This window comes from Chanos chanos, chromosome 10 (genome assembly GCF_902362185.1).
Source record: "Chanos chanos chromosome 10, fChaCha1.1, whole genome shotgun sequence".
NCBI lineage: Eukaryota > Metazoa > Chordata > Actinopteri > Gonorynchiformes > Chanidae > Chanos > Chanos chanos.
Genome location: NC_044504.1, coordinates 4,573,192 through 4,638,340, shown reverse-complemented (window position 1 = coordinate 4,638,340; position 65,149 = coordinate 4,573,192). Strand labels below are relative to the sequence as shown.

The following is a 65,149-nucleotide window of genomic DNA, read 5'->3' as shown; positions in this document are numbered from 1 at the left end:
GCGAGCTGGACCTCCTGGAGCACAGGCAGAAGGGCAAAGATAATCTTCATCATCCACCGCCTCCTCTTCCTCTGCAGCAGAGGCCTGTGGAGCTGGAGAAGCAAAAGGATTGCCATGGTGACAGGCCAAACATTCTAGAACCCTATCAGGTGTGAGTGTTCCATCTGGTGTAAATTTGTGAACTGAGCCAAAGCAACGTAAGAATGTTTTCAAGGTGATCTCCCTTGGGGGTTACCATAAGGCATATCTTTACACACTAAACAAAAAACGGATGGATGGCTGGACGGATGGATGGATGGATGGGGTGATGAACAAACAGGCATATTATAGGGCTCCGTCTTGTGTTCTCAGAGTAGCTGCAGCGAGGGAAGAGTATCTAAGGAGAAGACAGGAGGCTAATCAGTACAAACTCCGAGCAGAAAAACAGCTGGTGAATACACGCGCACGCGCACGCACACGCACACACACACACACACACACACACGCAAACCCTGTAAACAGGTAATCCGGCAAGCGCATGTCTTTCAGCAACATTCATTTCATTTCCATTTGCATTTTAGGTATTTGTTTAGCTCCACCTCTAACACGATAACCCGTGCCCTTTAGGGTCTGAGGCCTTCCACAGCCGACACCGATCGTTACCGAATCCCTGAGCAGCAGCCGCAGTCAGAGCCCAAAACTGCCCCTCAGGACAGGAAAGAGCAGGGACAGCAGGTAAGAAGTCACAGAATCAAAGGACTAATGTCAACACCACGAAAAATATATGAAGGGGGAAATGTAAGAAAGTGAAGATTTATGGGTTTGTGTTCCAGTTTTGCAAAGCTACCCAGTAAAAAAAAAGATTAGTCAAGAGATAAAAAATGACACGCAGAGGATTATTTTCCTCACAAAAGCTTATACATTATGCTTTATGGTAGGTTTGTGTGTGTGTGTGTGTGGCGTGTGTGTGTGTGTATGTGTGTCATATGTATGCGCTTGTGTGGTGTGTGTTGTGTGTGTGTATGGGTCTGAATGTGTGTCGTGTGTATGTGTATGTTTGTGTATCTGCACATGTGTGTGTGTCGGCATATGTGTCGTGTGTGTGTATGTGTTCGTGTGTGTGTGTGTGTTGTAGGAGTACCTGAGGCAGCTGCAGCAAATCAGACAGCAGTATCATGATGAGGTCAGAGAAATCCGGATGAAAGCTGGAGCTGAGGTAAACACAATACACACACTCCACAAATACATGTCTCAGGCCTCCCACACACACCTTAACACCATGAACCCAACATCTCAGTATTACACACGCACACACACTTTCTTTCTCACACACACACACACACACACAGAGTTAAAAACAGTTTAGTTTATCAGTTTACTATGATAGGCCCTTTTCTATTCAGTATCTCGCAAGCTTTGACACTGAATGGCATCTGTGATACTGAATGACATTAGTGATACTGAATGATGTCTGATATTGATTGATTGGTTCTGATACTGAATGACATCTGTGATTTTGAATGACATCTGTGATACTAAATGATGATACTGATACTGAATGATGTTTGTTATACTAAATGACATCTGTGATACTGTTCAATGGCTGTGATAATGTTAGATGCCTGTGATGATGTTAGATGTCTGTGATACTGAGTAATACTGATACGGAATGACGTCTGTGATACTGTTCGATGTCTGTGATACTGAGTAATACTGATAGTGAATGTGATACTGAATAAATTCTGTGGATGTGCTCAGGTTCCTCCTCAGACAGCAGACACATACCTTGTGGAGCAGCCCAGGAGCACACACACTCCAGCCCACAGGGGAGGGAGACACACACCTGCACAGGTAATAACATCAGCGCGAACATACACCCACACACACACACACTGACATACACATATGCACACACATACACCACAGATGCACACACACTCAAGCAACCAAGGACACGCAGTACATGCTCACACACATACCACACACACAAGCAACCAAAAGGAACCCACATGTAGGTCACAAGTAAGGTCACATGTTCTCTCTCTCTCACACACACATACACACACACACAAAAACACACTTAGACTCAAACACAGCTGTGTTATGTTGTCTCTCCTTCATTCAGCCCAGTGATATGGACAAAGCTCTGAGAGTGATCCTACAGGAGAACAGAGAGGAGAGGAGAGAACTACAGAAGAAATACAGAGACAAGGTAAACACACACTCAATCTCAACACACTCAACAACCAAAAGGGACCTATTACCAGTAAGGTCATGTGTTCACACACACACCACCCAGAGATGCAACGAAAAGGAACCCACAAGGAAGACTACATGTTCTCTCTCTCTCTCTCTCTCACAAACACACACACACACACACACACACACAGACAGGCATCTAACTACTCTTATATGCATACAAATATAACCAGAGGTCTGAAATCAGCTGGAAAATAAAACATTAAAGATGTTGTTCTGGCACGGGGACATGCCCTTGACATGCTGTAGGAGTCACTTTCCCAATATCAAAACTTACAATGTCACAAAGTTAGTTGTGTGTTTGTGTGTGTCTGTATGTGTGTATGTCACAAAGTGAGTTGAGTATGTCTGTGTTTGCGTGCGTGTGTGTAGGTCACAAAGTGAGTTTTGTGTGCGTGTGTGTGTGTCTGAATGTCACAAAGTGAGTTGTGTGTGTGTGTGTGTGTGTGTGTGTGTGTCTGAATGTCACAAAGTGAGTTGTGTATGTCTGTGTGTCTGAATGTCACAAAGTGAGTTGTGTATGTGTGTGTGTGTGTGTGTGTGTGTGTCTGAATGTCACAAAGTGAGTTGTGTATGTGTGTGTATGCGTGTGTGTTTGTGTGTGTGTGTGTGTGTGTCTGAATGTCACAAAGTGCGTTGTGTATGTGTGTGTCTGTGTGTGTCTGAATGTCACAAAGTGAGTTGTATGAGAGTTGTGTTCTACTCAAGGTGCTATATGTCAGCATCAGGACGGTTATGATAAATTATTACAGTTTCCCTGGGTTTTAGACTTTTATATGTTGGAAAATACTCACATGACCGAGCATGTAGACACCAGCTTATAAATGATGAATAACACTTATGAACTATAAAACATATGATTGTCTCCACAGAATAATTATAGAAATTTCTTTTCTCTCTTGCAGAAAGGAATCACGTTTGAGATCAGCCTTAATGATGAAGAGATTAAAGTAGAGAAAGAGAAAGGAGGGGAGCAGGAAGAAAAGACAGGACCAGACAAGAGTGAAGAAGAGGTGAAACTTAATTTTTTAAATGTTTATGAAACTGTGCGATTGTTCTGTCTGTTTGTGCATGTGTAATGTGTTTTACTTGGTGAGACACTGTTTACTGTGTGTGTGTGTGTGTGTGTGTGTGTGTGTGTGTGTGTGTGTGTGTGTGTGTGTGACTTTACAGGACCCTCTGAATCAGACGTTGAGTTTTCAGGCTGGTGAGGAGCTGAGACTCAAAGACTGGAGCAGGGTCACTGAGGGTGGGACCGAGTTAGACAAAAGGTCAGGGTCAGAGGGCACACCTGAGGCGGTCTCTGGGGAAGGACAGGTCAGGGGCGGAGGGGAGGAGCAGGAGGTGATAAAGAGATCAGAGTGGGCGCAGGGTGCTCCCCAGACCTTACTAAACGCTCTCGCTCACATGGATGTGTCTTCAGTCTGCCCAACAATGAGTACTGCTGATCTGGGTGAGTGTTCAACATGCACGCGCACACACACACACACACACACACCCCTACACACACACTCACATCTTGGTATTATATAAAGATATCAGAAGACAGGCATTTGTCCGAATGCAATGAGTTTCTAAGTGTGTGATACTGTGGACATGGTTGTGGTTGAATTGGAGCGCTGTGCACTGTTCTTGCAGGTGGAGTCGAGCTGCAGGAAAGGGAGGGGCAACATTCTGATGGGCGGAGACACTGGACAGACCGCCCACCTAACACACTGTTAAATGCTCTGGGCGAAGCACAGCTCACCAGCTCAACCCTGGGTAAACGATGCCAACGCAACCATTCACGTTCACTTATGACTTTTAAAGATGTGACAAAGTGTTGCTTCTTTCTGATGTACTCTCTCTGTCTGTCTCAGGCACTGTGATGGCGTGGGAAGACACGGCTGAGGAGGAGCAGAAGAGAGATGAAGATTGTAATAAAGAAAACACTGAAAAAAACCCTGCTGCTGCTGCTGCTGATGATGATGATGATGAAGATGATGATGATGATGATGTGGAGGTCAACGAGGAACGACTAGAGCCCAGATCAGACGATGATGACACGTGAGTCTAAGGACAAAAAAGAGAGAGAAAGTGAGAGAGAGAGAGAGAGGAAGTGAAATGATCTAAGTTGGCACTGTGGTTCAGTTCCTCCATTCTCCTCTGCCCTTTTTCCTTTTTTTTTTTTTTTTTTTTTTTCTTCTGGTGTCTCCTCTCAGGAACTTCGAGGAGTCTGAGGATGAGTTGAGAGAGGAGGTGGCAGAGTCCATGAGAGATCTCTTCACCACAGAGAAGACAGAGAGTGAGGAGAACAGAGACGGGCGAACAGCTGTCGACGGAAGAGAGAACGAGGGCTCTGCAGACGAGGAAAGGATGGAAGATAAGGGCAAAGAGAAGGGTGAGGAGAAAGACAAAAAGACAGAAAACAAAGACACAGACGCATTCACGGAAGCGTCTCCAGAGTCTGAGACCCCAGCTGACCATGGCGACCAATCACAGACTGTAGAGGAGGGCCACGCCCAGTCCGAGGACATATGAATGAGCCACAGAGCGATAAACAGACACTAATCCTTGTCTTTTTTTTTCTCTTTTTTTAAACTGCTGAATGAATATGACATAAATAGACATAAAGACTCTTACATGAACCGTGCTAGCATTTAAACAGGACTGGACTGTTTAAATGGCAACGCGGTTAGCCAATATATATTTATATATGTGTATGTATGTGTGTGTGTGTGTATATATATATATATATATTACAATAGAAAATAACCCAAACACGCTGTACCGTCAGTGCAAAGGCAGTGGGATCCCCAGTGTCCAATAGGTGGCAGTATACAGCAAAGCCTTGTTTTAATACCTCTGAGAAAAGTAGCGAGGGAAGAGGTAGTCTCTGATCTGTTCAGCAGTCTTTTTCTCTCTCTCTCTCTATGCAGCTTTAACTTTTAACTTTACAAATGGAAGAATCCGCTCTGATAACACAGTAACGCTGAGAATGAGAGGGCAGCTGTTCGCTGTTACGTATGAATTCAGAGTGAAGTATTCAATATACATATAAGAATTAAAAGAGCTTCTAATATTGTATCAGTGTATTATTGATTTTTCCTTTAAGTGTCTTTTGATCAAAAATTCAAGTGATTTGATGTGTTTGTTTTTATGATCTCCAACTCAAATCCTTGATTCCAACAGGTTCACACATAAGCAGTATATTAATAAACAAAATGTGAATTAAAGCTCTGCGTTTCATATTTATTGTTGCTATGACAGATTTTCGCGTCACAAGACTAAAAATGTGCGTAAAAATATCACGGTAAAAAAATTGTTCACCATCCATGAGAATGGCCTGACATGTTAACCGAGTCATAAGTGACAGGAGAGAAAGAGAGATGGATGTGCTTTGCTTTGGTCTTCCTTTCCCCATGCCACAGAATGTTACAGACACAGTGAAGATGTATCTGAGGTTTTCTATGAACCAGGGGTCTCTGTCTTTGGTAAGACCAGTGACAGTACAGTCTATTCACACAGCATGTATACACTTCAGTCAAAGACAGGTAACCCTGAGTTTTCAGCTCGAGTCGGTGAAGCCAATAATGTTATTAATTATTTAACTTTATCACTGCATTACTCTGAGGTCACAGGCAATCGAACCATATCTGGAAAGGCAGATATCTGATCACATGACCACAGCCATGTGACCGTGTGAGGCTGTGATTGGTGTTCACTGAGAAAGACTTATCAGCCCCTGTGGCTGCTTACATTGGTGTAGGACGATGATGATGATGATGTTGTGGATGTTGACAGTGCCGTTGTTGGTCATTGTGGCTGTTGTTTTGGTGTGTGGTCGAACACTTAGTTGGTGTATATAACCGAGTGATGATGCTTCGTTGAGTCTGGTCTCTAGAATTCAAACCACGCAGGATGCAGTTCTAATTTAATGACATGACGATGCAAGAGCTAGTGGAGGCCAGTCCCTGTAAAACGGGTTGGTAACACTGTGTCCCTGGTTCTGTAGACTGGGTCTAGTCTCAGTTAAGCTGGGTGTGAAATCCGTGTATCTGTTTGGGTAAATTGGTGGTGGTGTTGGAGTCTCCATAAAGGATCTTTGTGAGGTTGTGTGTCTGACAGCGGAAACTCCAGTGGCAAGAGGGTGTACAGGCGTAGAAGATAATGGGCACAACCTGGTGCCCAAATATTTCATAACAGGGGAGAATGAGTTTCAGCCCTGTGCCATACATGGGACCCTTACAGCAGTCACAAACACTGACCCTAAGAAAGAGAGAGAAACATAGAGCAAAATTACACACACACGCTCACTCACACACACTTACACACATAAATATACACATTTATGCAGTCAGAGAGAAAACATATTGTATGTTATTGTATAGTATGTGATTCATTGCTCACATACACCAAATACTTACTGAATCAGATACACCAAATACTTACTGCATCACACACCAAATACTTACTGAATCACACACTCCACTTACTGAATCACACAGATGCAGCTCTACTCACATGAGACACAGAGAGAGGAATACAATATTCTCTCTCTCTCTCTCTCTCTTTCTCCCTCTCTCTTTTCTTCCTCTCTCTCACTTACACACGCACACACACACACACACAGGGCATACCGGCTGAGTGCGAGCTGTGCTGGTGGAGGGAGGCTGCTGTACTGTAGATGGGGCTGTGTGAGGGCCAGACATCGACCAGCAGTGTGGAGGAGCCTCTGAGGAGAATTCAGGCTGCTTGTTCTCCAGAACAGCGGGTGGGTGTAGTTGGTACCCAGATGGAGCCGTCTGAGAGGTAAATGCAAGGCACCGCAGGGCAATGCCACAAGCTGGTTCCCCTCCACATTCAGATACTCCAAAGACCTGCAGGGACAGGGCAACACAGACACACACACACACACACACACACACACACACACACACACACACACACAAGCTAGCAGCCAAGACTCATATTCGAAATACATATCTAGTCTTATTTAGAAATTTAACAAATAATAACTAGATATGAAATAATTAAATGCATAAAAGAGATAATAATTCTCAATAAATATTTCCAATTGCTTTTGGGTTACTGAGTACAAGCATTTGATACAAGTGTTGGGTGTAAGTGTTGGGTGTTGGGTGTAAGTGTTCAGGAAAGGTGAAGGGTACAGGTGTCTGTTACACGAGCTGGTACATGTTTTGGATACGGCTGTTTGATACAGGACTTGGATACAAGAGTGAGGTACAGGTGTTGGATAAGGGTTTGTGATAGAGGAGTCAGATACAGATGTTGGATAAGGGCATGTGATGGAGGAGTCAGGTACAGGTGTTGGATAAGGGTGTGTGATCAAGGGTGGACAGTAACGAAGTACATTTACTTGAGTACTGTACTTAAGTACAATTTTCGAGTATCTGTACTTTACTTAAGTGTTATTCTTTTGGAAACTTATGACTTTTACTCCACTACATTTGAAATACAAATATTGTACTTTTCACTCCACCACATTTCTATGAAGGTTCTCGTTACTCGTTACTTTAACGCATAGCTTTGAAGTCAGCGGACGAATTTTCTTTTCTAAAATGCGATAGGCCATATGGTGTTCATCACAGGGGAAAAACCAATCACAGTCAACTACTCCAGTGCTGTCAGTCAAGTGCGTGCTGCATTTTTTTTAAACAACTGAACTTGGCGGTTTTACTGATGTCTACTACAATGGAAGATAAAGATGATAAAGATAAAGGTTCCTCACCAGAGCAGCCATAGCCATATCTTCTTAAGTCCATGTCTGAGACTTTTTAAATCAACTGGTTTCCAAGCTAATTGCTTCCTGTATGCGTTCGCGCGCTGTGTTCGTCTAACACTTAAAATCATTTGCCACAGTAAATATGAGATGTGACTTGAAAATTGCGATTTATATGTTTGTGAATGTGTGACGAATCTGGTGACAGAGGCAGACCACAACGTCTACTGTTAACACAGTGTGTGAACACGTACGGAAACCAGTTGGCTTGAAAACCATTTGGGGCATAACACCGGGTCCTGTGTGAATCCACAGCTAACGCATACTAACTGTACGTTCACACTGAGAGCGGCGAGAGCGTCAAGAGTCGCCCAAACCTCCCTGCCAACGACGCTGTTGAACACTGTGGACGCTCTGCCGTTGATGAAATAGGCGGGTACAAGTTCCTTCGGAATGCTTGGTTATGCAAATGTTTTTAAAGGGGCTATAAAGCAAACAAACAGGTCGAGCGGTATCTTTGTGCTGACTGACCACCAGTAGGCTATAAGTTAACCTTATGAGATATTTTAAATGTGAAGGTGGGAAATCGACCGATGACGGAAATAAATAAACAATGCTAATTACATATTTCGTAACAAAATTAACTAATGAAAAACACTACTTAAAAGCTTTTTGTTGTTGTGTGTCTTTTGTGTTAATGATAGGCTAGGTCAAATTCCAGCATGGAGTTTATAGGACACGTTTACTAGCCTTGGTCTTTAATTAACACTAACGTTTGTGCATAACCTACATTACAGTACAACATGGGGAAACCCACCACCGATATAATCAGTTTCTCCTCCATTTTGCTTAGGACCAAAAGTTTTGTGGGAACAATAGTTTATACTGTTGTGTTCTCTACAATTCTCTAGGGCGGAGCACTTCCAAGTTTCTATTGGTTGCCGCCCAACCGCGTCATATCTCATTACCATAAAGTTAACCGAACTTCAACTGTATTTTGACGCCCAAACCACCCTCGCCGCGACGCCCTTTGCCGCGACGCTCTTCGCCGCTTAAAGACGCTAGCTCTCATTGAAAATGAATGACTTCCGGTCACTTTGACGCTCCCGCCGCGCTCAGTGTGAACGTACAGTAATAGTTAGCTAGCGAAAATGCCGAGTTAACGTTACTGACAAAATTTTTTTCAGAAATATATGTTTTAATCTTGTCAGGTAAACACAGTAATATTTGTAAGGTCAGCGGATTCACGTAGCATCCGGTCCTAATAAGACGAGGGGGGCGGGAATCAAGCGGTGACGATGATCATCCAGCTGTTTCACATTTCAGACAGTGCTATGTAGTAGAAGTAAAATTAACCTAGCCTACAACATTATGACGTCTTCATCCTTTCAAAGCCAATCTGAGTTAACCTAGTGCCTGTTTAACTGAAGCTATACACTGTCTTTTATAGAGGAAGCATTTGGTTCAACTGTGTTTCTATAGGCTTTGTAGCATATTCCACAAGCTTTTTATTCTACAGGTTCTACAAGCAAGTCAGTGCATTCAGTAGGCTGAGTCATTGGACTCTGTAAATGCATTGTTGCAACAATACAACAATGCGAAGACATTAAAAAGAAAATGTACTTTTGAATACTTAAGTATTTTTAAAAGCAAGTACTCCAGTACTTTAACTCAAGTAAAAATTGAACTGAAAAACTTTTACTTGTATTGGAGTAATATTTGACCAGGAGTATCTATACTTTGACTCAAGTAATGGAGCTGTTTACTTTGTCCACCTCTGCGTGTAATAGAGGAGTCAGGTGTTGGATAAGGGCGTGTGATAGAGGAGTCAGGTACAGGTGTTGGATAAGGGTGTGTGATAGAGGAGTCAGGTACAGGTGTTGGATTAGGGTGTGTGATAGAGGAGTCAGGTACAGGTGTTGGATAAGGGTGTGTGATAGAGGATTCAGGTACAGGTGTTGGATAAGGGTGTGTGATAGAGGAGTCAGGTACAGGTGTTGGATAAGGGCGTGTGATAGAGGAGTCAGGTACAGGTGTTGGATAAGGGCGTGTGATAGAGGAGTCAGGTACAGGTGTTGGATAAGGGTGTGTGATAGAGGAGTCAGGTACAGGTGTTGGATAAGGGTGTGGGATAGAGGAGTCAGGTACAGATGTTGGATAAGGGTGTGTGATAGAGGAGTCAGGTACAGGTGTTAGATAAGGGTGTGTGATAGAGGAGTCAGGTACAGGTGTTGGATAAGGGCGTGTGATAGAGGAGTCAGGTACAGGTGTTGGATAAGGGTGTGTGATAGAGGAGTCAGGTACAGGTGTTAGATAAGGGTGTGTGATAGAGGAGTCAGGTACAGGTGTTAGATAAGGGTGTGTGATAGAGGAGTCAGGTACAGGTGTTAGATAAGGGCGTGTGATAGAGGAGTCAGGTGTTGGATAAGGGCGTGAGATACAGGTGTTAGATAAGGGCGTGTGATAGAGGAGTCAGGTGTTGGATAAGGGTGTGTGATAGAGGAGTCAGGTACAGGTGTTAGATAAGGGCGTGTGATAGAGGAGTCAGGTACAGGTGTTGGATAAGGGCGTGAGATAGAGGAGTCAGGTACAGGTGTTGGATAAGGGTGTGTGATAGAGGAGTCAGGTACAGGTGTTGGATAAGGGTGTGTGATAGAGGAGTCAGGTACAGGTGTTGGATAAGGGTGTGTGATAGAGGAGTCAGGTACAGGTGTTGGATAAGGGCGTGTGATAGAGGAGTCAGGTACAGGTGTTGGATAAGGGCATGTGATGGAGGAGTCAGGTATAGGTGTTGGATAAGGGTGTGTGATCAGGGGTGGACAGTAATGAAGTACATTTACTTGAGTACTGTACTTAAGTACAATTTTCAAGTATCTGTACTTTACTTAAGTGTTATTCTTTTGGAAACTTATGACTTTTACTCCACTACATTTGAAATACAAATATTGTACTTTTCACTCCACCACATTTCTATGAAGGTTCTCGTTACTCGTTACTTTAACGCATAGCTTTGAAGTCAGCGGACGAATTTTCTTTACTAAAATGCGATAGGCCATATTGTGTTCATCACAGGGGAAAAACCAATCACAGTCAACTAATCCAGTGCTGTCAGTCAAGTGCGTGCTGCATTTTTTTTAAACAACTGAACTTGGCGGTTTTACTGATGTCTACTACAATGGAAGATAAAGATGATAAAGATAAAGGTTCCTCACCAGAGCAGCCATGGCCATATCTTAAGTCCATGTCTGAGATTTTTTAAATCAACTGGTTTCCAAGCTAATTGCTTCCCGTATGCGTTCGCGCGCTGTGTTCGTCTAACACTTAAAATCATTTGCCACAGTAAATATGAGATGTGACTTGAAAATTGCGATTTATATGTTTGTGAATGTGTGACGAATCTGGTGACAGAGGCAGACCACAACGTCTACTGTTAACACAGTGTGTGAACACGTACGGAAACCAGTTGGCTTGAAAACCATTTGGGGCATAACACCGGGTCCTGTGTGAATCCACAGCTGACGCATACTAATAGTTAGCTAGCGAAAATGCTGAGTTAACGTTACTGACAAATTTTTTTTCAGAAATATATGTTTTAATCTTGTCAGGTAAACACAGTAATATTTGTAAGGTCAGCAGATTCACGTAGGACCCGGTCCTAATAAGACGAGGGGGGCGGGAATCAAGCGGTGACGATGATCATCCAGCTGTTTCACATTTCAGACAGTGCTATGTAGTAGAAGTAAAATTAACCTAGCCTACAACATTATGACGTCTTCATCCTTTCAAAGCCAATCTGAGTTAACCTAGTGCCTGTTTAACTGAAGCTATACACTGTCTTTTATAGAGGAAGCATTTGGTTCAACTGTGTTTCTATAGGCTTTGTAGCATATTCCACAAGCTTTTTATTCTACAGGTTCTACAAGCAAGTCAGTGCATTCAGTAGGCTGAGTCATTAGACTCTGTAAATGCATTGTTGCAACAATACAACAATGCGATGACATTAAAAAGAAAATGTACTTTTGAATACTTAAGTATTTTTAAAAGCAAGTACTCCAGTACTTTAACTCAAGTAAAAATTGAACTGAAAAACGTTTACTTGTATTGGAGTAATATTTGACCAGGAGTATCTATACTTTGACTCAAGTAATGGAGCTGTTTACTTTGTCCACCTCTGCGTGTAATAGAGGAGTCAGGTGTTGGATAAGGGCGTGAGATACAGGTGTTAGATAAGGGCGTGAGATAGAGGAGTCAGGTACAGGTGTTGGATAAGGGCGTGTGATAGAGGAGTCAGGTACAGGTGTTGGATAAGGGCGTGTGATAGAGGAGTCAGGTACAGGTGTTGGATAAGGGCGTGTGATAGAGGAGTCAGGTACAGGTGTTGGATAAGGGTGTGTGATAGAGGAGTCAGGTACAGGTGTTGGATAAGGGCGTGTGATAGAGGAGTCAGGTACAGGTGTTGGATAAGGGCGTGTGATAGAGGAGTCAGGTACAGGTGTTGGATAAGGGCGTGTGATAGAGGAGTCAGGTACAGGTGTTGGATAAGGGCGTGTGATAGAGGAGTCAGGTACAGGTGTTGGATAAGGGTGTGTGATAGAGGAGTCAGGTACAGGTGTTGGATAAGGGTGTGTGATAGAGGATTCAGGTACAGGTGACTGTAGTACCGCAGGGTTTTGATGTCACTCTGCGTGTAATAGAGGAGTCAGGTGTTGGATAAGGGCGTGAGATACAGGTGTTAGATAAGGGCGTGTGATAGAGGAGTCAGGTACAGGTGTTAGATAAGGGCGTGTGATAGAGGAGTCAGGTACAGGTGTTGGATAAGGGCGTGTGATAGAGGAGTCAGGTACAGGTGTTGGATAAGGGTGTGTGATAGAGGAGTCAGGTACAGGTGTTGGATAAGGGCGTGTGATAGAGGAGTCAGGTACAGGTGTTGGATAAGGGTGTGTGATAGAGGAGTCAGGTACAGGTGTTGGATAAGGGTGTGTGATAGAGGAGTCAGGTACAGGTGTTAGATAAGGGCGTGAGATAGAGGAGTCAGGTACAGGTGTTGGATAAGGGTGTGTGATAGAGGAGTCAGGTACAGGTGTTGGATAAGGGCGTGTGATAGAGGAGTCAGGTACAGGTGTTGGATAAGGGCGTGTGATAGAGGAGTCAGGTACAGGTGTTGGATAAGGGTGTGTGATAGAGGAGTCAGGTACAGGTGACTGTAGTACCGCAGGGTTTTGATGTCACTGCTGAGAGAAGTGATGAGATTATAGGAAACATCAAGATACTGAAGATGCACAAGAGAGTACAACCTGTAAAGAGAGGAGAACACACACACACACACACGCAGACAATTTAAGTTCAGGGGAAGAATTCCAACACTAGAGGCAGTGTGAAAGTATAGCTCTAAGTATGTGTGCATACACACAACTGCACGTGTGCATGCACATATGCATTTGTGTATGTGCACATGTGCGTGTGTGTGTGTGCATGTGTGTGTGTGCATGAATATGTGTGCGTATGTGCACGTGTGTGCGTGTCTGTGTGTGTGTGTGTGTTTGTGTGTATGTGTGTATGTGTGCATGTGCATACATGGGTGCGTGTGTGTGTGCGTGAATATGTGTGCGTACGTGCACGTGTGTGCGTGCGTGCGTGCATGTGTGTGTGCTTGTGTGATGTCTCTCACTGTGAAGGTAGAGAGGAGATCTTGCAGAAAGAGACGACCAAAACCCTCAGTCTGATCAGCCTCCTAATTTCAGTTGGAATCTTCTCAATGGGGTTATCTCTGATCTTTAGCACCTCCAACTGATACAAGTCACACACCTCAGAGAGAGAGAGACGAGGGGGGTGTCAGCGAAAAGAGACAAACCGAAGTATAAATGAATATTTTATTAAACTGTAGTAGTATAACACAGGACCACGACTAAAAGGAAGGTTGTGAAAGGCACCTCGTTTGGAAACAGAGTGAAGTCGTTAAATGACAGGTTGAGGTAGCGTAGCGTTTGGGCCAGTGGAGTCAAATCAGGGATCTGGGTAATAAAATGAGCCTGGATGGACACACACACACACACACACACACACACTTTAGAGAAGGAGAAAGGGAGAAAAGAGAAGCGTGCGTTCTCTTGTGATTCTCCTTCTCTTCTATATGTTTCATTTCCCTGAGTGCGATAGAAGTAGCTCTGTGTGTGTGGGTGTGTTTGGGTGTGACTTTATGCAGGTACATGACGCAAATATATGGGGACTTGTCGATTATAGTCAGCATTATAAGACACACACACACACACACACACACACACACACACCTTTAGGCTGAGGGCTTGACCGCCCTCTTTGAGGCAGTCCAGGATGGCGAGCTGAGATGGTCCCACAGGCCCACAGTCGCCTGCATGCTCAAACGGTGAGTGTGTGCGTCTGGAGCCCTGGAAGTGTTTAGTGGTCACAGAGTTAAGAATGACCTCCCTACCTGTGGAGAGGAGATCAGATGGTCCATTTCGAATACAGCGTCATAGTGTCTGTTTTCATTGATGTACTCACTGGATTTTATAATATTTACAATCTAGTAAATATTAGTCTATGCATCAGGTCAGTAACAATGAACAGCATATCAGGGAAATTACACTGACAATGTTATTATACGGTGGTGAGTGCAGGAACAGGCACCAATGTGAGAAGTGTGAAATTCTCCTATCGTCATTTTCATTTAAATGGCCCTCACATATTTGACAGACCTCTTTACATGTGTTCATGTATGTTTATGAAGGTTTACTTTAGCTATAATGTATGTAGCTGTAATGTATAATGAAGGAACCGTTTCTCCAGTCAGGGCAGATACTGTTTAGGATACCTTACTTACATTTCTGTTATGGTGGGTAATGTGTGTGTGTGTGTGTGTGTGTGTGAGAGAGAGAGAGAGTGTGTGTTTGTGTGTGTGTGTGTGTGTGTCTGTGTATGTGTGTCTGTGTGGTTAGCCTTACCTTGGTACATGGTGTGGTTTGTGGGGGCAGCATGTGTCCATCTCCCCACTGTGCTGTGTTGTGAATAAGACACTAGCTCATCTCCACGGCTCCTTAGACACAATGCCTTCCCCTCCAACTCCACAGGAGCCCACGCTGCCTGCTCTGAATACAGTCACGCGTACACATGCATACACCCGCACATCCACCAGCACTGTTAGACGGGTATACTGCACTCACACACACACACACACACATACACTCACACGCATGCACTCAGGAAAGAGTTTCTGTACTCTCTTTCTCTCTCTCTCTCTCACACACACACACACACACAAACCTGCATGCACACACACTCACATGCATACACTCAGGAAAGACTTTCTGTACTCTCTCTCACACAAACACACACACACACAGATGCACACACTATTTTTAATCTAATTTTCGGTATTGTAAACTACTGTGCAGTACGGTACAGAGTAGATGTGAAGCGTTACAATCTGACTAGCCATATCCTGTCTCTGATCATGGCTGTCATGTTATGGACTTTTTGGGGGTTGAGCTGCGATACCATCTGTAATCAGTGGCAATAGTTAATGTCGTGTGGAGTAGCATTGGTACAGTTATATAAAGTTATTTTTAGCCCTGCATGTAATATGATTCACACAATTAATCTGAGATTCTGTGTTTGTGTTGTATGGTCTCACCACATATAATCTGCCTCTGAGGCACTCTGTTCTTGACTTCTGGAATGTTCTCAAAGCTGAGGTTCTGAACGGACACACTTTTCTGCCGCCCACTATGCAATTCCCACGCTAAGAGGCTCAGGAACTTCTTGTAGTTACATTTTGACATCATCGCTTTTCCCAGGCCCTCAAGTGACTCCCGCTCTGATTGGCCGGCCTGGAGGAAGTCGTTGAGGATGAATCGCGGCGGGGGCTTGGCATACCTGGGGTTGTCCTGAAGCACCTTCAGCAGGGGCATTTTGGGTGCGGCGTGGTGTGAGCGAGAGGGGAAACTCTGGGTGATTTTGGGAACGGTGACAGAGGCAGGAGGCACAAGATTAACAGAAGGGGGTGGTACAGGTGAGAGGACCGGGGTGGGAGCAGGATGTAACATGGGAAGGTGGTCATCCAAAAGGGCGGAGTATCCATGGCAACTCAACAGATTCCTCCTCTTCAGGTCGTCTTGGAGAGTGATTGGTGGGTCCGACTCTACCATCCTTCCTGAGAAGGGTTTGCACTCATCATCTGCATAAGTATGTTAGCATATCCAAATGAATCATACACAAAAGATGTAAACATTGATTCATGGATATTTTAGTCTGTCCATTTTGAAAATATGTTTAATAAAAGACACGATGGTAGGCAGTAGACGATTTGTTATTTTTTAATGGGGGGATGGCCCAATGCCCAACAGGGGATATGGCCCAGTGGTCACCGACACTACTCTATAGTGTATACAGGGGGATGGCAGGTTAACAAGGGGGATGCATTTTGGTCATTTTGCTAACAAGGTAGATGGCATACCCCCCTAATCCCCCTTACAAATCGCCTACCGATGGTAGGTCAGGCCCGCAACCTCATACATACTAGTTAAAAAATAGTACAAAAAGGCACCTCCTTAAATTATTATAAGAAATTGTGTCATAATGGGAAAACCAGGGGGTTTTGTGTAATTTTCAGGTACTATAATGTTTGGCTTAAAACAGTGGTATTCTTGTGATGGGTGCATGTTCTAAGTTCTAAGATACATCTGAGAAATTTCTCTCTCTCTATCTCTCCTCTCTCTCACCTGAGAGAACCGGTTGTGGGAGAGGTTTTAAAACAGGTGGGGGTTTTTTAGGAGGAAGGGGTCTCCTTAGAAGTCTAACAGGCTGAGATGACATTGCAACATCAGTGGGAATGTGTTTATATCCTAATGGGAGAGAAAGAAAGAAAGAAAGAAAGAAAAATACTACATGAGAAGATGGCAAGAGAAGCTACAGGATGTTACGTCGTGTAATGTAGGTTTTATGTATATAAAAAAGAAAAAAAACATTGAGGTACACATTAACATAGGCCTACCTTATAAAACCTAAACAACTGGTCAAACAGATTCAGTAATTGATTAAGGTGTTTATTATTGGCAGAGTGTATTAATTATGTCAGTTGTATTACCGCGGGCATATTATCAGAGTTATTGCCTTTACTTTACAGTTGAAAACACAGCTCGTTTGATTAAGGTATACAAATCTGGTTAGCTGATTAGCTAGTCAACAGGCATGCACACTAAATATGTCGGCCAACAAAAATTGTTTGTAGCATTATTCTTGTGGTTGTCGGCAATCATTCTTTCAAATGATATTTTATTTTTTTCTAAATGAGTATTCTTACCAAAGAATTTAAAGCGTTTGAAAAAGTTTTGACAACTTACTGCAGTTTCCGGTCGACAGTAGGAGTCCCTAGCAACAGCCATAGCAACTGCTTGTCAACTGTTTCAACCTTACCTAGGGAGCCCACACAAAATTAGACAAAACCACTGTTTGTCGCATTTCCCGGTGTCTAAGTAAAGAGCCAGCGACTATATGAATATAAATGCTATCGCATTATGTCCATATAAGACGCTTATGTATTGCATGTTCGCTCTTTAACTATATTTAGTCAACAAAAAGGCAAGACGGTTCATTACTTGAGCCTCCGCGCCAGTTTACTATTGGCCTCACCTCTCTCCGCATCAAACCCCCTGTAAAGAAACCGCACAAACGAGACGGACAGTCTGCTTTTGTGAAGTTGTGATAAATGTAAATAACTGTGACATAGTGTCAGTTATCTCAAGATTTAAAACTTTAGTGTCAGGTGACACTGACATCTTGAAGTGAGTCCTCTTTTGATTCAGTTTTCTTAATTACACCATATCCAGATCTCACATACAAGTGTCATACCCTCACCCAAATCTGTTCAGGTTTCCAAAATTTGTGATAAACCGTTTATGTAAATGTTAATGGTCATAATCTTGGTGACATTTGACACTGTCACCTTGATGCAGATGAGGGAACAACAGATTACCTTATAAAGACATTATCCTGAGTTCCTGTTTCAGCACTGGTGTCACTCACTTCCTTCCTCTCTGATTTGAATAGATCGCTTGTTGACTGACTTCTCTGCGTTTTCTGTACACTCCCTGTCTGACAGAGAGAAAGCAGGGGACACGCAGACTTACAAGAGAAACAGAGAGTGAGAGATCCTCTACTCCATCTTACTTAGGTAAGCATTACACCTGTCTGCCCCTGCACATCACTGAAGCTGCTATAGTATTGTGTATAGTGAAGCCAACCAATGAGATGATAATGTAACTAATGGTGAAGCTATGCTCTCTGAATTTCGTGTGTGTTGATGTGTGTGTTTGGTTCACATAGTGTCTTGGTGAGAGATAATGATAGTCATTCTGAGTAATGATGCTTTTCTTTGTTGGAGCAGGTGGATATTGCAAATGGGTTTTGTTTTTTTTCCTGAGAAATCTCTGAAAGATCTAGGCCAAGGCTGCATCAGTCGTGTGCATACACTGGTGCGCATATAGTTTTTGAGTTCAAAAACAGTTGAGCAGCAAACTGCAAACGTTGCTGTAGAATTGAAAAGGATTTTTTTTTTTTTAAGCTGGTCATGTATGTTCACTTATATTGGGCCTTTTTTTCGCAGTGCTCTGTAAAAGTAAGACAGAACTTCACCCCAGGATAGCAATGCAACAGGAAATTGCGGTTAAACACTCAGCAACTGACTGCTAAGAAATTTGAAGCACACTTACTTACTGCAGAGCTGCAGAGATCCAAAATACTTACTTTACATGTCACTAGAACTGTGTCACTTTGAGCACTGTCTTGCTGTAGTTGCATAGAGATTCGTAAAAGTCTATAAGAAGATGTTATAAAACTTGTTTTATAATTGCCCCTGCTCAGAGCAACAGAGGCAGACCTAACCACACGTCAGGTATTCTGTCAAATCTTAGGTAGCTAAAACCCCTGCTATTCCATGGAAGCGTTGTACTGTGTAAGTGAAACATCACCTGGTCTTGCCTAGTTAAGCAGTTGAAGTCTGGGAACTTCCAAAAACGCTCATAAGGTCTGGGTTACTTCGGGATTTTTTTGTTGGTTTTTTTTTCTGTCTTTGTGGAAAACACCAGACTTTAGGTATACTTTCCAGAGTGCTTGTAATATTTAAACTGAGTTCATTTTTAATTTGCTAACCTTAAATTGAGACGCTTTCTCTCCTAGTCTAAACAGAGCTTGCATTTACTATGTTAAATGTCCTATTTATATAGAAGTCATTGTTCTGTAAGCCATGTACTTTAAATATGCCAACACGTGTAATATAGTTTGAGCATACCAGCAAACTGTCCTCAGAGCTGCTTAACGCATATTTTAACACATGTATTCAAAGAAAAGATGTGGTCATTTCCTAAGCCGTCCCAGAGACATCATAAGTTTAGGTATTGCTTCATGTTCTTCTCTGCAGTGTCTATGTGGGCACAAAGTCATGACACAAGCAGTAAGACATGAGCGTGTGCACGAGACAAGGCCGTGTAGAAACCTGGTGCCTCTGCCAGCCGCCATTTCACTACAGCCGATTCTCTCAGCGATAGGGCACACAAATGGACTCTATGGCATAAGATCTGTAGTTCTACCACGGGGACGGACACCCATGTGGTTCTGTGTGATTTGCAAGCTTGTAAAAAGGCCAACTGTGATTGAGAAGAAATTCCACCATCCAGTCATGGTTTCTATATCGAGCGCATGCAAAAAAGACTTTTAACTGTCTGATTGGATCTGTGGTTTTACATAACACACACACACACACACACACACACTCACACACACACACACACACTCACACTTTGGGGCAGCGCGAAGGGAACAGGATTTGCATGTGAAATAGGACTGTAGCTGAGTGGATCCTCTGACTGTCCAGCCATTTTAGGTTTCCTCTGTGTTTCCGCGTGGTTAATCCACGAGACTTCCGTGAGTAGGGGTGTCTATCCAAGTCACTCTTATTTTGTATTTATGGAAGTTCAGGGTGGAACCATTACTTCACCCACTGGATCGCAAACGTCTATGACATGATAGAATGCCAGCACTTCCTGGGGACAGAAACGTTTTGCGACTCGTGGCGACTGTCAGTGACATCCCAGGGAGTGAAAAGTAACGGGACAAGAGCGGTGCAGATACACCAGGCCATGTTATGTTTTCCCTAAAATATATAGTTGTCTTTCTGGGTGACATAATGCGCAGTTATCCACTGTAATGGCAAAGATAACAAGCAAATCTGCTCTGTTAAAAAAAAAAAAAAGACCTGCAATAACATTTGGATTTCTTCAAGTTTCAGAACAGCAATAACATCTGGAGGATGAGAAAATAAAGAAAAAAAATTGAAAAATTTGAATTGATAAAACATGTTTACGTATCACCCTAAGTATTCAGGGACTCAAAATGAAGTAGTTTAATCTTAAATGGAAAAGCAGACCTAAGTGAGCACAAACATGTCGCATGTTTGCCAGCAGTGTCTTTGACTGATGCTGACCCTGCGTTGCATAGTCAGTGTATTCTGACACACAAATGACAACTGACTCTAAATCTGGACGGAACTGTTGTGACTACATTAATCCGTTCCACTTCTTGAGAATTAGATGGATCCCCTGGAGTGTCGCACAGGACACTCACATGATTCAGAACACCGTCAGTACTGAAAACAACCAGCAAAAACAACTTTTATCCCTTGACTTCCCACCTGCCTCCATGCTAAAATGACTCAGCACCCTAAACAGTCATCAGACAAAATCAAGTGTGATTTTCTCCAGCCAGAGATCAGAGCTATTCAAGATAGCCAAAAATAAGCTGATTGGGTCCTAACACTTGAGAGAGAGACAGAGAGAGAGAGACAGAAAGAGTACTTTCAGTTCTTCTTTTGACAGTTGGCTTCATGTTTTCAGTGCCTTTAACGGAAAAGGAATGTCACTTAGTCTTCAAAAAGAAGGAAGAAGGGTAAAATTGTACCCCATCTTGAGTAATGTTAGGTTACTTATTTGGTCTTGACAAAGAATTTTGACATTTCGCAGAGAGAAGTCTGCAAGGATAGGAATAACTTGTGGGGCCAAAAAAGGGAACTAACTTTGTATTATTTTTGAAGCAGTGTCATGTATTTACAGAGCAAGATATTGTTTAATGTGGGCCTTTTAATTATTTTAAAACTTTAGTGTCAGGTGACATTGACTAAGTTGTGATTTTCTGACTGGTGAGATGGCTCTGTAGGGTCTAAGATATGTTAGTGACTTTAAGACACAGGTGTAAGCTTAATTTTGACCTTTTTTGTCTTGCCAGCCACAGAGGGGTGCACACTGAACAAGGGGAAATTAGCATATGTGCCTGTGCATGTGTGTGCACACATACACACATTCACATACACACCCCCATACTCCTGTTTTCTCATCTAATAACTATCTCCAAAACACGCCACAGTCCAAGACTGACCAAGACTGCTGTCTTTAGCCTCGCAACTGGTGGAGTGTGTACGTGTGTGTAAGCGTCTTGTTGAGAATGTGTGTGTGTGTGTGTGTGTGTGTCTGTGTCTGTGTGTGTGCGCATTTTTGTAATACTCAGTCCAGGAAGCCCCACAGGAAAGCTATTCTTTTCATCTGCTGCCTGATACCTCTCTCACTCTGACCTCTCTTGTTTCTTCTGTCGTTTCGTCTTTTTTTGTCATTTCGTCATGTTGTAGTTAGGTTTTCATTGCTGCAGCTCAACGCATCCATTCACATAATACATACTGTTGACTGTTGGCGAACAGACCTCATTACACACCTACAGGAGGGAAAAAGAATAGAATTACCCATGAAGTTTGTCTGACATGTTCGCTGTACCCCACTTCCTTTTTACATTGCTTATTCAATGCAACATTTTGCATGCTCTGCCAGCTAGCGGGTGAGCTCATCGATGGTAGTGTGTGTGTGTGTGTGTGTGTGTGTGTGTGTGTGTGTGTGTGTGTGTGTGTGTGTGGAGAAAGCTCTAGAACGAAGACCGAAATCTAAGTGTGAACCTTCAGGGGCAGTTTCAGGATGACAGATCAGGGGAAATTTGTCATGGTCACATACCACAAAAAGACAGATAGTGTCATCTTTTTTATGCCACAGTTTCTTCACATAGACCTCTGACCTTTATAATGATCAATGAACTGAACTGAGCTGTTATAGAATAATCTCATAGATGAGGTTTTTGCTGTGGACAAACCCAGTCCCTAAAAAAAAAAAAAAAAAAAAGCACTGAATGGCATATCATCTCATATCTTGACTGGGAAATCGACTCTACCAGTCCAAAAAGTTTAACATGATTATCATATCTGACAAGATCTGACAGCTGTTGAAATAATATGCCATTTTAAGAAAAAGACTCTCAAGGTGTTTTTGGTTTTTCCCGTCGCTCAATGCCCATAGCCATTTTATTTACCCATGAGCATTCTTCTTACCAAAGACTCATTCCTCTGGCCTGTTGTTGTCACAGTCACAGGTCAAATTTGCCCACCAGTGAGACGAGATGGCATCACAAATCCCTGCAGAGGAGCTGGAGGAACTGAGAGAGGCCTTCAACAAAGTTGGTAAGACACAGACACACACACACACACACACACACACACACCGCACACACACACAGCCATTACTGGAACCTAATTTCTCTTTTCTGAATATTTTTAGTTTCTATAATGCTCTGGTGGGGTGGACACTGGTTATTTTCAGTCACTCAAACACTCTATGGGTGTGCGAGAACTGTCTCTTTCCAGCGTTAGTCTCAGGTCCAGTTTCAATTTTAAATTCCAGTCTGATCAATGACCTTTGGCGTTTGCCTCCTGCTCAGATATCGACGGAAATGGACACATCAGCACAGATGAGCTGAACGAACTCTTCAAGGCCGCCAACCTGCCGTTGCCCGGATACCGCGTGAGAGAGATCGTGCAGGAGCTCTCCACTACCATGGACCTGAACAAGGATGGCAAGATCACCTTCGACGAATTCACCAAGGTCAGGCAAAAGCAAAAAAAAAATTGGTAATTCCACAATCTAGAGAACATGACTGAGCTGAGTTCAGTGATGGTGCATGAGAAAACCAGGCTGTAAGTCATGTCCATGAATGTAAACCCTTCCTCTTCCTTTGGCCCCCACGCAGGTGGTCAGTAACCTGAAGAGTTCGGAGGTGGCTAAGACCTTTAGGAAGGCCATCAATAAGAAAGAGGGCATCTGTGCCATTGCCGGCACTTCACAACACTCCAGCTCCGGCACGCAGCACTCCTATTCCGGTTAGAGAACACACACACACACACACACACACACACACACAGATCAGAGAACCCGTCTTAATGTAAAAATGCTTTTGAGTGCATGCCCTGTACCGACCCATGTAAATATTTTGGATTTGTCCTCTATCATAACATGCATTACGTATAACATAAATACCCGCATGTGTGTGTGTGTGTGTGTGTGTGTGTGTGTATACAGAGGAAGAGAAGGTGGCATTTGTGAACTGGATAAACAAAGCTCTGGAGAAAGACCCAGACTGTCAGCATGTCCTTCCTATGGATCCCTGCTCCAACGACCTTTTCAAGGCTGTAGGGGACGGCATTGTTCTCTGGTACATTCTCACACACACACACACACACACCACACACACACACACACAGAGTGGAGGAGTGGCAGTATCCTGTGCTTTACATGTCTGACATACACTTTGCCAAACTGAAGTATCATGCCACACATCAAGGAAAAAAGGATCATCTTACACACTCCATGTTCTGTCCTGATGAAACACTGCCAACCAGAAACACTGATAATAAAAAAGCTGCTAACTGCATGTATGATTTAGGATTATCTAGACCTGCGTTAAAGTCAGGCATCTCAAAGCATGCAGTATTGCACGTGATAACATTTTTCATATTTCAGGCTTCATAAGGTGTTTTCCTCTTTACAGCAAAATGATTAACCTGTCTGTTTCCGATACCATTGATGAGAGAACCATCAACAAAAAGAAACTCACACCGTTTACCATACAGGTGACTAACGGCATCTCATTCAGTAACCACTAATCAACTACCATTCCCATTACCACTGTCATTACAACTATCATTACCATTACCATTACCACTGTCATTACCATTACCATTCCCATTACCACTGTCATTACAACTATCATTACCATTACCATTACCACTGTCATTACCATTACCATTACCACTGTCATTACAACTATCATTACCATTCCCATTACCACTGTCATTACAACTATCATTACCATTACCACTGTCATTACCATTACCATTACCACTGTCATTACAACTGTCATTACCATTACCATTACCACTGTCATTACCATTACCATTACCACTGTCATTACAACTATCATTACCATTACCATTACCATTACCACTGTCATTACCATTACCACTGTCATTACCATTACCATTACCACTGTCATTACCATTACCATTACCATTACCACTGTCATTACCATTGCAATTACTGACGCTGTTTCCCCAAATCCACTGTTTGGCTACCACAGTATATCAAGGTTTAGGTCTGTCCCTGCTCTAATTTCCTGATTCCACTCATCTGTTAACTGTTTGATTGGCTGACGCAGGTGTGTTAGAGCAGGGGGAAAGGGAAAATGGACAGAACTGCAGGTCCCCAAGAGCAGAGCTAGAAGACACTGATGCAGAGAATTGGTTCACTGACTGTGTGTGTGTGTGTGTGTGTGTGTGCGCGTGCGTGTGTGTGTGCGTGTGTGTGGATGTGTACACATGTGTTTATCTCTGTTAGGAAAATCTTAACCTGGCTCTGAACTCTGCCTCGGCCATTGGTTGTCATGTGGTGAACATTGGTGCAGAGGACCTGAAGGAAGGCAGGCAGCACCTGGTTCTCGGCCTGCTGTGGCAGATCATCAAAATTGGCCTGTTTGCTGATATCGAGATCAGCAGAAACGAAGGTATGCACAGACACAGAGCCATGCTGTTGAATGCTGCGTACTACACACACACACACAAGTACACACACACACATATGCCATTAAGGTGTGCGGGTGTGTGATGAACCTTGGTCAGATTACCAGGTCACTACAGACAATAGATAGATAGATAGATAGATAGATAGATAGATAGATAGATAGATACGTACATACATACATACATCTGTCTGTTATGTTTTGGTAGTGCACTGATTTTGTGTGTATATGTCTGTGTGTGTGTGTGTGTGTGTGTGCGTGCATTTGTGTGTGTGTGTATGTGTGTGTGTGTGCGCGTTTGTGTGTGTGTGTCTGTGTGTGTGCAGCTCTGGTTGCCTTGCTGAGGGACGGTGAGAATCTGGAGGATCTGATGAAACTCTCTCCAGAGGAGCTGCTCCTGCGCTGGGCCAACTACCACCTGGAACAAGCTGGATGTTCCAAGATCAACAACTTCAGCTCTGATATTAAGGTACACACACACACACACACACACACACCTGTCCCAAGATCAACAACTTCAGCTCTGATATTAAGGTACACACACACACACACACACACACACACACCTGTCCCAAGATCAACAACTTCAGCTCTGATATTAAGGTACACACACACACACACACACAGAATGAGAGAGAGACAGAGAGAGAGTATGCTGTGCTAACACTACCTGTCTTTTCTGTCTCTCTTTAGGACTCAAAGGCGTACTACAACATACTGAACCAGGTCGCACCTAAGGGAGATGAGGAGGGAATTCCAGCGATCAATATTGATATGTCAGGAATACGGGTAAGTCACTGCAATGCACTGCCCCTCCTTATGATGTAAAAATACACTTACACCACCTACAGGTGAACTTTCAAAATTCACCCCTACAGAATCACACACTTAACCCCTGCCTTGCCTCTCTCTGTCGCCCCCTGTAGGAGAAAGAGGATCTGCAACGAGCAGAGTGCATGCTGGAGCAGGCCGACCGCCTCGGCTGCCGGCAATTCGTCACGGCAACCGACGTCATCCGCGGCAACCCCAAACTCAACTTGGCTTACGTGGCCAACTTGTTCAACAAGTACCCAGCGCTGAAGAAACCCGAAAACCAGGACATCGACTGGAGCTCCATTGAGGGTTAGCACTCCAAATGAGTAGCTCTCACAGTAACCCTCACACAACACACTTGTTTCATTTATCACTATAGAAAACACAGAGATGTACATTTATGGATTTTATACTCTGTATCCTTGTCACCTTTAGATACTGAAAACATAGTTATGCATACATACAGCTATCACGTCTGGGAAGGTCCACACTGTACCGCAATAACCTTTAGATATATCAGATCTTTCAAAAATAAGAATAAGAACATCAGAGTAAGAATCCAGAGTAATCGAGGAAGGCAGTCGTGGGCAGAGTGCTTCTAAGAGCACTGGGATGTAACATACTGACCTGTGCCTTTCATATCAGGTCTCACACATTACCTTACGCCTTAGACGTTACCATCCACATACAGGGCCTATTCGTTTGTCAGACAGGGGTCTTTGCTGTGCGGGTAGACTCAGCCTGTGCTGACTGTGTAGACTGATGGGGCAGTTTCTCTGTACTAACTGTGTAGACTGATGGGGCAGTGTCTCTGTGCTGACTGTGTAGACTGATGGGGCAGTGTCTCTGTGCTGACTGTGTAGACTGATGGGGCAGTGTCTCTGTGCTGACTGTGTAGACTGATGGGGCAGTGTCTCTGTGCTAACTGTGTAGACTGATGGGGCAGTTTCTCTGTACTAACTGTGTAGACTGATGGGGCAGTGTCTCTGTGCTGACTGTGTAGACTGATGAGGCAGTGTCTCTGTGCTGACTGTGTAGACTGATGGGGCAGTGTCTCTGTGCTGACTGTGTAGACTGATGGGGCAGTGTCTCTGTGCTGACTGTGTAGACTGATGGGGCAGTGTCTCTGTGCTGACTGTGTAGACTGATGGGGCAGTTTCTCTGTACTAACTGTGTAGACTGATGGGGCAGTGTCTCTGTGCTGACTGTGTAGACTGATGAGGCAGTGTCTCTGTGCTGACTGTGTAGACTGATGGGGCAGTGTCTCTGTGCTGACTGTGTAGACTGATGGGGCAGTGTCTCTGTGCTAACTGTGTAGACTGATGGGGCAGTGTCTCTGTGCTGACTGTGTAGACTGATGGGGCAGTGTCTCTGTGCTGACTGTGTAGACTGATGGGGCAGTGTCTCTGTGCTGACTGTGTAGACTGATGAGGCAGTGTCTCTGTGCTGACTGTGTAGACTGATGGGGCAGTGTCTCTGTGCTGACTGTGTAGACTGATGGGGCAGTGTCTCTGTGCTAACTGTGTAGACTGATGGGGCAGTGTCTCTGTGCTGACTGTGTAGACTGATGGGGCAGTGTCTCTGTGCTAACTCTGTAGACTGATGGGGCAGTGTCTCTGTGCTGACTGTGTAGACTGATGGGGCAGTGTCTCTGTGCTAACTGTGTAGACTGATGGGGCAGTGTCTCTGTGCTAACTGTGTAGACTGATGGGGCAGTGTCTCTGTGCTGACTGTGTAGACTGATGGGGCAGTGTCTCTGTGCTAACTCTGTAGACTGATGGGGCAGTGTCTCTGTGCTGACTGTGTAGACTGATGGGGCAGTGTCTCTGTGCTGACTGTGTAGACTGATGGGGCAGTGTCTCTGTGCTGACTGTGTAGACTGATGAGGCAGTGTCTCTGTGCTGACTGTGTAGACTGATGGGGCAGTGTCTCTGTGCTAACTCTGTAGACTGATGAGGCAGTGTCTCTGTGCTGACTGTGTAGACTGATGGGGCAGTTTCTCTGTGCTGACTGTGTAGACTGATGAGGCAGTGTCTCTGTGCTGACTGTGTAGACTGATGGGGCAGTGTCTCTGTGCTGACTGTGTAGACTGATGAGGCAGTGTCTCTGTGCTGACTGTGTAGACTGATGGGGCAGTGTCTCTGTGCTAACTCTGTAGACTGATGAGGCAGTGTCTCTGTGCTGACTGTGTAGACTGATGGGGCAGTTTCTCTGTGCTGACTGTGTAGACTGATGAGGCAGTGTCTCTGTGCTGACTGTGTAGACTGATGGGGCAGTGTCTCTGTGCTGACTGTGTAGACTGATGAGGCAGTGTCTCTGTGCTGACTGTGTAGACTGATGGGGCAGTGTCTCTGTGCTAACTCTGTAGACTGATGAGGCAGTGTCTCTGTGCTGACTGTGTAGACTGATGGGGCAGTTTCTCTGTGCTGACTGTGTAGACTGATGAGGCAGTGTCTCTGTGCTGACTGTGTAGACTGATGGGGCAGTGTCTCTGTGCTGACTGTGTAGACTGATGGGGCAGTGTCTCTGTGCTAACTGTGTAGACTGATGGGGCAGTGTCTCTGTGCTAACTGTGTAGACTGATGGGGCAGTGTCTCTGTTCTGTCCACAGGTGAGACCAGAGAGGAGCGCACTTTCAGAAACTGGATGAACTCTCTCGGGGTCAACCCACGTGTCAATCATCTCTACCTGTAAGCGACCCATCGCCTCACAAAAACAACCTCATCTTACAACCAAATGGAGAAAACGGACAGAGTTTATTCACAATGTGTGTGTGTGTGTGTGTTTTACAGGGACTTGGCCGACGCTCTGGTTATCTTCCAGCTGTATGAGAAAATCAAAGTGCCAGTAGACTGGGACAAAGTGAACAAACCACCATATCCCAAACTGGGCAGCAACATGAAAAAGGTTTTTCAATATACTTTAACATCACATAGTTAGACGCTATAGCATCGTTGATCATTTGTCTGTGAACTTTTAGAACTTCTTTTTCCGTCACCACCATCAGACATTTATCACGTAGCATTTTAACAGAGACAGAACAGACTTAGGAGAGTGTTTTAAACGGTGTGGTTTTGACTGACAGCTGGAGAACTGTAACTATGCAGTGGAACTGGGAAAGAAAGAGGCCAAGTTCTCTCTGGTGGGCATCGCCGGGCAGGATCTGAACGCGGGTAACCGCACCCTCACCCTGGCCCTGCTCTGGCAGCTCATGAGGAGGTAGGCAAACGTTCAGACAACGTTCAGCTAACGCTCGAGAGTGTATAAGAACTCAGCTGATTTCTTTTTCATTATTTTTTTCTCTCATGGGACTGTGGTAAGGGCCACATCTTTCAGGTAGCTGCCCTGTTATGACTGATTGTTTATACTGTGTGTGTGTGTGTGTGTGCATTTGCTCTGTTCCACAGGTACACACTGAACATTCTGGAAGACCTTGGTGACGGACAGAAGGTGAATGACGACACCATTGTCTCGTGGGTGAATGAAACCCTCTCACAGGCTGGTAAATCCACCATCTCGGGCTTTAAGGTACGACCCAACAGTTTCCAAACGGATCGGTTCATTGAATCAGTAACATACAGACAAATGAACAAAGCTGTGTCTGTATATGTCAGTCAGACAACAGGTTATTTGACTGTGGGTCTGGGGAGTTTGTCCTGAGCTAACTGGGAATTTCTGGTTCCGTAGGATGGTTCCATAAGCAGCAGCATGCCGGTTTTGGACCTGATCGACGCCATCCAGCCCGGTTCTATCCGCTACGACCTGGTCAAGACTGAAGATTTGACAGACGAAGAGAAACTCAACAATGCAAAGTACGCCGCTATTATAACATCTAGCAGAAACACAGCTGAGCATTACAGACAGAGGGTGAACAGTAACCACTGACTGAGAGAAACTTTAACATCAGCAAAGGTCTGGTGACCTACTCAAGCAACCTAAATTTGCTCTTGAAAGATATTAACTCTGGAAAAAAAAACAATAAAAAAAAAACGATTGGGCTCCCATGAGAAAGTTAAATGCTTAGAAGGAGGGTGCAGTCGCTTTGTGGTTGTAAAATAGTTTCTAAGAGGTTTCGTCAGGGTGAAAAACTTACGATGTACAAAGTTAATATGTTCGTATGTCTACTTGCTAGGTACGCTATCTCCATGGCAAGGAAGATTGGCGCGCGGGTGTACGCCCTTCCAGAGGACCTGGTAGAGGTCAAACCCAAGATGGTGATGACGGTGTTTGCTTGTCTCATGGCCAGAGGCATGAAGAGAGTGTGAAGTCATCAATGTGTCACAATTACGACATGAAACGTGAAATCAACCTCTCACAGGGCCAATCAACAAGAAGTCCAAATCTCGCTTGTTTACAATTCAGTTGTTTTGTTTTTTTTCTTTTTTGTTTTTTTTTTATAACTCATTCACTTCCTTTGTATTTTCCGAGAAAGGGAAACACAGCATATAAGTGTTCTCAGGTATTTCCTCTATCAGTGTAATCATGAAATAAAAGATAACAGCATCTGAGATTAATGTTCAGTTATAAATTCAAATGAAGTGAGTGATAAAAACATGTAGTGTTGGAATTCAGATGGGGTCTGAAGCGTATGACTTGTTTCACACTTTACGTTTTGCATTTTCACAGTCTTTTCTGCAGTGGGAAAAAAAGTGTACTCTGCAAAGCTGAAAAACAATAAAAAAAAAAAACAACCAGTGGATAGTTTTATACTAAAACTAAACCATATCTCTGGACTCATTTCATTCTGCCTACTATGAGAATTTGAGACTGTATTTTGAAAAACGTACTGAAAATATTCTCTAGTGCAGCATACGAGGTCACAGTATATATAATGAAATATGTGTAGGAGAATCATCTACAGAGTAATGGGCGCTCTCTCAGTATATACACTCATTCATTCATTCATTCATTCATTTATATATATATATATATATATATATATATATATATATATATATATATATATATATATACACACACACACACACACACACACATAGTTATATATATATATATATACATATATATATAAAACTATAAAACTATATATAGTACTACATCACAAGCGCACTGTCACTATGAACCGCCACACAGAACACCATTTATCATCATGTTCTAATGAGTGAATGGTGTTTCACAAGCCTTTCGCGACGGCCAATCAGGGGCCACTTTTCTTCACTTGACCATTTATGTATTTACCATTCACATGTCGTTTCACATTATAGGCAGACAGCACAGCACAATCATAAATCTCACAACATCCCTTTTAATGGGTCAAGTGTACAGGACAGTGAACTGTCAATGAAACACAAACACAAACATGTTGTGATTTTTCTAAATGTACAACCAGAAATAAAAACACATTGAAACGAAGTTCAACAAAGGGATTGTGAAACTGAAATGGATCTTTTTCATCAGTCTTTAAGCCAGTGTGGCGTGAGACGTCAGTCACTGTCAGAGAGGCCTCGTGTATGAGAAAGTCAAACAAAAGCTTGTAGGCTTAAATCAATGCCATCATACAGGTACATTCTGTTTAGGCCTAAGTTACAGGTGGCATTACATACCTCTCTCTCTTTTTTTTTTTTCTTTTGAGAATTTAGAGGAAAACAGTGTAACTGGGGACTCTAGGGAGCGAGGACAGTGTCAGTGTTTCAGAGTTACGGGGACATTGTAGTTCACTGAAAGTCAGCTTATTGGTCAGGAGACCTGACAGGATTCAGTCTGACACCCGCCCACAACTCCCTCAGATTCCACGGCTGCCGCCTGTCCCGGCCTCGCTCGCGTTTCGGCGAGGCTGGCGAAGTGCTGTAAGCTGGGAGGTCGCTCGTTATTTAGCGGGCTTTCCCTCGGCGGGCGTCTCTCCGTTGTCGAGAGTCTTGAGCAGACGGAAGAGGCCGGCGGCTTCGCGTATGCGGCTGAACTCGATGCAGAAGGCCTGGACCTCGATGAACAAATCCTGCACATTAATGATCTTATTCCTGATCAGAGACTGGAGGAAGACACACACCAAACGCACCAACCGGTTCTGTCAGGCAGAGAGAGAGAGAGAGAGAGAGAGAGAGAGAGAAACTTAACCAAGGCCGATGGTTTAGAAGTTTAAATTCTTCTATCTGATATCTGAAAAACACTCCTCTTATTGCTCAAATTAATTTCACCTCAAATACTGACAGCAGAGGGCTTTTACATTTAAAATGACATTTGCATTTGTTTGAAACAAACTTCACATAAAGCATCAGATAATGATATGATCATAAAGGTTATAACTCTGTGTATGGACTGGTGTTGAGATATCCTCATGTATTTGTATAACTCTGCAGGTGACATTTACCTGCATGTATTTGTCTTTGATCTGTTCACAGGTGGAGATGCAGTTGGAGATATATAAGTGAATAAACTCAGGAGGCAGGTCAACAGCTGTGGTTAACCTAAAAATACCAAATCCACACTCAACATGAAGAAACACTTAAAAACACACCTCATCACTGATAACATCTAACCTACGCTAGAAACACATGACCAGACTACCAATAAACTTCAAAATTTCATCAAAGGTACCAAAGGTTCACCAAAGCTGGTCTGTGAAAGACATAGTGTGCAAGTTTTACTGCAAGTCCAGTGACTATATAATACACATTTGCACATTGCATTGCACTGTTTATGGCCAAAGGCATTTGTTTTTAAAGACGTATGCTGAACTTAATACACATTCAGTTAAAAGAGACTGAGGACGGTGTTTCACAGAAGCACATGAGCAGAAGTTCTGCTGTGCAGAAGAGAGTGCATTATCATTACATGTAGAGCGCATTAGTGAAATATCGCGCACGCACACACACGCATGTGCGAACGCACACGCATACGCGCGCACACACACACACACATACGTGCGCACACACACACACACACACACACGCACACACACACACGCACACACACACACACACACACACACACACACGCACACACACGCACAGGGTCTGTTTCCTCTCTTACCGATTAACCACCTCCATAGAGTGAAGGGACATGTCCATGTTAACCAGGACTGAGAAATACTCTGTGATTTGGCTTGATGACATAAGCTTCAGCAGCATCTCTATGGCGACCAAGGGGTTGTTCTCCACCAGGTCAGGCAGTTTGGCCGGAGTTAAGCCGATGTGGTACACCAGTTTAGGGTCCTTCTCCAATTCACCTAGCAACTGCACAGAGGGAGAGAGATATTACGATATCACTGAGCTCAGGACTGACACATCTGATTTCACTTAATAAGTTCATCATCAAGCCCTTGATTATCTCAATTAACTGTGATAATGAAGAGTTAAAACAAAGACATGCAGGACAGGGGGCCCTCAGGACTGGAGTTGAGAACCACTGGCTCAGCAGAAATTTCGATTAATTCAGCTGGGAAAAAAACAAAAGGTATCTCGGGGGAACACATGCACTTGAATACCGTAAAAAGTCAAAGTAAAAGCAACTCTTTCCATTCAGCTGGGGGATTTCAGTAAATACCTCCAAACAATTTCAGGGCAATTTAAGAGGAACCATAACTGTGCCACATGACCCAAAAATCCTCTCCTGAAACTAGAGACAACAGACCACTTCCCCCATCTCTGTGTGTGGTTCACAGGACTAGATAAGGGAGTGAGTGGCTCTTTAACAGTTCTCTCACCTGTGTCTGCTGTGGGGCAGAGAGAGGGCTCTTAAATGCTTTGGCCATGATACGTTTGATCTCCACGCCCGTGCCATTCCGCACGCACATGGACCGGTCCCACTGCACGCGATGGTCCGGCTCCAGGGGGTTCAGCCAAGCCAGCTCGTCTTCACACACCAGCAGTGGCGGCGCCGGACGGATAAACTCCGGTCGGAAGTGACCTGCGGCATGAACGGATGGAGACAGGGACCTCAGGAGTTCAGGGGGGGGAAAAAAAACCTTTCTGTGTTTTCAGGAAAACTGCACTTTCCTATCGTTACTCGAGTTTTTTCTATGAAAGAATGTCTGTGTGTGCATGTCATACTCAAAAATTTCCCTGAAATATGTGGATTAAATGGGAAAACCTTTAGGGTGATCCTCATACACACACACACACACACACACACTCTTCACTAAAAGTCTACTTCAAAGGTAAACGAGCACACAAAACCAAATTTCTCATTTACTTTCTAGAGGTGGACGGGGTCCAGTAACAAGAGACTCTATGATCTGATTGGCTACGGAGCTGTCAAAGCCAGAGTTGGAGGAGTCGGGGTCGGGGTCGCTGAGCAGGCTTGGAAAGCTGGCCTTGCTCTGAGTCGGTAGCTCTGACTGCCGCTCTGCAACACACGGGAGAGAAAAAAAAATGAAAGAACGAATTAAAATAAATAAATACATAAACAAACACATAAATAAGACAGCTGTTTCAGTTCCAGATAGAGACACAGTGCACATTCTGATTCGCTTGCCTGACACATACAGACATACTGTCCCTGTTCATCTGATTTACTGTAGCATACTCTCAATAAGGGAAAGCTTAGAGGAGCTGTGTTCAGTATTAATACGGAAACTTAACGTCCTTCTAAACGTTAAGTCTGAGAGAAAACAACAGACTGCACACACCACTGCTGTCCATTCCTCCATCTGCTGATCCTTTTGACCAGATTTAACATTTACACATTTTATCCATCTACACTTCAGCCATGTCAGCATGTCCTCTCATCTTCATATTACACTTAAATGGCCATTTATCCTCGACCTGATCCATTCTGTGTGTGCTTTTCTCCACTTTTCTTTCCCCCTTATCATCTCTCTCACTCACTCTCTCTCTCTTTGTTATACCTGCCAAAGCCAGCTGGAGTCCACTGATGTCCACAGCCTGTGGAGTGGAGCCCACGTCCATACAGGAGACCTGCCGTGGTGTCTTCTTAAAGAGCTCACGTGGAGGGGCCAGCATCAGCTGGGATAAGAAGAACTTCTCTGGCAGTGTGATGGGGGGCAGGAAACCTGGAGCACGCGTGAATCATTCAGTTAAAAATCACAGAGACGAAAGATGAGAGAGAGAGAGAGAGAGAGAGAGAGAGTTCCTGGTAGAGCTGATGCTTAAGGTTAATCGTTCTGGGAGGATCACGAAACGTAATAAATTCTAACGTACGAAAACGTGCACATTTCACAACTTACGAAAAACACAAACAAAATTACTGATAACTACAGGTTTTTTTGTTTTGAAAACACAGATGTCATGGGATGTTAAATCCAGGTAAGCAAGAATTGTTTACCGCTAACTTTACACGACTCTCCGGTACTCCCAAATCTACTGCGAAGAAAGGGTGATGGCACAAAACACAAGCACAGAATATAACACTTACCAGACAGCGGCTTCTCCTGCTCTTCTCCGGCTGATGACGGGTTTAATAAATGAGCAAACACTGCAGCGAAAGGATTGGCAGCTAGCGGTTCTGTGCGGTACATCTCCCATAGCAGGTACAAAGCAGTTAACCGTTGAGGAGAACTTGGTAGTAGGTCCGGTTGCTGAAGTAACATTACCAGAACCGAGCCCACGCGAAAATGGTCGGCTTTCCCAAAGAAGTGATGAAAAGCAGTGGAGAGACTTTCGAAAGTATTGCTGCAAGCATCCTCTGATATGATGCCCAGAAGATTGGATAGTTCTTTTGGCGCAAGAGTCATAGTCCGTCCTTGTTTGGTATATCAGATTGGGGAAATCACAGAAATAAATCGTAGAATCTCTCCTTTGGGACAAAGTATCCTTACCATGTACACAAACTGTCAAAGTGTATTACCCTACGACGTTAAGCAGCGACGGGAACTCCAGAACACTAGCTAGTTTGCTAATTGAGCAGGCCTTTGCGGCAAACTACCTGCGGTCAAAGTATCTCTGAATTCATGAAGAAAGCAGTCGGGTGACGGTTAAATATATTATTTCCTATCGGAAAACTGCTTCGTTGTCCATTTAGAAGCAAAATAAAATATAAAAAAAACAGGCAGACGTCCACTAACCTGCTACATAACATTAGCTGCCTAACTGCAGTTTACCGTCATTCGGGTTGAATATTACAATTTCCCATGAGCGTTTAAATTCAAGTAAAGTGCTTTATGGGAACTGTAGTACAGCAAATAATTTCATTTGTTTTTTAATCTGTTCAAAACGGACTCTTTGCTGTTTGTATATAATCACTGAGTTGATAAACCTCAATGTTTAAATACTATTTGTCAGAATAATACGAAAATACATACATTTTTCTTAAGGACAGCTCAACGAGTTGTGTGCTCGTGACCCGGACGTTAACAAGCTTGTTCGCCATCTTTCTGTTACCCACAATCCCTTGTTCCTTCCTTTCCGAAATCTATCCGACAGAGTAAGTAACGTTGAATTCTGAGTGCATCTAGAATCTAAAATCATCCAGCGTATTTTTGTAAAGAAGTGACCGTTTGGAACTCATATGTATATGAGGTTACATTTGGTGTTCACATGTATATGTTTTTATGCGTATATAATGTTGAAATGTCATGATTAACTCGACTAATTCGGGTCATAGCACTGATGCCAGCTAACAGTTTCTACCGCATACGAGTTCAGCTAATAAGGTCCGTCTTGCTGTAAAACCGTGCGGGTGAGATAGGTAGTCTTCATATAACTCTAATCGGTGTATATTTATGTGCTTGCTGACAGTAGTGTGAGAGCATAAAAACTGCATTATTTATGTCCAACGGGCTAACACGTCGCTAAGTCAGTAAACGGAGTACCCTATGCTATCAGGTGATAACATTGAATGCTAACTTGCTACATCACTTCATCTGTAAGTCATGTATAAGGGTTCTTTTGTCGTTTGAGCCATTTCTTTTGCAAGTTTGTAAGGATGCAGTTCAGATACACTGGTGTGTAATGTTGAAGCAATGCCTTTCAAATTGAGAAGCAAGTTAACATTTGCTCCAAACGCAAACGCCGCCAGAAAACCGCTGAAAGGAAAGGCATGAGTTAGGCTACCCAGACGAACCTTTACATGTTTGGTCTCGAGCAGGCAGTGGGCTTTGACTGGTGCGTGTAACATGCTTTACTGTGTTTCGTTGACGTTAATTTGTTTTCTCTGTGCAGATGGCACCGCTTAAGAAAGGAGGCGAGAAGAAGAAGGGGCGCTCTGCCATCAATGAGGTGGTGACCAGAGAATACACCATCAACATCCACAAGCGCATCCACGGCATGTGAGTACACACCGCTGTTTACATGGTCACTGCACTGGACGGGAGATGTATGGGACAACTGTCTGGATTGTCATTAGAAAAGCTGCATGTCCGCTTCAGTGACAAGAATATGGGAATGACTTCTAGTTGTGGAAGTTGCAGTCGGGTGGTACCTGAACATCTTTTAATGAAAGTTATGTTCTGTTATGTATGATATATGGTTTGATAGGCACTCTGTTTGGCAGTTGCTGTCTCTGTGTTTGGGTCTCGCTGCTTAAGATTCAACCAAAGGAAATTAAAAAACAAAAACAGAACAAGAAAAAAAACGTGCATGCATGTTTCTGTCCACTAAACAGGCTTTCTTTATTTAATGTCCTGTAGAACTCACTCCTTTGAAAAGCCGAAAGACTAGACTTAAACAGTGTTTTAACTCTCTCTCTCTCTCATATATTTCAGCTCCTTTAAGAGGAGGGCACCTCGTGCCATTAAGGAGATCCGTAAGTTTGCCATGAAGGAGATGGGCACCCCTGACGTACGCATCGACACCCGTCTGAACAAAGCCGTGTGGGCGAAAGGAGTCAGGTAGCCCCCCCCCCCCCCCGAATTCCTGCTTTAGTCTCCTTTTAGTTCGCACTGATACAAATTCCCAGTAGACTGCGCTGCCAAAGCGTTAAGTAAATCTGAATGTGTTTTTACATGTAGTGGTTCACCCTTTCACATACGTGTTATTTTATCTGAAGTCATAATGGTTGAGGTCAAGTGCTGGGTATGACTGTCGTGTAGTAGGCTGTCAAATTCTGCCTGTGTTGTGGCTGTTACATGTTTTGGTTTTGAGAGTGTCGTTCGGTGTGGGGAATACCAATTTGGGATTTGCGTTTATAGGAACGTGCCGTACCGCATGCGTGTCCGCCTGTCAAGGAAACGAAACGAGGATGAGGACTCTCCCAACAAGCTGTACACTCTCGTCACATACGTCCCCGTGACCACGTACAAGGGTAAGGATGAGTGCGACAGCGCTTTGGATTCGGGCTCCCACTGTGTGTGTTAACACGTTCACTTTGTCAGACGTCATGTCATGTCAGATCTTTCCCAGGACTGATCTCAGTGTCGTGAGACGTCAGTGTTGTCGGAATCAAAATGTTCACGTCATTATTATTATTTTTTTTTTATCTGCTCATTTGTGGGGCATATTTAACAAGTAGAGGTTACAAGTCAAGAGGCCCAGGATAAAATTGAAATTAAAATGCTGAAATGCAGTTTGAATTCCTGAACACGTATTAATCTTCAGGGATTAAACATAATGAGTTGCAGAAATTGTGTCAGAGAAATAACATTTCTTTGAATAAGCTGTATATATTTGACCACTGACAACTTCATTGTGTTGCATTATGGGTAACTCCAAAGGTCTACTGGCATATTTCTGCATCCCAGCAGGGGTTTTCCAAAACACCTCTGGTCACCTTGGCAACAAGGAAAGTTTGAAAACAGCTGAAGTCTGTGTTAAGAGTTCAGTGTCTGTGTAACTATACTACAACTGCATTCTCACCATCTCTTTATTTTTCCTTACAGGTCTCCAGACTGTCAATGTGGATGAGAATTAATTTTTTTGTTCACTGATGTTTGAATAAATTTATAAAAGAACCTCTTTGTTTTCAGTTTTTTTTTTTCTGTCTCAAGAATTATAATGGATTAACCAGAGATTATACTTTTGCGTAATTCATATCATTGAGCTGACTCACTCTTATCCAGAAGACTCTTTTGCCAACAGCTCTACAAAGATCCTTTTTTTTTCTGGAGGCAAAAGTGTCTCACTGAGAGGTCTGCTGAGAGCGGGGAAGTTTGAACAGCCACTTAACACTATATGTAAAGAAAGCCCAGAGAGATTGGAGTGTGCTTGGTTAAGATGTGTTTATTGTGTAAATCGTGCTCACACAAGATGCTAGACACGTTATTAAAAGGCTCATCGCAGAGCAGTTGATCAAGTAATGCACTTGTAATGTCACTCTTTTCCTGCAGAGGGCAGTACAGGGCAACAAAAGCTCCCAAATAACAAACGATTCACACTCTGACATTACCCCTCCATGTCCTCTTCCTTCATGCCCTTAATAGATTTGAAATGACTGGATTGGTCTAAGCAACAAGATGGACGATGACTCATTGAAAGCTGATAGTAACCTAGTGTTTTCAGGTGTGTCAGGTGGGCCTGGCCCACGTGACTGGTTCAGGATTGGTCCAGTGTGTCATCCCAGTCTGTTCAGGATATTAAACTTGGTTTTAAAACGCAAAGCGTGATCTGAAAAAATAACAAACTGACAAAAATAGTAATACATCTTTTACCCCAAAAAAAAATTAAACACAGAAAAAGGAAGGAACAAAAAGACATTGGTGTGCTGTTTCATAAAATCACATTACTTGTAAGTTGTGAGTTTGAAGCAGTTCTTTAGAGCGTTATGCGGCTAATCATACCATTCATACACTATGACTAGCTGCTGGAAACTGCTGATTTCGGGGGATGACCTGTCCCCAGAACTGACTTAACTGGTTTACCTTCAGTCTGGTTAGAAGCCAGTACCTTATTGAAAACCCAAGCCATTTCTCACACTGGTTCATTTCTTGTTTTGGCATTCCACAGTGTGCTGATGACATATCAAAGGAGTATGTGAACTGCAGCTGAGTTTCTGTTGACTAGGCTAGTCAGAGGGCTGGTCTGCAAAGTGTCTTTATTAAGTTTAGTCACTGTCAGATGTATCAAAAGTTTGGGCTGGTTTTCATCAGAAAACCTATATGGTACTTGGTTAACGGGTCTGAAGCAAAGTATATAAATACAAACAGGTCATAATGCGGAGGCGCTCTGGTTTGGTCAGTGGGGACATGCGTTTTGGTCCGTGAGGTCTGCTCTTTTTGCATTCTCTCTCTCACACCTAAAGTTTTTTTATATCGATGGGGAGAAGGCGAGAGGACCTGTCAGTCAATAAGAGACAGATCGTGGTCGGGAGGTTAGTAGATCGAAGTCTGCTCTCATTGGGTCTATATTCACCATACTCCATGTCAGCATTTTTACACTGTCAGCCTTACAATATTTAACGTGTGTGTATTTGTGAAATATTCCCCCTACTCACATTCTTACATTTTGAGCCAAATAACCTTGGTCTACCGAGGGACAAAGAGTCATCACTCAAGAGTAAAACCCCATAAAGACTACAACTGCCTTTCCCTGTTTTGAATATATAATGTGATTTTTTTTTTTTTAAATATGGCAACATTTAAAACACAATCAGAGCATAAAGCACAACTTCCAATCTTTGAGATATTCCAGAGCAAATGGACAGACATTAATTATTTTTCCATGGAACAAATGGGTAGGAATAATCATTTGGTCAAAAGAACAGGGATAATTACAAAATACATCTTACAATGTGCTTATTGATTAATGAATACCATCTTGGCAGTGAACACAATAAAAGACACAAAAGTGCATCTCATTAAAAAAGGCCTTATCACTGACTTTTGTTTCACTGACTGGGGAACTGCTGATTTAGGCCAATGAACTGTGGTCCTCAGAATTGACTTAACTGGTTTAATTTTTGTGCGGTAAAAGCCAGCACCTCGCGGGTAAATCACATAGAGGCCAAGTATATTGTACCATCCGTACCTCTCTTTAAATCCGTTCTAGCATAAAGAGATATGACTTCGGCGTTGGCTCATTAAGGAAGGCACAGCTACAGGAATCAGCATAGTCCACACGCCAAAACAAACTCTCCGCTTTGCTTTGTAAATAGGCCTGTTTTATAAAGCAATACTTACTATTTAAAGAGTCTTAAGCCAAACGGACGAGGAGGACTATGTGAGGTCAGGTGTTACCCCTTCCAACAAAGGACGGTCTGTGTTTGTCTGTTCTTGTACCAAAAAAAAAATTCCCTGCAGTTTGTGTGCAGTTTGTGTGTAGTCTTGTTGTGTGTGAGTGTGTGCACCCTGCCTTTTAAGCATCCAGGAAGTGGAAACAATAGTCTGGTTTCTTTGGGGTCTGAGCTGTTTGGGCTAATCCTGCCAAATTCTCACTGTGAACTCTGTTTATTGTACTTGAAAGCGGCAGTGAAAACACCCAGACCCTTTATTTGAGGAGAATACACTCAGAGGTATGAAGTGCTAGAGGAATGCAGTTGACTGTATAAGATAAGAGAAAGGCACACGTGACTGAAGAATCTCTCTTATGTGAAGTATGCAACCAACTAATTTCACGTTCGTTAGATCTCTGCATGGAACAGGTTTGTAATAACACTGTACAGGTATATAACGACGGTGAGAGAGGCAACAGACAGACAGAGAGACAGACAGGCAGAGAGGAGACCACAAAGACCCAACAAACGTGGAGAAACCAGTAAACCATGACACTAAAATACCATACTGATTGAGTAAGGAGTCGGGTGGAGACAATACAGCAGTAGCTTAACAGCTTTCACTGAAATGTTTTAGAGAATGCCACTGAGGCTGAAGCACCACGTAAGGGAGTCCAGCTCACTCAGAACAAGCACGCTCCCCTATTTCACCCCCAAAGACTCTGTGGCTTTGGGCTGTCTGAGGAGCCGGGTCCGGTCCTCTGGGTAAGTTCAGTTTCATACTGATTAAACCTCTACATAAGCTCACTTAAACTTCACATTAATCTAGATCTTCAGAAGGTCTAGGTTTGCCCAGTTCTTCTGAACCCAGGTCCTGAACAAAACCGGTTTGCGTACTGACTGAGGCGTCCGTGGACAGAAAACGCGTATATGAGCGCAGAGCTACGGATTCTCGATCCAAGACCTCTCTCTCTTTAATCACACACTCACACAGAAGGTTTAAGTTCTGTGGAGAGCTCTGGGTTTCAGCTGGTCCCGTGCTGAATCATGAGCAGGCCCGCCCGCTCCTGGTACTGCCTCTTCTTGGCTTCGGCGAGTTTTGAGCCGAGGTCCAGCGGCCTCTCGAAGAAGTTCACCAGAGCCTGTTCGGTCAGCAGAGACGCCAGAATCTGAGCGAAACTCACTGTCCAGTCGCCCTCTGACCCGGAAGCGCTTCCGCTCCCGCGTCCTCTGCCGGCCACGGCGCCGGAGGCCTGCTCCGAGTCTGTTTCTTCCTTCCTTTCTGCTGGCCCCTCCTGTTTGAAGGAGCCCTCTCCTGATTGGGTGTCCCTGTGACCCGCCTCCCCGATTTGTAACACCAAGCTGGTAACCATGCCGATGGCCTGAAAAAGTTCGCTCTCAATCTGGTCGGCTTGGAACATGCTGTAGAGTGTCTTGATAAACTGAATGAATTCCCACTGTGTGAGGAAGAAGTCAACATATCTTTCTATTCCAGATGACTTATCTTTTCATGTATTCTATCACACTTCACAATCGACAGTCATACGTGCTTGTGTATGCCAATGTTTCGAGCGATGGAATTTAAGACTTTAATAGTTTCAAGGTGCCACATTTTCGGTTTTGTGTTATGTGTATTTTATGTGAGAGAAGCATATGTATGTTATGTGTTTTATGGGGGGTGGGTCATAATTCTCTGCACTTCCTCATGTTTACATGCTCTGTTGTCTTTCAGTTTCTATTCTGTGCATTCTCATCTGAGAGCACCTTAACGCACCTTAATGGCTGATCACTTTTTTTTTTTTTGGCGTGTTGTTTCGTAACTCACCTGATTCATCTGAGGGAGCGGCTGCTCTACGTCCTTGTCCTTCTCCAGAGCCAGGTCCTTCAGCATTTGCTTCAGCTGTTCACCATAACCTTTCGTCTCCCCTTAACAAACAGACACAGGAGCCGGCAAAAGACTTTTTGTGCCTTTCATTCAAAACAGCGTATCATTCACATGTTGGCTACGGGCCACTCAACTCCCTGAGGCAGTTTTCATTCAAATAAAAGACTTGTTTGTCAGTTTTTGCAGTCACTGTTGCGTACAGTGTAGTTCCAGATCTGTATTAAACCAAACTACAGCTGTAGTGCTCACATAAAACAAAAACAGCTTTGTGAATTATTAATAGCTCTTCTTCACGCTAAGGTTCTATATTCGATGGTGACATACTGTTTCTTCTCTTCTACTCAGAATGAATGCATATGCTGTAAGAGCATCTGTTTAATGCAGAAATCATAATCGTACTGTTGTGCGTGCGCGCGCGCGTGTGTGTGCGTGTGTTGTATTATAGTGTGTGTCAGTCTTGTCTCCACCGGGCAGGTTGACATGAGGTTGACTGGTAGTTGTGGACTGGGTCAGTGATGTAGTTTTTTGGAGAGTGTTGTGTGTCCTTGGGTATAGGACAGTGTGTTTGTGTCGGCACTCGTCTGTGTGTGGATTTGAGGTTTCAGGTGATTTTGGTGACATTAGTAGTGGTGGTGTATAAAACAGTGTGTTTGTGTCAGCACTCGTCTGTGTGTGGATTTGAGGTTTTAGGTGATTTTGGCGATGTCAGCAGAGGTGGGAAGTAACAAAGTACAAATACTTTCTTACTGTACTTAAGTACAGAAGTTTTCAGGTATCTGTACTTTACTTGAATATTTCATTTTCGGACAACTTTTTACTTTTACCCCCTACATTTTAACACAAATATCTGAACTTTCTACTCCTTACATTTTCAAAACAGGCTCGTTACTTTAGTTTTAACGCATTTGAGGGGAATTATTGATTATTTTTATATTGCATCATTGCGCGCCTTCCCAACATCCAGGCCGATTTCAACCTAAATGGATGGGACAATAACACATAGAAAAGGCGATCCCTTGGTGTATCCATCGGTGTATATCACGCACGACAGACGTAACAAGACGAAGACGGCAAAACCAACGTAAAAGACGTAATAAGACGAAACAGGCGTGAAACGGAGACTCGACCGCGAAGAAAAGGCATCTACTGAATGTGATGCCCGTGACAGGGAGAACTAGTAGCGACATGGATGAAAGTGAACCAGACAACATTGCCGACAGGGCAGATTCAGAGCAACGGGACATTTCCCATCCATGGCCTTATTTAATAAGAGAAATGTTTGTTGGTAGTCCTGTGGAGATGGGGGAGTTTCTAACAGAAGAGTTTAAGGCTTAATTAGACCTGAAGCGTGTTCTCGTGTTGATCATAATGCTTGAAGTTCTGTTGCTGAAATGCAAAACTGATTTGCACATTGGAGCACAGGTAATGTTCATTATTTTCAGTATACTGTTTTTTTTTTTTTTATTTTCATTTGAAGTTAGAATGGTTTAATAGTCTTCGAATTATATTAACATGACGTGAGGTTCAGTTAGCTTTGCACAGAAACAGCCAGTAGAAATGTCCTTCAAAGGGCTACTTTTTACTTTTATACTCTCAGTACATTTCAGAGCCTGTACTTTTTCATTTTTACTTGAGCAAAGAAGTTGAATCAGTACTTCAACTTTTACAAGAGTCCTTTCTTACACAACTATCTGTGCTTCTACTTGAGTAAAGAATGTGTGTACTTTTGCCCCCTCTGGATGTGAGTAGTGTTGGTGTAGTGTTGAGTGTGGGGTAGTGTGTGGTGTGTGTTTAGTTTGGTACCGTTGGGCAGGTCAACGTAAAGCGGTCTGGTCGTGGAGAGAACAGGACTCTTCAGAGGGGAGGGCTCCTCTTCAGGGTCAGTCAGAGCTATAGAGAGACCACACACACATTAACATATACTTTTACATACACACACACACACACACACACACACATATATATATATACACATATACACATACACCCACACACACAAACAGAGAGAGAGAGAGAGTGAGAGAGGCCAGTTCCCACTGTTAACATACAGCGTTCAATTACAGTACTGTGCTCACTAACACAGAGCTGGGTTACACTGTGTTTATTTTATGCATTCCTCATACCACTTTTTATGGCACTAATAAAAAGTACCTTAAAGTATTTTATACAAAATGGACCCGCTTTGTTACATGTATACCATTATTAAAAATTGTGACAACTCTGTGTTCGGTGATCACACGATTACAACCACCGATTAGCACAAGCAAAGTACTGACAGACTGTTTTGTCAGTCACCTGGGGGGATGTGTAGGTGATAAAGCAGCCTTATCTTCTCATTGAACTCCCCACAGTAGAGAGTGTCTGCAGAAAGAGAGAGAGAGAGAGAGAGAGAGAGAGAGAGAGAGTGAGAGAGAGAGAGAGAGAGAGAGAGAGAAAGCTTTAATGCTGTATCATCAGGATGTGTCAGACACAGAGTGAGACCTGAAGTTATTCTTTTAAACTATAAACCTTACCCAGAACAACTTCTTTTTTTCTCTCTCTCTCTATATCACAACTCTGCCAACTGGGTTAGGTGCCTTCCATAGGAGCATACTGACTGACTGACTGACTGACTGACTGACTGACTGACTGACTGACTGACTGACTGACTGACTGACTGACTGAAATGCTCAAGAATGGAGCCCACAACCTTCCAGATATCAGACCACACCCTCCCTCCACATTCAAGCTACTATCACTCACCACCAATTGACATCAACTCACTTGTCTCGTTAATGTAAATGCAGGCATACACACGTATGCACACGTACCGATCCAACGAGCAAACTCAGAGAAGTTGATGAGATTATCTCTGTTGTGGTCCAGCAAGGTGAAGGTCCGCTGTGCCACAGTGTCTGTGTGTGGGCCACACAGCCAGGGCACCAGCAGCTGGTACAGGCTTTTGAACTGGGCCTGGTCCACGTGGTACCGCTCCGGGTAATCACGCCGGCGCAGGGTGGGGAGATCCGGGGCAGAACACACGCCGTCTCCCCAGTACAGGTTTATGAAGTGCTCTGTCTATAACACACCATGAACAGAGGGATTCAGGTCAGACAGGAGTGCTGTTAAAAATGACAAAATCGGACAAAAACAAACACACACACACACACACGGCCCCATAAAATAAAATGTTACAATACTGAAGACAGACAGAGGCCAAAGGAACAGACTTAGGCACAGACGTATACCTCAAAGAGTCACAGACACCACAACAGCCAATAGATTAGTGCTGACTCACACAAACATCTGCACAACCCACTACACGCACCTTAAAGACGTCATAGAGATCCGACAGGTCGTCTGGCGTCACGGACACGTCAGGTGTCACAAGTCTCAGCTGAAAAGACAGAGAACAGCAACAGACCAGTAACACAGTACAGCTTTAGATTAAACCAATAACACAGCAAATACATGACAATTACTGTCTACCGTTCTGTTCTAAAGCAGGGAAATATGTGTGTGTGTGTGTGTGTCTGCAGACTCACTGCGTTCTCTTTGGTGGTGTCCTCGTGAGCTTGCAGTACTTGGATCCTGTGTCTGCATCTGAGTCTCTCCAGATGTTTCACTGTCAGGTCCCCAAATTTCTGCAGAGACAGGGAACATGGACGGGATTGGAGAGTCCTACTGTCAATCTTCGATTATTTCATTTCTTGAAATGTGATGAAATGAAATGTCATTTATTCTGTACTCTGCACTGTGTCCTGGGTTTGAACACACATGCACGCACACACACACACACACGCACACACGCACACACACACACACACACACACACACACACAGTCTGCTCACCTCATAGGCATCAGCGATTAGAGTGGTGATGTGTGTGTGTCCAGTCGCAGGTCCAGCCTCTTCTGAGCACTCACAGGCCTCGTCATCATGTCTGACCTGCTCCAGGAAACTGCAAATACACACAGACACCATCAAATGTGTTTGGGTAGGGTGTTTGTGTATGCGTATACGTGCCTTTAGAGTGCTATACTGTTTGTTTATGTGTGTGTGCATGTGTGTGTGTATGTGTATGTGTGTGTACATGAGTGTGTGTCTGTACATGAGTGTGTGTGTGTGATCACCTGGTCAGTATCATCAGTGCCTGACCATCGTCAGTGCTAGCAGACAGCTCGGCAGCGTTAGCATCCAGCACCGTGAGCGCGAGCTGAAATATAGCTTTGATCCCATGAAAAAAGAAACAGTCGAGAACACACACAGCACTCCGGAACGGGAGCACACTCAGGAACAACGTCAGGAACCAGGACAAAGACACTGAGGCCAGTGGAGCAAGATCTGGAATGTTCTCGGCCAAATCAGGGAGGCGCTCACGGATCAACTCCTCAAACACAGACTGATCCACCTGTGCACCTGCGAGAGAGAAACATGTCATATAAACAAACACACACACACACACACACACACACACACACACACACACACACACACACACATCACAACTGCAAAACAGAAGGTCCTTAACATAAACCTAAATCAAAGATCTATCCTGCAATAAAAACTAAAGACGGCTGGTGCCGCTGAATGTACCACTGACAAAAACAGTGTCTCACAGAGCAGAGGCGTCAGGGCTTGCCCCTGCGGACAGTATCGCTGGACAAACAGCGCTCTCCTTTAAGCATGTTATGGCACTTAACAATACGATACAGCTTGTATTGTAAAAAAGAAAAAAGAAAAAGGATGTGGCTATCTCTGTTCATATCAGAGGGTGTGTTTGCTCATTTCTATCTACTGAAGTGAAGAGAAGATTAACCAGAGAGAGGGGCTGATGACTACACATGCCAAACCGGGTAACTGACTGTCATAAGATTTTTTTAAATTTTTTTTTTTTGCCCCCCTTTAAAAGCCTCTAATTTCTGTCTCACGTATGTGACGATGTGTGTGATAACTGTTGGCTCAGTTTGTGCTGTAGAGAACTGGTGTAGTCACAGTGACTGCGCTAAAATAAACAGCGTCATAAATAGACCCGCAAGCAGGCAACAAAAAGGAAGTAACACATAAGAACGTTCCTCGCAGATGTTTCGATACTAGACTGAGAAACAAAATCTAACTCATCTCACCCCTTGTTTTCGCAATTCAACGCTGTAACTCTTGTTTCCTAAATGATCGCTGTATCTCCAATAACACTACGTTCTTCTACTATATTTTAAACAGAGCAGACCACTGAAGACTGGAACAGTGAGAGAGAGATTTATCTCCATTTAATGAAAATGACAACTTATGAATTTAAAAAAAAAAAACTGTTTAAAAACAACAACAACAACAACAAAACTGTGTTATATTGGTGACGTGACTCCATACCTATGACTCTCCGGTTAAAGTAGTCTGGAAGCATCCTCTCACACACGGTGACCAGTAGCCAGAAGGCCTCTTCCTCTTTAGTATACAGCAGCAACACGGACGCCACAATGTTCATAGACTACACAGACACAGACACAGACACAGAGACACCGAACGAGCCGTCACTGTACGTGTGGTTGTGTTCGTGTTACGGAGTCACTATGTATGTGGTTATAACTGTTTATATTGACTGTAACAGGAAGTACTCTTGGGTATAAATTGCTTGAGCAGGTGACCATAGCAGCCGCAGGGATAAGATCACAGTTACAGGAGTTGAGATTGTGGAAATCCTGGTGTATATCTCTGATAATAATGGTAGTCATGATAAGTGGATTAGACACTGTGAGAAGGTGTAGGAGTACTATAGTAGTTATAAAGGTGAAAGTAGTCATGGTAACAGTGTCAAAAAGGCACTGTCACAGTAGTTTGTAACAGTGCCATAGTATCATTGTTACCATTATTACCAGTAATAACTCTAAGGTCATAAACATCTTGGTCGTGCTAACAACATTAAGGTTGACCAGTCTTGGGCCATAATGACAGAATTCCAGGTAACAGTAGTTAAAGTGAAGTTTGTTCAGCTTTTATTATGTTTTTGATATTAGCATACATCTATAGCCCTCTAAGGTAATACATCATGCAGTGTAATGCGCTTAGAGATAAGCTTTGTTAAGCTGAAAAAAAGCCATAAATACCAATGATAACACTGTTGTCCTGAACCATATGGTACAGAGAGAACTGTTTGCCACTTTATTTGTTATTTGCACCAACTGAGATGTGCAAGTCCCTGTACTCATGCTATACATTAGGCTGTAAGATAGTACATGTTAAAACGTTTTAGGGGGTATTATGGTTACATAACTTAATATTTTAAACAGTTAATATGCTATATTTTATACTATTTAGTTGAGACTGTTTTAGTTTTGTTTAGTATTTTAAACCATTATTAGATAAATACACTTTCAAAACAATGTTATTCAAATGACATAGGTTGAGGGTTAGCACTAGTTGACACATACATTGTGTTGATATCAATCGACTTCTATGTACGAGTTTTCTTCTAGCTCGAATATGCTTGAACCTTGAAGTGTTTGAAGTTGTCAATAGAATACCAATAAGTACGATAAAAAAAAAAAAACTCGCACAAGAAACAGGCTGGCGCAGTCAGGTACGACAGGCTTTACAATGTACCGCAGTGTCTTTGTTCACAGAAAGTCATCATTAAACCGCGATTATACAGCTCACGCGCAAAGATATGGCGCGATTTGACTACCTCATTTATTTCTAGCGCTCTTTCTGTCTACCATCTTATACTGCAGTACGCACTTAAGTGCAACTTTAGCGAGCAGCTTGTAGTATGCGGTTTTGGATGCAGCCATAGTGTTGTGGTGATACGGCTGTAGTTACAGTTGCCATGGTAATGGAAGTTAATGGTGGTGGTAGTCACAGTTAACTCTGGCGTAATGTTATGATTATAGTGACAGTTCCACGACCATAACACTGAAATACAGGAGTGCAATGATGCTGTCACAGTAAGGGTAGTCACAACAGTAATAGCGTAATGGTATAATCACAGTAACTGTAGTCATGGTTACAGTAGCCGATTGATTAAGGCCACATTATGGTGCCACAGGTGGTCATTTTCACTGCGCTATTTAAACCTTTAAACGTCTTTAACTAGCTTTTTAAACCTTTAAAGGTCTTTAAAAGTTTAAATAGCGCAGTGAAAATGACATTTTGTCCCACACTAAAAGACTTAATATGAATGTTATGAAACGCCTCTGTATCAATGTTATGAAATGTAATTTAGCTCACGGCAATATCAGTTTGTTTACTGTGTGTAATGTTAGCAAAAACTCAGTTAAGAACGGTCAAAATCAGCGACGAACGAAATCAATGACGGAAACTAAACTCGCACGCTTGCTCCCTGCAGGTGGAAAAACAAAAACAAACACCCATATATATATATATATATATATATATATATATATATATATATGTGTGTGTGTGTGTGTGTGTGTGTGTGTAGAAAGCTAGCGAAATAAGCATACGGCAACTACTCTGCCAGATGGTGAAATTTACAGACCTTAAACACAATGATTAAGAATTGCTAACAGCAATGGAAAGCTTTAACTTCATTCAATAGCAGATCGCAACCTGAAATTACTCTTTGACATCTTCGTGTAAAGAACAGAGAGTTTTTCAGGTTCAGACAGTTGGAGAGCATGCATCCAAAATGTTTCGCTTTTTTAGCTGATCATCGCCACAATATGTATTAGGCCTACTATGTGATCGAACATTATTTTCAAACTTTAAGGTGACAACATTCTTTACGTTTATGCAGTTATTGATACTGAACGTATATGAGGTTAAAATAAAAAGGCAAAATAATATAAACTACAAATGACATTTTCATATTGAAATCATATTGAAATATAATCAAATCACAGACCATATCAGCGGTGGTTTCTAAGTGCTGTAAACTGCATATGACTATGTTTTATATAATGATCACTGCAAGAACGGAATGTTCACCACGAATATGAAATTACACGACTAAGTCCGAAACTAATTTCTTAGTCCCATCCTTATTCCATTTTTTGAACGGACGTTTAGTTATTTATTTTGTGGTCTTATGATGCTGGTGTGTGGTCTTCCGTGTTGTCAATCATTTTGGCATGATTCGTGGTCACTGCAGTCATGGTGTTTCTAATTATGTTCATTCTGTTGCAGCAATGGAATCATGGTGACAGTAGTCACACTGGCATAATGATGAGGTCATATTAATGGTTGTCATGGTGACGGTGGTGTAATGGTTTGTGGCAATCGTCATGGCGACGGTAGTCAAGGTAACGCTGTACTGATGGTATTCATGGTAAGAGTTCAGGAGAGTCATTGAAAGCCCCATTATACTGCACCAAACACCTGTCTTTCACAAGCACGGCTCATTCATTTCACACACACTTAAAGCTCACCTGAATGAAACCTGAGAAAGAAGGCATTGTGTTTGCTTACTCTTCCTTTCACTCTTACACCTGTCTTGTGTTTTGTTTTGTTTTGTTTTTTTGATTAAGTAAATGACAGTCTTACTTCCTCTAGGCTTCACTGACCATCCTTCTATTCAGTGTTTGTTTGTGTATTTCATAACTTAATATCCAAATTCCATTTAAATTAGGGCACACTCACAATTTATACACTTGCCGTAGATTTGATTTGTTTTAAAAATCCTAATTCTGTTTCCCTAACAAGTCAAATAGCCTGTATGCTATGTATCATTTAAGACAGTAAAATGTCTTAGACAGTAAGAATGTCCTATTTTCAAGAATGTGAATCTTGTTCAACCATTATGTATTATTTGTTCTTTGTCATGTGTCTCTCAGAAAACCAAATAAATCTTGCAATTCATTGCCTTCTGTCCATCTCCAATCCTCACCTATTACAAGCAGCTAAACTCTCTCATCCACTTTATGTCTTTCATTTAAGTTTCAACAGTACTTGACAACAGTCACGGTAAGATCCCAATGATGCCAGCTGTGGCGATGTTCGTCAAGGCGATGTCTGTATAATGGTACGGTCGTGATGATGGGGTGGTGGTTGTCATAGCGACGTGGCGGTTACCTGGCAGTAGCCTATCTTGGGGTTGCGGTGCGCGTAGGCGGTGAGCACCCTCCGCAGGGCGGAGATTCCCGTGTTGTTTTGGAACGCGGGGTGTTCGGGCAGAGAGCGGTGAAGGTCTCTCTCAATTTCCTCAGTGGCCACACTGCTACCTCTCATACTCTCCTCCACCAGCTTACTGTAGTAGTCCGGGTGGGCCGTCAGGGAAGAGCAGGCGTCTAGAAAAAAAAAAAAATACCCACATGGAGCCACTTCAAAGTTACACTGTGGTCTATCATACTGGCCGGTTATGTTTTTGTGAATGGAGCCCAAATTCTGTCTCAGTGAAAGAAGTCAAGAATTATTCTCACAAGAGAGTAAATAAAACACTATTTAAACAGGAATTCTTAAGGAAAGCATATCTCGTAGGGAAAGCAGCGGCCACTGTTCAGAAGAACAAAACAGATTGATATCATGATCAGACAGGGAGCTGACGCTTCGACTATAAAAAATTCACAACCGCAGACAGGAACTACGCAGACCAACGGAAAACAAATAGTGAAACTAGGGCAGTTCAACAACCAAAAAAAAAAAGTACTGATCTGGAACTTTCTGGCCTCCTCTCTGCCAGCCAGCCTTCATTTGTCGTTCCTGAAGTCAAAGCACCTATTCCCACCTGAGAAGGTAAGCCACAGCTCCCCACGCAGAGACTCCGGGATCCCCATGGCAACCAGCCTGCGAATCTTGTCAGTGCGAAACATGTGGACGCCGCGGCCAAACTCAGCGAAGTGGTCTTCCCAAAGTCTTTCTTTTCGCTGCTCTGCGTTCTAACACACACACACACATAAATAAATAAATTATACATAAAACATTAACTCAGCATTCCTTGCTGGCTGCAGACTGCCACAAGAATGTTCTTTCCTACATATGCATTAACAGGGGAATATTAGAGAATCCGTGACCAATAGGAGAGCTCCATACTCACACATTTGTTGTTGGGAGAGTCTGATTGGTTGTGGTGGAAGGTGGTGATCAAGGCCTCTGTTTGTACAGTGTGTCTCAGTGCTTTTTCAGAGATGACATCAGCGTCCTCTGTCTCGTACATGGTGTCGTAGCAGAAGGTGTAGTACGGGGTCGGAGAGATCTGCAGGGGTGGCAGACAGTCCCGTTTGGTTCTGAATGGTTTTCTCTATTAAAACATCCAGCTTTCCCCATTTAAACCTTCTACGCACAGTAACACTTTAAGGCATCGAATGTCCCATAAAGGTGTCTGATGTAAATGAAAAATGTTGAATAGTGAAAATAGGTTTTCATCATTTTTAAAAATTCAGCATCATTCAACATTTGTAACATCTTAAAATATTAGATGTTTAAAAACGATTTTTGCAGTTAAAAACTGTTTGTGACTCTGCACTACATTTTTTTTTTTTTGTTGCTGTTGTTAATCAAGAGGCTGTCCATGCCATTCTCACGATTAGTCATGGTATCTGACACAGTGGGTCAAATCAGTCTCTGTTTCGTTATAATGAGAAAGGAAATAACATTTAGCCATAAGAACTCAAACAGAGGAACAGACAGAGCAGTGTTCCAAACTATCATACAACTACACTGCCATTCTTCCAGGTACAGACTTTCCATTCTTTATAGTACTAAGGTAAACAGATTGGAACACAGCCCAAGTTAGACAGGATTCAGGATTCAGGAAATAAAGCTACAGTGTGTATTGAGGGTTATGCTGTACCAGGCTTTTCTTGCGTTGGCTCTGGCCACGGAAGACTGCCTGCTTCCAGTGCAGTGCTCGGAGCCTGTCGTTCAGGTTGTCCACCAGTTCATCACGGTCAGACAACTCAATGAACTGGAACGCACGTTTGGACCGCACGCTGACAATCACTGGGTTTGGCAAGGCGCTTGTGGTTTCCACCTTCTCTATAGACAGGACCTGAAAGAACACACACACACACACACACACAGAAATTTGGTGGATAAATGGTCACGGTTATTGTCTTTACCTTTACACACTCAACTTCAGGTTACCCTTTGACACACATGCACAGCGTAAAGAGAGAGAAAGTGACCGAGAGATTGAGATGGAGAGAGGTTACAGAATCAGGTGAGTGTCATTTAAGCTCTGTGTAATTAAGCTGTGCGTCACCCTTTAGCACGCAAACACACATACCAGTAAAGTGGTGGTTTAATCAGTAACAGTAGCTGAAGGCTGTGAGGCTGACAGACAGTAAAGTGCATTCTCTCACTGAGTGAGTTCTCTCCCTTTTCTTTTTTTTACCCTCAGCCACTTCTGGGTTTTGTGTTCATAATATCTCCGTGAAAGCAGAGCTTGTTCAAACCAAGAAACTGCAGGACTAATGCTTAGGGATGGATCAAGACAGTCAAAGACCACAAAGGGCCCGATTATTCAAACCCCCGTCACTCTGTAAAGATATATCACTGCCCTCCAGGAAAACCCTCTATGAGTAAAACTCTCATCGAATGGTCTCAGTTCGGACCATACATGTCACACAACTGTTGAGTAAGAACTGGTTTTAGTAAAGAATGATTCTTCGTGAGCGTTACATGTGTGTGTGTGTGCGTGTGTGCGTGCGTGTGTGTGCGTGCGTGTGTTTAAGAGTCTTCTGGGGATTTCTGAAAAGGTGGGGGGGGGCGAGACCTCATGACCTCCTCTGACCATCCACAGTTACACAATTACGTTTGTTTGTCTATTTATTTAGCTGACACTTTGTTTCAGACTGACTATTACTTCTTTTTTTTTTTTTTCGGCGTCAGATGTTCTGTGATCCTGGAGAAACCTTATGGTAAAGTGCCTTGCACCAAGACAGAAAAGGCAGAAAGCCATCACACTCAAGAGTCCTCAGGGTTGGCTACCGGGCCCTGTCCTGAAACGCCATGCTGCTATGACGACGTTGGATACATACTAAATGAGAGACAATGAATTCGTATTAACATTCAGAAGTTGTAATGACGGACCGTGTTCCTAATTTAAGTAGATTTTGAGTATTTTTGAGCATGTGTGTGTATCATGCTCCCTTCATAAGCAGATCCTGAGAATTTGTATTTGTGAATATTTGTGAGTATCTGTGAGTACGGTAGCCGGGTCGGAGGATCGTTACCTCGGCCAACGGGATGAGCAGAACGCAGACTCCAGACTCCCGGCTGTTGAAGCAGAGGTAGCTGTCGGTGGCGTAGAGGGTGCCAGGCGTGTGGCAGCGTGCGTGGGGCGTCCACACCGAACACTGCGCCACCTCCTTCAGTTGCTCCGCCCGCGGGAGACCGAAGAGAGACAGAACGTATTGCCTTAGAGCCTGCTCCTCCAACACCCTGAAACACACACACACACACACACACACATTAATGGACACAAACACATATACACAAGCATGCATAGTTATTGTTTTTTGCCTTCCTATTGTGGTGATACTAATACAAACGACGCATGTGAATGTGCATGTGCCTTCATTCAAATGGATCACCACACACATTCAAGAGCTGAGCCCTACACACACACACACACACACACACACACACACACACACACACACAGGTCAATGATTTACATGTAACAGACAGTTACAAAAACACACTGATTTATAACGCACTAATGGTTATCCTACAAATCACCATACTGATGTCACTGTACGCAGTGAGAGAGAGATGTTCATTACAACTTTTTGTCAAAATACACAATCCCTCTCCTTCTTTTTCAACTTCACACCTAGCCGCCCCCCCCCCGCGACACACACACACACACACACACACACCACACCTAGTCCCTCCCATGTCTCTTTCATTACTAGGGACTGTTGCTGAATGATATGTAATTGTGAATTTAAATGTTCCATGTCGACAGCTGTTTGAGGAGAGAGATATTTCCAGTCCAGCGGGTAACATCACACCATAAACACACTGCTGGGAACTGAAAACAAATTATGTTACACTCCTTGTCCAGGTAATGTGGGTACTGTGTTTACACTTGTGTCAGTAAGTAACCTTTTAGCAATGTTTGCGAGCATGTGACCCTTGGTGATGTGTTAGACCTCTATGTGTGTGTGTGTGTGTGTATGTGTGTGTGTGTGTGTGTGTGTGTGTGCATGTGTGTTTTTGGTGTGCAGTACCTATTCGTGATGTGTGTGGTCTCTGTGTGTGTGTATGTTTGTGTGTGTGTTTTTCGGTGTGCAGTAATATATGAGATGTGTGTGAGCTCTGAGTGTGTGTGTGCATGTGTGTGTGTGTGTGTGTGTGTATGTTTTGGTTGCAGTAGTGTATGTGATGTGTGTCAGCTGTGTGTCTGTATGTTTTGGTTGCAGTAATATATGTGATGTGTATCAGTTGTGTGTGTGTGTTTGTGTGTGTGCAGTAATATATGTGATGTGTGTGTGTGTGTTTTGGTTGCAGTAGTGTTTTGGTTGCAGTAGTGTACATAATGTGTGTCAGCTTTGTGTGTGTGTGTGTGTGTGTACACGTGTGTGTTTTCAGAGTGTGTTACCTCTTGGTGATGGACGTGGGCTGTTGGAGAGTATGGTCCAGTTCCAATCCTCCACTATCCAGGAGTCTGCGCAGGGCGATGTCGGCCAGCTGGGTCATCACCGTCATGACCTCCTCAACGTTCAGAAACATGGAGAAGTCCCTCTGACGCTTACGTGTGTGCACACGTACCACATCTGTTATCAGGCCCACCGTCACACGCTCCAGCCCCGTCACCTCCGCCCATGGCACCAACAGCTTCACTGCAGAGAGAGAGAGAGAGAGAGAGAGAGAGAGAGAGAGAGAAGTTTCAATATAGAAAATATTCAGTTTCATTTCAGAACAAGCGTCTCTGAGGTTTTTTTGGGTTTTTTTTTTTTTTAATGAGCCGTAAGAAGGAACGAAAAGGCCTCTGGCTTTGAAGTGAATGTGAAATATATATGCAAGTTTTTTTCTCTTCCTTAAAGATAAAAGTGACTGTACTGTCAAAAGAGAGCAGACATGCCATCTCACAAGACAGCTCCTACTCAGCCTCTACTCATCAGCCTTGTTCTGGCCAATCAGAGTGCACGGGGGGAGTGTTTAGGGGGGACGGACCTTCCTTTCCGAGCAGGAAGGAGTAGAAAGCGATGTGATTGGTGCTGAGGTAGAGCCAGCCCTGCCGTGGTACGCGGCCCTTCCAGCAGCAGCAGGAGTAGTGCGTGACCAGCTTCTCTCTGTGGGGCAGACCGAACCGCTGCTCAAACCGAACCAGAGCCTCACGGAACCGCTCCGGGTCCTCCTCCTGAGCCGCCTGCCCACCACGCACCTCCTCTGCTATCAAACCCTGACACACACACACACACACACAGACAACCACACACGGACACACAACCACACACACACGCAGACAACCACACACAGACAACCACACACAGACAACCACACGCAGACAACCACACGCAGACAACCACAGACAACCACACACAACCACACACAGACAACCATGCACGAACATACACAACCATACACACACACACACACACGCGGACACGGACATACACAACCACACACAGACACACACACACAGACAACCACACACGCACACACACACAGACACACACACAGACATACACAACCATACACACACAACCACACACGGACACAGACACGGACATACACAACCACACACAGACACACACACACACAGACATATACAACCATACACACACACACACACACACACAACCACACACAGACATACACAGACATACACAACCATACACAGACTGTGTAAGATATTAAATAATTAAAAAATATTAAATATATCATTTGAATAAAAATATTAAATAAGCATTTGAAAGGATTCATCAACCACAATGCATGAAACGTAAGTGAACACGCAGAAAGATATTTATGCAGAACACACGCGTAGGCCACACTTCACACACACACACACAGCTTTACTATTTCAAACTCGGGCTTAATTTCACCAACACGTCAAATTCACAGATCAGCAAAAGCCACACATGCTCAGGATATACACACACGCTCAGGATATACACACATGCACAGATGTCTCATACATATTCACCCGGGAAGCCGCATGTTTACACATCTGACTGCACGCAATGTAAAAAACAGGCTGAAACCACAACCCTTGCAAACCAAAACTGTGAAACAGACCAAAAAGCTCACACTTTCATTTTGACTTGTAAATATTTAGCAAGCACAGGTTCATCTCTTATGGTCTGAGATATTTTTATTCTAACATATTCATGAATCATATCAGTTTGTTACTCAGTATCACAGTGGTCGACTCCTAACAAACCAGTGTCCAGTGCTGATGCTGGTCTGAGGTTGCTCTTCTATGTGACTATCTGGGTTTGGTAACTTTCCTGCGAGAACACACATCAGGTGCCAGTGGTGTTGCAGAGCAGGGTTTGAGCAAATGCTATCATCATACCTCACGCTACCACGGTGTGAAGGTTGCACCGCCACACCCTGTCACGCCCTGCCACGCCCTGCCCCGCCCTGCCCCGCCTTAACCTGGCCTGTTCTAACATCACTGATGACCCAAAGCTAATAATCCCTGTGTCCACAGAGAGAGGGATAGAGAACTGTGCAAAAAGTCGGACTACAGACATACATCCCTACTCAGGGTGTGTGAGGGAAGAGCGCAGAATGCAGTTTGTAGAGTGTGTGATATGTGAGGCCATTGTGTGAGGCACCTTGACTTTGCCCTTAACGAAATTGGCGGCGTCTTCTTTGTTCTCGAACACCGAGAGAGAGTGCAGCAGGTTCAGCTCCAGCCAACGCCAGTGTGAATTGACCTCCTCCGCAGCAGCCCCTGTGTGACCGGACACACACACACGCACACACACGCGTTAAAACACACACTTTTAACACGTGGCTGTGGGCAGAAACACTAATGTACTAATGACACAGATTCATCACACATGGGTGGGAGATAAAAAGCAGGGGGAAGAGGAGAGGAGAAGAGAGAAAAGAAAGGAGAAACAGAGGACAGAAAGAAAAAGAGAGAGAGTGAGAGTGAGACAGAGAGAGAGAGAGAGAGAGAGAGACAGAGAGAGAGAGAAGAACGAGAGGTGGTTCTTACCACTGGCAATGACCCAGCTGACCTGTGACCCTGGAACCTGTAGAAGGATCCGGAATGGAGCAACGCGAGCGTTTGAGTCCAACATCGTATCCAGCGCCCCCACCAGCATGCCTGCACACGCACAAACACACACACAGAGAGAGAGAGAGAGTGAGAGAGAGAGAGAGAGAGAGAGAGACACACACACACACACACACAACAGTTAGCCTGTAACATAGGGCTACCTTGTCACTAGTCTTGTCTAGATGAGACCTACAGAATTCTCTTCCATACACTGCAGGTGTGGGTCAAGATTACATCATCAGTTCTGTGCAGTGAAACATCTCCCCTTTGGCTGTTCCATGGCACCAGAGGAGAGATCTCTAAACTCAGTATTATTTGCGGTGAGTCTGTAGAAATGACAGAGCTCCATTAGCAAACTACCACTGTTATTATAATCTAATCATGAGCTAATGGCCCCTACTGAGTTTCCACTCACTGCTTTGGGGCTCCTACAAACACACAGACGTCATTCTGGTGACATTTCCCTTCTCTCGATAACTACTAGTGATGACATTATGAAGGAAATCAACTTAAAGTTACATATCATCAGCATCTCACCAGAGATGCTAAATTACATTTTACATAACATTTATTCATTCTGTAGATGTTTTCAGCCAAAGCAGCTTACAGGATAGGCAGAACACATACTAAGCATACAACCATTAAGGAGCTGTCTGTTGTGTACGTGCCACTGCTGAGTTCAGCATCAGACCAGATACAAATGCTAAAATGCTGAAGGAAAATGAGAGAGTGGACTACAGGTGGGTCAAAAAGCCCCCATAATATAAACTATCGAGTACCTCTGACAAGAAGTATCACAGTGAGGTGTTGGGTAGTACCAGGGAGAAGGAAATCTACGTTGGGAAAAAAGGCAAAAAATATCCTAACAAAAATACTGCATTTGGGCTGAACCACAAACATCGCGTTCAACTCTTTATCCATCCCACTAATAGTTTTACGACCCTGGGGAGAGTTTGGTGAAAATCTCATGTAGCGAACACCATCCCCCACCCTCCCATTTAATCCAACAGGGCTGTCGTTGTACCGCAATCGTATTATCTAATGCTTATGATGACTCTGTCATTAGCTATCTACTAATCTGAAAAAAACACGCACACACACACACACAGACGTACCCACACACGTTAATCTATTCATCCCCCACTCTAATTAGAGTCACACGACTCTCTTTATTCAGAAGCCAACAAACTGCTTTCTCATGTGTATTTTTAATTTGGCATTTCCCCTCCGAGAGCCGCTCCATCTCACTATGTTGACGCGAAACGTTTGCCGAGAACAGCGCCGAAGCGTTTTTTTTTTACGCAGGCTGTCAATCAAACGGAGGTTTCATCCTCCCTGAAGCAACATACAGTGCCCCACGCAGGAGGCTAATTACATTAGCCAGGAGCAGAACTCTAACGACCATGACAATCAAGTCTGAAACAAGCTCTCAACAGGAACGAAAGAACAACAAGGGGGAAAGATAAGTGACAGGGAGAGATGAAGAGAAATGGAAAATACAGATGTCGCTATAAACCAAATTACATCAGCCAGCTCTGCTTGTAAACTGGGCCTCATATGCCAGGTGACACGTGTTTGACAAGCAGCAGTTTTGGAGATAATCTGGCCAAATAGAAGAGATTAGGTTTTGACTCATACTGCATATAGAATATTGAAGAACCAAATGGCGCCCTTCTTTGAAGTGTTGCCTGAGATAGCCTCAGTGGTCAAATTTGTCCAAATATGTAAGTAAGTCTGTCAGTAACTCTGTGCATAGGATCAACAACAGATAAATAACAGTGTAGGGTGCACAGGTTAAGAGGGACACAAGTGAATAAACAAACAATAAAAAGGCATTGTTCATCAAAAATACAGATCGAGATAAAACATAACCTGTTGGTTTTACTGGTCAAAACTTTGTGGACATACAAGAATCTGGAGAGTTTCCAGATTGCGGAGGGAGATAAGAATCTGATGTTTGGCATTCCACACCCCTCTCAGAGAGTGAAACAAAGAGAAAGAATGAGAGAGAGAGAGAAAGAAAGAAAGAAAGAAAGAAAGAAAGACAGACAGTGAACCAAAGACAAATAAGCAGTTCCACTGGAATGTTGCCCATTCCCAAACTCAAATCCTAAATTGTCCTAAGCACACTACTCGCTACCGACAGTAAAGCATTCCTCATGGAAACATCAAATGAACGTTCTGGAATGTTGAAAGAGCCCTGTCGTGTAAAATAAACCTGAGAGTGCTTAAGTATAAACAATGATATCTGGGCAGAGATATATGACCAAAATAATGTACAAACAGTTTACAATAGCCTCGGAATCAGAAAGAAGATGTCATTTTAGCACGACTTCAGCCAGAATGTATCTCAAATACTCCCTGACACTCAAAATCACGAGTCTACACCTATGCCTAATTTGACTAGGGCGACTGTTTCTCTCTGAACATAGTGGGAACTCTTGACCTCTATCTTAAATAAACTTCTATGCCTTGTGTGTTCTGACAGATGGTGCCTAAAACCCCATGACCACAACTGTTCAGATAGAAAGAGGAAGCAGAAACTGACATTTTGGTAGACCATGTTAAAAACTGTGATGCATTAGCACTGCTTTTATTGGTCCCTTCTTATTCCACCGCAGCACTTTAAAGACAAATGCATTTGTTTTTTTTTTTTAAAGGGTTTTTACAGTTACACAACATGACACAAATTCCGCGACCTACTGAACTTTGATCTTTGTGCAGAGTTTTGGGAATGATGGAGAAAGGAAAAAACACCCACAACTGAAAGTCCCTAACTACACAGAGCCAATTCAGGAAAGACTGTGTATTTTCTTTTTTTATGGGAGGACATTTTAGTGCCTGTTGCCTCAGAGATAGCAAGATCGTCCGCGCTCGTTCCCACACACACACACACACACATACACGCGCTTCCCCACTTGTTTTTGATCTGGGAATGACACAGCTGTTATGAACACTAGGACAGTTTTCCATGCACAGCCTACCGGTAGGAAATACCTAAAGAAAAACTCAACAAAAACTAAACCAGGTTACAACTTTTATACTCTCTGCACACAGTCAGACAATAAGAGCCAAAATAGTGAACAAAAATGGCTGTATTCCCCTTTACTTATGAATTTAAGCTTGTTATCTGTTTAGAATATGTAAACAGTATCCTCAGAAAAAGGATAATGATTTTTGCGCTTAGTTTTTCGGGTGGTGTTTGAAAGAAAAACTCGTTTGTTGCAGTTAACTATTACTTAAAGTAGCTCGCAAAGTTTCGAACACCTGACATCTTGACAGTAAGAATGCTTGTAACTCACTGAAAGTAAAACACACACACACACACATATATATATATATATATATATATATATATATATATATATATATTTTTTTTTTTTTTTTTTTTTTTTTTTTTTTTTTGAAAGAGGCAAATGAAATAGGACTACTTTCAGGACGCAAACGACACTAACGACAACAGGGAGGATGCCCTAACAAGCAAAACTAGTTCGAACGTTATTCCCCTAGGAAAACCTAACTGCGGAGTAAATGCTGACATTGTATTTCGTTGAATTTTCAAAATCCACCAGGATAGCTAACGACACAAATGAGATTCGTACTTCAAACTGTAACTGAATGACAAAGGTCAGCATGTCTTTCCGTTGAACTAGGGGCTGCATTGATAAAGGGGCGTTTTACCTGAAATCTTCCCCCCGGTGTCTCCATGCCCTCTTCTTCGTTGTAGGAGAAAATAGTCATTGGATTTCTCCGTAACCCAGAGTTTCAGTGCATTTTTCAATAAAACTTCCTCTGGATTTAACCACATTCTTAACACCACCGATCCGTACGTGACTGAGAGAGAAAGAAATGGGGAAACAAAGCAAATCTTTCTTTTTGTGACGATACGAATAAACTGCCCCGAACTCTATACAGACGCTCCCGTATCAACGCTCCCAAACTATCTGTTTTTTTGAATCATTCATTGTTGATGTCTCTACCGCACCGCAATCGCGAGCAGCTTAAGGTTGACTCATAATTTTCTCTCACTGCTTGTAACCACGACACAAACGCGAATGTTTATTTCCGCATTTCACCCAACCTTTCCTTGCCATAGTTCCGGCGAATGCGAAGGAAGTTTAATTTCACTGGCCGTTTGTTATTGGCGTGGCTTTTGATTTTGGAAAAATTTAATCAACTTCCTTTTCTTGCAAGGCTACATTTGATTTAAAAGGACGAACCAGTTCTATGTCTCACGTTATAAATTTGGAAACGTCTTTCTTTCTCATTGCATAGTGAGGAGCGGTGACGCGAGAGTTTGTCAGGCTGTGCTACTTGACATGAGACTGGACAGAACTGGTGACGGTTACTTTGTATTCTATATAGTACGCGAGACAGTGAGAGGTCACATTGATATATTAGATATATAGTGACTAAATCAAGATGTGTAATGTCTGTAAAGCTCATAGGGATTTTCAAGGGATGCTTTAAGTTGGTTCTATAAATGTCTGTGCTGAATTTGTGGACTGCCATTGTTTATACATGTCCTAACTTCTTTGGCAGGTGGAATGCCAAAACATTCAGCGGAAAATAACCGTTTACGTCTGTTGTATGAGACCCATTCTTGTCTTGCTTCTTCTAGGGCCACAGTCGAGATTACACTGATCTCTAGAGGAACTTTTTGGTACTGATCTCATCAGGTGTGGGAAGCGAATGCTGGAGGTGCTATACAGTTCAGTCATACAGAGGATTAACGAAATAATGGAAACACCACGCTATTTCTGAATTCCTAGTGATGGATGAAGAGTAGGGACATGCTTTGTGTTCGGATTGTAAGATAGTGCTCTAAACAAATGTGTTTAACTCTGTCTAGTGGTATGTTGGACAGCACTTCCAAACAAAATGCTCTAATACTTTGAGAGACAGAGATGAAAATCCACTGTGCACTCATATTTTCACACAAAAAAAGGTTCAGTGTCTTATAGATCAGTTAAGCAGTGTTATCTATCTATCTAATAATAATAATAATAATAATGACAACAATAATTAGACTCGTCTAGGCGACTGCTTGCACCAAAAATACTATAACTTCACCACAGCCGATAACAGGCACCTGTAATCTTGTGAGCTGAGCTCTTATCCAGAGTGATAATTATTTGACTCATTACTCTGTGTGTCATAGGCTATGGGTCTTTACAGTAATTTTCAGATTCAGCACCTTGTTCAGGGAACACTGACAATGAGCTTGTGTGTCTTGAGTTTGAATCTGTAGTCCTCTAATTTCTATGCCAATTCCCTCACCACTGCAGCATTATACACCACAACAGGCAAAGTGTTTTTTTTTTTTTTTACACTGGTTGGGATCAAAGTTTTGTAGCCATTTCACCAAGTTATGCATTTTGACACACTGAACATTGTCGTAAAAGGTTTCTGAATGACACCTCTTAAAATAACATGCTGCTTTGTGAAGCTTGGTTTGAGAGACTGGGTCATCGACCCTGCTTTGATGCAGTGGAACTTTTTAGGTCATTGTTTTGTGGCTTTTGGCATCAGTCTGGTTATGTCTCTACCTGTCTGCATGCCTAAACATGTGACCGCTCTTCCTCTTTCCTGAAGCAGTTTTTGCTTCTTTTTTTTTTGGCATGTATTGTCATGTTACTGTATCTCTTACCACATTAAATAATTTGACAGTAACTAATGCACCTTCAGTTCAGGTTCCCCTTTGAAGTTTATGGTGCTTTAGAAGGTCTCATATTAAAGTTTTCATTGTTAACACCTACAACTGACACATGTTGGTAATTACTATTCACCTTGATATGAGTTTTCATTGTTAACACCTACAACTGACACATGTTGGTAATTACTATTCACCTTGATATGACTCACCTGTGTAGCTTTGTGGTTGTGTTCAGACTGAAAACCTGGGGTGGCAAGGTGGCGCAGAGGGTAGCGCTGTCGCCTCACAGTAGGAAAGTCCCAGGTTTGATTCCCAGCTGGGCGGCCAGGGGCCTTTCTGTGTGGAGTTTGCATGTTCTCCCCATGTCTGCATGAGTTTCCTCTGGGAGCTCCAGTTTCCTCCCACAGTCCAAAGACATGCAGGTTAGGTGAATTGGAGATGCTAAATTGTCCCTAGGTATGAATGTGTATTTGTCTGTGTGGATGAACTGGCGACCTGTCCAGGGTGTTTCCCCACCTTATGCCCAATAAATGCTGGGATAGGCTCCAGCCCCACCCACGACCCTAATCAGGATAAGCGGCTTTGAAAAGGAGTGAGATGACAAAACATGACAAAATAAAACTTTCTGTGTTACTTTATCGATAATATATTGTTACAGCATTCAAATGTTATAATATATACTGATATCAACATGCACTGGATATTTACTGTTTTAAGTAAAATTATGCTTACTCAGTCCTTAATAGTCACACTCACATGAGGGAAAAT

The 65,149-nt window shown here is 43.2% G+C and overlaps 5 protein-coding genes across 7 annotated transcripts in view; 3 read left to right on the top strand and 2 right to left on the bottom strand.

The window, feature by feature from the left end:
* nek5 (NIMA related kinase 5) overlaps positions 1-4,758 on the top strand; it is a 16,546-nt gene extending 11,788 nt beyond the window's left edge. Inside the window, exons 11-21 of the mRNA XM_030786596.1 lie at positions 1-151; positions 352-430; positions 607-714; positions 1,115-1,195; positions 2,105-2,191; positions 3,144-3,251; positions 3,412-3,487; positions 3,599-3,691; positions 3,877-3,999; positions 4,098-4,284; positions 4,440-4,758. The exon at positions 1-151 is cut by the window's left edge and continues 91 nt beyond it. Of these exons, the coding sequence (XP_030642456.1) occupies positions 1-151; positions 352-430; positions 607-714; positions 1,115-1,195; positions 2,105-2,191; positions 3,144-3,251; positions 3,412-3,487; positions 3,599-3,691; positions 3,877-3,999; positions 4,098-4,284; positions 4,440-4,758 (1,412 nt within the window). The remainder of the gene's footprint in view (positions 152-351; positions 431-606; positions 715-1,114; positions 1,196-2,104; positions 2,192-3,143; positions 3,252-3,411; positions 3,488-3,598; positions 3,692-3,876; positions 4,000-4,097; positions 4,285-4,439) is intronic.
* A 13,320-nt stretch (positions 4,759-18,078) lies between these two features.
* lcp1 (lymphocyte cytosolic protein 1 (L-plastin)) lies at positions 18,079-30,382 on the top strand. Its single transcript, XM_030786111.1, has 16 exons — positions 18,079-18,146; positions 22,427-22,520; positions 22,778-22,941; positions 23,087-23,216; positions 23,416-23,548; positions 23,885-23,966; positions 24,730-24,895; positions 25,237-25,379; positions 25,604-25,699; positions 25,837-26,032; positions 28,335-28,413; positions 28,516-28,630; positions 28,809-28,942; positions 29,131-29,251; positions 29,411-29,535; positions 29,856-30,382. The coding sequence occupies exons 2-16, from the start codon at positions 22,460-22,462 to the stop codon at positions 29,986-29,988; spliced, it is 1,878 nt and encodes a 625-aa protein (XP_030641971.1). The 5' UTR covers positions 18,079-18,146; positions 22,427-22,459; the 3' UTR covers positions 29,989-30,382.
* Positions 30,383-31,024: 642 nt separating this feature from the next.
* cnot11 (CCR4-NOT transcription complex, subunit 11) lies at positions 31,025-35,723 on the bottom strand. Its single transcript, XM_030785763.1, has 7 exons — positions 35,057-35,723; positions 34,530-34,694; positions 33,875-34,027; positions 33,387-33,589; positions 32,714-32,916; positions 32,052-32,148; positions 31,025-31,748 (listed from the first exon to the last, which is right to left on the bottom strand). The coding sequence occupies exons 1-7, from the start codon at positions 35,373-35,375 to the stop codon at positions 31,551-31,553; spliced, it is 1,338 nt and encodes a 445-aa protein (XP_030641623.1). The 5' UTR covers positions 35,376-35,723; the 3' UTR covers positions 31,025-31,550.
* rpl31 (ribosomal protein L31) lies at positions 34,667-38,528 on the top strand. 2 transcript variants are annotated; one of them, XM_030785765.1, is made up of 5 exons: positions 34,667-34,675; positions 36,802-36,908; positions 37,344-37,469; positions 37,770-37,882; positions 38,457-38,528. In XM_030785765.1, the coding sequence occupies exons 2-5, from the start codon at positions 36,802-36,804 to the stop codon at positions 38,486-38,488; spliced, it is 378 nt and encodes a 125-aa protein (XP_030641625.1). In that variant the 5' UTR covers positions 34,667-34,675; the 3' UTR covers positions 38,489-38,528. The 2 variants fall into 2 exon arrangements, with proteins under 2 accessions (XP_030641625.1, XP_030641624.1); XM_030785764.1 differs by lacking the exon at positions 34,667-34,675 and adding an exon at positions 36,037-36,064.
* Positions 38,529-41,243: 2,715 nt separating this feature from the next.
* Positions 41,244-62,615, bottom strand: tbc1d8 (TBC1 domain family member 8). 2 transcript variants are annotated; one of them, XM_030785762.1, is made up of 20 exons: positions 62,407-62,615; positions 58,663-58,773; positions 58,274-58,392; positions 56,661-56,889; positions 56,086-56,326; positions 54,713-54,920; positions 53,329-53,526; positions 52,569-52,731; positions 52,264-52,407; positions 51,612-51,826; positions 47,955-48,072; positions 46,721-47,006; positions 46,440-46,548; positions 46,133-46,231; positions 45,916-45,984; positions 45,419-45,665; positions 44,904-44,969; positions 44,412-44,498; positions 42,549-42,649; positions 41,244-42,180 (listed from the first exon to the last, which is right to left on the bottom strand). In XM_030785762.1, exons 1-20 carry the CDS (start codon positions 62,531-62,533, stop codon positions 41,749-41,751), a joined length of 3,369 nt encoding a protein of 1,122 aa, XP_030641622.1. In that variant the 5' UTR covers positions 62,534-62,615; the 3' UTR covers positions 41,244-41,748. The 2 variants fall into 2 exon arrangements, with proteins under 2 accessions (XP_030641622.1, XP_030641621.1); XM_030785761.1 differs by having other exon boundaries at positions 52,264-52,414; positions 52,573-52,731.
* Between the last annotated feature and the right edge of the window lie 2,534 nt (positions 62,616-65,149).

Coding starts and splice junctions, on each gene's coding strand:
- lcp1 (XM_030786111.1), top strand. CDS start 22,460: ATGGCATCACAAATCCCTGCAGAGGAGCTGGAGGAACTGAGAGAGGCC. Junction 22,942..23,086: donor CCTTCGACGAATTCACCAAG/GTCAGGCAAAAG, acceptor GCCCCCACGCAG/GTGGTCAGTAACCTGAAGAG. Junction 23,549..23,884: donor GGGGACGGCATTGTTCTCTG/GTACATTCTCAC, acceptor TCCTCTTTACAG/CAAAATGATTAACCTGTCTG.
- cnot11 (XM_030785763.1), bottom strand. CDS start 35,375: ATGACTCTTGCGCCAAAAGAACTATCCAATCTTCTGGGCATCATATCA. Junction 34,695..35,056: donor GCAGGAGAAGCCGCTGTCTG/GTAAGTGTTATA, acceptor CGCGTGCTCCAG/GTTTCCTGCCCCCCATCACA. Junction 34,028..34,529: donor ACTCCAGCTGGCTTTGGCAG/GTATAACAAAGA, acceptor CGTGTGTTGCAG/AGCGGCAGTCAGAGCTACCG.
- rpl31 (XM_030785765.1), top strand. CDS start 36,802: ATGGCACCGCTTAAGAAAGGAGGCGAGAAGAAGAAGGGGCGCTCTGCC. Junction 36,909..37,343: donor CACAAGCGCATCCACGGCAT/GTGAGTACACAC, acceptor CATATATTTCAG/CTCCTTTAAGAGGAGGGCAC. Junction 37,470..37,769: donor GTGTGGGCGAAAGGAGTCAG/GTAGCCCCCCCC, acceptor TTGCGTTTATAG/GAACGTGCCGTACCGCATGC.
- tbc1d8 (XM_030785761.1), bottom strand. CDS start 62,533: ATGTGGTTAAATCCAGAGGAAGTTTTATTGAAAAATGCACTGAAACTC. Junction 56,890..58,273: donor TCGTTAAGGGCAAAGTCAAG/GTGCCTCACACA, acceptor TGTGTGTGTCAG/GGTTTGATAGCAGAGGAGGT. Junction 45,985..46,132: donor ACACCACCAAAGAGAACGCA/GTGAGTCTGCAG, acceptor CTGTCTTTTCAG/CTGAGACTTGTGACACCTGA.